The sequence below is a fragment of the Cynocephalus volans genome, chromosome 1 (assembly GCF_027409185.1).
Source record: "Cynocephalus volans isolate mCynVol1 chromosome 1, mCynVol1.pri, whole genome shotgun sequence".
In the NCBI taxonomy this organism is placed as follows: domain Eukaryota; kingdom Metazoa; phylum Chordata; class Mammalia; order Dermoptera; family Cynocephalidae; genus Cynocephalus; species Cynocephalus volans.
The window spans coordinates 268,063,005-268,135,093 of NC_084460.1; the positions used below are offsets into that span (position 1 = coordinate 268,063,005).

At 35.8% G+C, this 72,089-nt stretch overlaps 1 protein-coding gene and 1 pseudogene across 2 annotated transcripts; one reads left to right on the forward strand and one right to left on the reverse strand.

Moving 5' to 3' along the window:
- Positions 1 to 2,557: 2,557 nt before the first annotated feature.
- LOC134369669 (transcription factor BTF3 homolog 4-like) lies at positions 2,558 to 2,968 on the reverse strand (annotated as a pseudogene).
- A 2,844-nt stretch (positions 2,969 to 5,812) lies between these two features.
- Positions 5,813 to 57,551, forward strand: CARF (calcium responsive transcription factor). 2 transcript variants are annotated; one of them, XM_063105535.1, is made up of 14 exons: positions 5,813 to 5,890; positions 6,512 to 6,739; positions 12,721 to 12,841; positions 13,899 to 14,028; positions 15,231 to 15,315; positions 28,407 to 28,596; positions 32,425 to 32,545; positions 41,470 to 41,613; positions 42,881 to 43,114; positions 44,713 to 44,875; positions 46,201 to 46,264; positions 54,293 to 54,423; positions 54,788 to 55,157; positions 57,332 to 57,551. In XM_063105535.1, the coding sequence occupies exons 1-14, from the start codon at positions 5,813 to 5,815 to the stop codon at positions 57,448 to 57,450; spliced, it is 2,178 nt and encodes a 725-aa protein (XP_062961605.1). In that variant the 3' UTR covers positions 57,451 to 57,551. The 2 variants fall into 2 exon arrangements, with proteins under 2 accessions (XP_062961605.1, XP_062961597.1); XM_063105527.1 differs by lacking the exons at positions 5,813 to 5,890; positions 6,512 to 6,739; positions 12,721 to 12,841; positions 15,231 to 15,315 and having other exon boundaries at positions 14,009 to 14,028.
- Positions 57,552 to 72,089: the final 14,538 nt, after the last annotated feature.

Sequence of the window (72,089 nt, forward strand, 5' to 3'; positions counted from 1 at the left end):
CTACTGGGCATACGCCTAGATTGGATTTGTTGTGTCATATGATAATTCTATGTTTAACTTCTTAAAGAATTGCCAAACTGTTTTTCATAGCAGTTGCATCATTTTACATGCCCATTAGCAATGCACAAGGATTCTAATTCCTTGACATTCTCATCAATATTTGTTTTTTTCTTTTCATTTTTTTAAATATAGCCGTTCTAGTGAGAATGAAGTGATATCTCGTGTTTTTTTTTGTTTTGTTTGCTTTTTAATCTATTGATATGATTTTTTAAATTTAATGTCTAGATCAAAAATTATTTTCTCAAGATGCAAACTAAGGAAAACATCACAAATTGAATTTAAAGTCAATTGATAAGGAACAATTTTAACACAGAAAGATTAATATCCTTAGTGCATTAAGAATTCTTAAAAATGAATTAGAAAAATCTTAACAGAAATTTGGTTAAAGGCATGAACAGACAAGTCACATACCCCAAAGAAACATACATGGCTAATAAATGCATTCTAAGATGTTCTTGTGCCTGGTTTTGGACAGGAGCAGGGCAGCCCATGGCCCTGCCTCAGTACCCAAGCTGTACTCCCTTGCTTGCCTGGTTGCAGGTGGGTGGGGGCAGGTCCCATTGCCGTTTTGATTAGCATTTTCCTAATGGCTATGGACCTTGATCATGTTTTTATATGGTTTTTGGCCATTAGTATGTCTTCTTTGGAGAAATGTCTATTCAAGTCCTTTGCCCGTTTTTAACTGGGTTGTGTTGGATTGTTTCTTTTTGTTGTTGTTGTGTGCGGTTTTTTAAAAAAATTCTAGATCCTTATCAGATATATGATTTGCAAGTATTATCTCCCATCTGTGGGCTATCTTTTCACTCATCATAGTGTCCTTTGCACAAAAGTTTTAATTTCTTTTTTCTTTTGTTGCTTGTCCTTTTGGTGCCATATCTAAGAAACCATTACTAAATTCAAGATCATGAAGATTTACGCCTATGTTTTCTTCTAAGAGTTGTGTGGTTTTAGCTCTTATGTTTAGATCTTTGATCCATTTTTTATTATTTTTTATATATAGTCTGAGGTAATGTTCCAACTTCATTCTTCTTTCATTCAGTTGTCCCAGCACCATTTGTTGAAGAGAGTATTCTTTCCCCATTGAATACTTTTGGCACCTTTGGCCAAAATAATTTAACCACACACGTATGAGTTTATTTCTAGACTCTCAGTTCTATTCCATTAAGTTTATATGTCTATCCTTATGTCAGTACCACATGCTTGCTTACTGCAGCTTTATAGTAAGTTTTGAAATCTGGAAATATAATTCTCTAAAACTATTGTTCTTTTTCAAGATTGTTTTGGCTATTCAGAGTCCCTTGCAATTCCATATTAATTTTAGGATCGACTTTTCCATTACTGTGAAGAAGTCCATGGGATTTTGATGGGGATTGCATTGAATCTGTAGATTGCTTTGAGGAGTATTGCTTTCTTAGCAATATTAAGTCTTCCAATCCATGAGCACATTACATCTTTTTATTTATTGAAATCTTTTTTCAGCATTGTTATGTATTTTCAGTATATAAGAATTTCACCTCCTTGGTTAAATGTATTCCTAAGTATTTTATTTTTGTTAATGCAGTTGTAAATGGATTGTTTTCTTAATTTCATTTTTGGATCGTTTGGATTTTTGTGTGTTGATCTTGTATCCTACAATTTTATCACATTTGTTTATTAGCTGTAATAGTTTTGTGTGCATGTGGATTCTTTAGGATTTTCCATATATAAGACCATGTCATCTGTGAGTAGAGGAGGTTGTTGGTACACAATTATTCATAGTATCCTCTCATAATCCTTTTAACTTGTATAAGTTTTAGTGGTAACATCCCCACATTTATTTCTGATTTTTGTTATTTGTCATCTCTTCTTTGTTAGTCTAGCTAAAAGTTTTTCAGTTTTGCTGATCTTTTCAGGGAACCAACTTTAGTTTCATTTATTCTCTTCATTTTTCTATTCCTGATTTTTAAAATCTCCTCTCTAATCTTTATTATTTCCTTTCTTCTTCTAGATTTTGATTTAGTTTATTCTTTTTCTATTCCTGAAGGTATATTAGGTTGTTTATTTAGGTTTTTTCATTTTTCCTTTTTTTAATGTAGAGATTTGTTTTGTTTCTACTGGGAAAAGGATGAGATAAATAGAGCTGTTTTCCAATTTATGCTCCACTGTGTACATACATACCCACACACACATATACACATATGTACACCAAAAATACCCTAACAACGACAAGAAAAAAAACCGAGAATTAAAAACCAAAACACCCTTAAACTGCACCAATAATTTCAAATGTTGACCAAAGGATAGATCCTGGAGAGAAGTACAAAATGCAAAAATCAAATGACTGAAAAATTCTGAACAAACAGTATTAATATAGAAAATATTTATATTATTGAACTAGTAATAGATGATGTTATTAGTGTCTATAAAACTTTGGAACCACATAGCTGATTTGTTGAATCTAGCCCATACCAGGAAAGATTTTAGGTAGCTTCATTCTATGATGCCTCATCAAAATTTTCTACAAGATCTGGAATAACATCATCATCAATATCTTATGATTTGGGTACTTTGCTAACCAAGAACTGTTTGGTTAATTTCCTAAGGCTTGTTAAGCTGCTGCAGCAAGCTGATTTAATGTTCCAGGAAGCATTTTTGTGTTTGGTTTGGCTTCTGTGTGACTGGTAATTGCAAAGGTGTTAGCAGAGAGGAATGCTTAGACTTTGGGTTATTGAAATGAATAACTGTCTTACTTTTAATCATATTCACCTCTTCAGTGCCAGCTATATTATTCACAACCAGTTTTTTTTTTAGAGAACTCGAGCTTTTTGTCATCAGCTGTAGCTGTCCTGTGTACCACCTTCTTCTTTCTGCAAGCTATGCCCTTGCTCCCTATCTGGACCCTAGCCTGAAGTTTGGCCAATTTTTCTTGATTTCATGCTGTTGTTAAATATAAAGTGGGGAGGGCCCTCCAACACCAACAGGTGACAAGAGCAAGATCCTTTTTTAATATAGGCATTTATTTCTCTAAATTTACTTCTGCACACTGCTTTTGCTGAATCCCATAAGTTTTGATATGTTTATCTATCATCAACCCCTCTAGAGTTACATGTATTTTATTTAGTTCTCTAGTATTTTATTGCTGTCCTTAAAATACACATACACAAAATCATAATATCATTATCATTATTTTATACAATGTTTATTTAAATTCTTTATAGCGTTATTAATTTATTGCTCACTATTTTTTTCTAGCATCTCAGGACTTCTTTCTGATTTTTTTTTTTCTGAAGCATATTCTTTAGAAATTTCTTTCATGTAGGATATGTTGATTATAAACTCTCAGGTCTTTTTAAATCTTAAAATGTCTTTCTTTCACTCTCTTTTGTGAAAAAATAGTTTTGATCATATACAATTGTTTTGTTTGGGAGGTTTTTTTGTTGATTTGGTTGGTTGGTTTTTGTTGTTGTTGTTGTTTTGGTAGCTGGCTGGCATGGGGATCCAAACCTTTGACCTTGGTGTTATAACATACAATTGTTTACTGATAGTTACTTTTATTTTTAACCTTAAAGATATCATTCCTGTGACTTCTACTGCCATTGTTGCTATTAAGACATCTGCTGAAAACTAATTTCAGTACTCTGTGGGTGGTCTGTCTTATCTCTCTAGCTTCATTTTATTTTCCTTGTTTCTCTTTAGAATTCTGTACTTTCACTACATTGGGTATGAGGGGTTTTTAAAATTTTTCTTGGTATATTTAAAGGTAAGCCTTCCTTTATCTGTGGATTCATGCCTTTAGTTTTGAAAAATTGTCAGCTCTTATCTCTTCAAATATTGTCTGTCCTCCATTTTCTTTTTTCTATCCTTCTGAGACTTCAATTACATGTATACTGTATTTTCTAATTCTTTTTTTTTCTATTTTCAAGTCAAGTCTCTTGACTATTTTTAATCTTCTGTTTTTCCTGTGATGTATTCTGTGTAATTTTAAAATCTGTATTCCAATTTAGTAATTCTTTCTTCTGTGTCTAATCTTCTACTTATGTTTTCCAATAACTTTTAAATTTCATCAATTTTTCATTTCTGAAACTTCTGTTTGGCTCTTTTTCAAATTAAACTTTTGATAGTTTTCTTTTCTTTTTTTTTTTTTTGCTTGCTTTTTCCTGTGATTGTTGTTTTATTTTTTTAGACATTAAATAATTACTTTATATTCAGTACTGATTATCCTAATATTGGAAGTCTTATGAGGTGTCTAAATCTGCTGATTCTCTCTCATGGTGGCTTATTTTCTTATGTGTTTGGTACTCTTTGATTGTGAGCTTCTATTTGATTGATCTTACTGTGGAAGGAAACTGGAGCCTTGACTGGGCTTGTCTTCCTCCAAATAGTCATCACAGTTTTTCTTACCAGAAGCCAGGCTACACTTTTCAGCCAGGACCTTTCAGGTTTCTAGTCTTAACTTGAGAATGTTGCATTCTCCTCCTCTATCAGCTGCTTGTCCAAGCCTCAGTTTCTTAGTCACAAAACCTGAGTATTAGCACTGCCCTTAGAGAAACTCTACTCTTTGCTTGTGCTCATCTCTTAGGTTTTAGTTCACAGCATTTGCTTTTCTTTTTAGGGGAGAACAGGGGGTAGGAAGTGGCCTTTGATTTTTGTTATTTCTTATAGCAGAGCACAACCACAAAATAAAGATTTTTTAGGTCAACTTTCTATTTTTTGTTTTGTAGCAAGTGAATCTTCTACAGTACCTAATCTGCTACACTGTCATGGTGGAAGTCTCTATTTTATTTATTTATTTAATTACTTATTTGCTTATTTGTTTGTTTGTTTATGGCTAGTATGGGGATCCAAACCCTTGACCTTGGTGTTATCAGCATTGCAGTCTAACAAAGTGAGCTAAACAGCCAGCCCTCTTTTTATTTTTTAAATCCCTTCTAAAAAATTTTATTTTCAAATAGCATAGGTATAATATACAAAATTCAAAAAAGAACAGAAAGTTATAAAAAAAAAATTGTTCTTAATTCTGTAGCCCCAGGAGTAACTACAAGGTTTTTGGAATTTTTGTAATAAATTAGATTAGGATAAAAGTGAAAATTTAAAATCTTAAAGGAGAAGCATTTTCAAGATATTTTGTAGTCATATATTAAAATAGAACTGATTTTATAGCCTTATAAAATCATTCCAATTGAGAACACTGTACTAGGCCTAAGTGGGTCTAAGTTTTTAGTATACATAGTTCTTCATGTTCAAAGCTCGTCAAGCTAATATTAAGTGGTGGGATTGTATACTAATGGTAATCATTATGTACATGTAATCCCCATGTACACCAAGACACCTTTTCTAAAATTACATAATGCTACAGTGGGGCACACTCTACTCATAAAGTTAAAAGCTTCTATTTGCATTAAATCTAAAATGAGTATTTTAGAAGTATTTGAAAGTGTATAACAGTGCCTTGTCACATAAAAGCAATCGTAATAAGCCAGTACAGAAATGTGATTAGTGATAGGATGAGGAGACTACATCGTCCTAGTCTTTGCTCTGCGTTGAATGTATTCTGGTGCTTTGGCAAGTCATTTAACAAAAAATATTAATTTTCTTATCTGTAGAATGGAAATGGTTTCACCTAAATTGTATAGAGTATCACAGTAGGGAAAGAGAGAGGTTTGTTTTAGATAAAATATTCCATAAAAAATCTTAAGCACTTTAGATGATCATATATTTAACCTCTTTCAGCTATTAAATAACAGAAGAAAATGGAATTGAATATGGTGTCAGCATGGAACAGCCCAATGATTCATTAAGAGTCGACCATAATGATGGTGAAGAGTCAAAAACAGATGCCCAGGCATTTGAGGTAGGGATTCTGCTGGGAACTTTTTTCCATTCTAGGAAAAACAGCGTGCCATTTAGCAACTTTTTCTGCTTAAGTAGTAGTTGTTATGTTTAATGTATTCTAGAATTTTAACATTTAATTATCTACATATTCTATCGTATATTTAATTTTTTTTTTTTAGTGGCTGTCCCCTGTAGGGATCTGAACCTTTGATCTTGGTGTTATCAGCACCATGCTCTCCCACATGTGCTAACTGTGCAGCCCTGTATATTTAAATTTATAATATAGAGCTTTAGTTAAAGTAATGCTTAGACGTATTCATGAAAATTTACATATAAATATATATTTCTTTGTATATAAATTTTTGTGTCGAATTATATACATCATTCCAGGTTGCATTCTCATGGCTAATTTTACTTTATTAAAATTGAGATAATAAAATATAATAAAAATCAACAATATTACTTAAGAAATACTTTCTATTATAATCTGTATGATATGACAATTCTTGCAGAAAGTAAAATGAACTATTAACTGACAAATGAATGCATTCCCATTTATATTATACACATTGTATTTTTTAAAAAATAGTGACAGTGTATTTTACAAAGGCCAAAGTGATTTTTTTTTCCTTTGGAAAAGCATCTAACCTGTGTGGACTCCAGAGATCCTTCCTTTGGACAAAATGACTCTCCTACAGTTTTGTGCATCACTACTCCTGAAGCAAATAATTCACCGACATCACAGAAAATACCAGAGCCTGTGACTCAGACACCGACTCTTTCTGCAGAGCAATTCCATCTATTGGACCAAAATGGGCAAGCTGTTCAATATGAACTTCAGTCATTGGGGGATTCTAATGCACCAATGGTGAGTATATTTTATAAATAACCAGTTTTATGCTATTTAGCAAAATGTATTAGTCTTACTAGGTGACCTTAATTTCTTGACACTATTGATTTACATTGTGTTGAAAGTACTGTTTCCATGGCTTTCATTTTTATGTAAGGGTTTTAAAGGATTTCCTTTCAAGACTACAAATTGTGCTTTAAACCAGTACTTCTTAACTGCTATGTCTAGGCACACTGGTGCTTTGTGATCAGATGGAAACGTGACATAATCTGTAACCAGTGCTAAAGTTCTGGAGTTTACATGTGACTTACATATTAAAATATATGTCTATATACAGTTGATTGAACTCAAGGTGTTGATTTATCAACATCTTACTCTAACTTGCATGCCACATGCTTGTACGCTTTCTTAAAGAAAAAGAAATCAATGGAGGTACCACTGGTATACTGGGAATTAGACATACTGTTGATCTTCATAGGTATGTATGTGTCATGTGAATAACAATGCATAAAGATAAAAAAAGATGAGAATGCTACTTTAAACTGTTAGCTAAAAGAATTTTTGTACAAGTTTATAGTTTGAAGAGGAAAGATGAAAGATGGTTTTGATTGAAATAAGGAAAATTACCAAAATAAACTTCTAAGCTGCTCTCTACTTATAAGAATATACTTGCATAAGTAATACTATGAATAATATGTCTCCTTTGTTCACCTGAATTTTCCAAAATTTCCACAATGAATATTTATTACTTTCATAATAAAAATTAATTTTTTCAAAAGCATAGTAACTTCAGTTATAAGTTATACCACATGTAAACAGCTTGTTTACCTAGAATTAACTCTTGTTTCTATTCCTAGTCTTGAGCATTATAGAGTTAATTAATGTCATTTCACTCTTTTATGATCCAGCTAAATTGAGTCATCTAGATTCTGGGGTATAGAGTAGTTGGGTAAGAGGTTGCTAAGTGTAGGTGGGTCCTTTTTGTTTATGTTTAGGCTCAACATATTTGTGCGCCTATGCCAGATCTGAAAAGCAAAGAAAGAGTAAGCTTCTGTAACCATACTGCATTACCAGCAGAGGTTAATATGCAACAAATAATCTAGGTGTGAACCAACCACATTATAATTTTCATGTCCAGAATGAAACACTAATGTAGTTTTCCCTATTATTTGATATTTATTCTAGTTTCTATCTCAGAACATTTAGAAAGTCTGTACGTTCCAACAGATCAAGGAGTCTAAATGTATAAAGGATTATTATTTAACACATGGTACCTTTTTTAAAAAGCAAAGTTGTTTATTTGTGTGAGTGTAAAAAAAAGTTGGGGTTACCACTCTCTTTGTAATTGGATTAAACTTTCTATAAAAGTGATTATACAGGTGATTTTATTGTTTAGGTAGGAGATGGCACAGAGGGTTATTTGAAACTATGAAGTAGAAAACGTGATATGAAGCATGGAAGTAAACGTAAGAAACGGTGTAAGAAATAATTTTCTTCAAAGAAGTAAAGATCAGAAAGTGATGACATTCTGGGACATTTAGTGGAGCTTTTTGTTTGTTTGTTTATCTTAACAGACTTTATTTTTTGGAGAAGTCTTTGGTTCATGGCCAAAGTGAGCAGAAGGTACAGAGATTTCTATATATGTATATTCTCTGTCCCCACACATGAATTGCCTTTACCATTATCAGCATCTCCCAACAAATGGACCTTTTTGAAAGAAATATAACTTTTTTTTTTCCAATATGACTTTTTATGTAGAAACTGTCAAGGAACTAATAAAGATTATGTAGTGGATGAAGAGGTTTTGGAGAGAAACAGGGTTGGTGTTTAGGTTTATTAGAAATATTGTACACAAAGAGCCCAGTAAGCATAAGACTACTAAGCTATGGTTTTCTGATAGTTTTTATGGTCTGCCTCAAAGAAAATGTAATATAGCAGATGAGTCTTCAAAACTGTTTTTGTTTTCATAGCAAAGACTAAAGATACTTAGCTGTTGTGTGTTTTTTTTTTTAATAGGTAAAGTAATATCACCATTGTCAAATTGCATGAATTGAAAATAGCTTTTTAGGTACCAGATGAAATCAGCTAAGGAGGGAGAAAATGGAAGAAACTTTTCTCCTTTGTTGGGAAACAGTTTCAAAATTAAGGTGATATTCCACAGATCAGTCTTAATTGTGAAATTTTCAAATGATTGAGTAAATTCTAAAAAAATTATGTGTGTTTAATGACTTTAAAAATAAAAACAGCACTCTTATTTTTTAAGAATGAATGAAATCATATTTTTCACAGGTATTTAATCTCATTATAAGGGGTAAAGAATTTATTTTTTAACTATGCCAACAGCAGTTAGTTATTATTATTTTTTTAGTTTTAAAACAGTAGTTGTTTGCACAATTTTACAACTAGTCTACAAACATCAAACCCCTACTAGATTCATTTCCTTAAACTTGCTTCTAATTGTTATTAGTTACCATAGCTCTAATCAAGGTATAACATCAGCTTGTGGGTTCTATTCATTTTCCAATTGGTCTGTATATTCCCCAAGTATCCAGTTGCTAATCACTATATTTCGAAGTTCATCTGCTGTTTTTAAAAATAACTTTTTATTACAAAATGCATATTTACTGTAGAAAATTTTAAGTCTATATATCTGCAAAAGGAAGAAAAAAAAATCAGCCATAAGCATATCACCAAGAGAGAACCACTGGAGATGTTTTGATGCAGAAATTTTGAAATTATATGTGTGAGTGTACATGTGCATGTGTGTATACACAATATAATCAAATGGAGTTTCTCAAATGAAAATTGGCTCACTTTGTGCACTTTATTACAACCTGTGTTTTTGTTCAATAATATGATGTGACTGTCTTCAAGTAATTAAACATCCTCTTCTAAAAATGATGGTTTCCTCTGGTGAACATCAGAATTATTAAAGCTGTCTTTAATAATAAGCAGATCCCTAGGCTCCTTCCTGGTTGGTAAATCTGATATGAGAATCAAGAGCATCTTATCAATTTCTGAGTTTTTTATTCAATCAGTGCTGTGTTGTTGAAAATGGAGGCTATTCCAAATGTTTTCTTGTTATAAATAAATAATTGTGGCTGTTTTTGCACACATCAAGTATTATGGATAACTTCTGGAAATTGGATCACTGAGTCAAAGAACCTTTATCATGTTCTGATGTGAACTGTCACTCACACTCCTAAAAGAAAAGACCAGTGATCACTGCACAGTTGGAAATAGCACTGTCCATCTGCCCCCAGCTTAGCCAGCACTGGGCATTAAAATGTTTTTACTGTCTTCCAATATTATAGGCTCATTTATTTATTTACTTATTCAGTAGTTGGGGGGGGCTTTTTTTTTTTTTTTTAAAGCCCCTGGCCAGTAAGGGGACCCAAACCCTTGACCTCGGTGTTATCAACACTGCACTCTAACCAGCTGAGCTACCCAGCCAGCCCTAACTCATTCGGTAGTTCTACTTTGCTTAATCACTTTGGGCCAGGACCCTCAAGGTGCTGAAGCCCCCATGGTGACTAAAGAAAGACATGGTTGCTGACCTTGTGCTGTTCCCAGTTTAGTAAGAGAGTACTAAGAAGAGGGCCTACATAGAGTAGGCAGCCAGTGAATGTGAGTGGTCATTATTAGGTAACCTGTGATGGAGCAAGTGATTTATAAGTGTCTCCATGAATCAGGCTGTCAGTTTGTTCACTGACACCTCCTCAGGTTACTTCCCTTTCTGGTGTGTCTCTAGAACCTGTTCCTTATATGGAGGGTATGTCGCCTGTAGTGAGTTTCGGGAGTCCCCCTGCATCTGGGCATCCCTCACCAGCATCTAGTGAGCAGCTGGGCATGGAAAAGAACCAAACAGACCATTGCTGAGCATCTGCTGTGTATATCCACAATGCCAGGTCCTCATGGAGTACCCTGGAGGGTATTAACAATCACTTCTCCCAGTCACTTCCTCTGTGGCCAGTTTTAGATAGATGAGGACTGGTCTAGCTCCAACCACAACTTCCCTGCCACCCAAAATAATCTTGAGCAAATCAACACAGCTAAATGAAAAAGGGGCTTCCAGGTCAGACATTGATTTCTCCCCCAGTTACTCTGAAGAAACCCTAGGGAGGATTTGAAAAATCAGTAGAGTTAAGTGGATGGTAGAACCAACAGTTTTCTTACTAGATGGATTAAAATGAAATGGATTAAAATAGAGTGGCATCCATGGGTGGTGTTTGGGAAGTGGAGACACCATTGGTGCATGCAGAGAATGATTCAGGCTGCAGATAAGAGTCACCTGGGAAGATTTAACAGTCCTGATTTCTAAACTGTGCCCCAGTCCAATTATACCAGGATCTCTGAAGGTGAGGCCAGGATCCTGCCATTCCAAAGCCTCTCAGCTGATTCCAATGGGCAGCCTCTTTGAGAACCATTAGTTTAGAGACCCCTCCCTCCCCATTGGACTCTGGGGGTTTCTGCCCCACCCAAGCCTGGTCTCAAGGTGGATGGAGATGGGTGGATCTCTGAGGGGGTCTCCAGCTCTCTTGCTCCTGGAACTACTGCTTCCTCTGAGCCATCCTTCCTTTCTCCTTCCTACCAGAGCCATGGTTAAGGGGTGAAGAATTTAAAACAACGTAGTTAGTGTTGCCTTCTAAAGTCCAGCAGGGTTTTTATATTGTTTTTGTCTTTTTTTACGTTAGGTAACATCATCAAATATTCAGAGACGGTACAAAATAGTGGTTAAAGAGAGTCAGATTACTTGGGTTTGAATTTTAGCTCACCGCTAAATAGCTCTGTGTAATTTTGCATGAGTTTTATAACCTCTGTGTGACAGTTTCCACATTTACAAAATCTATATACTTCATATACATGTGACAAGGATTAAATGAGGTAGTACATCTGAAGTCCTGTCACTTAGTATGCACTCAACAAATGTAAACAGTTATAATGAGAGTTTGCAGTTGCTTTTTCATGCCAAAGTGATAAGAAGTATAGTAAGATATTTTTATCTCAAGAAACTTGATAAACATTGGGGGAAGGAAACAATTCCTACTCCTAATTTCTAGAGAATGTTTATCATTATTTCTAAAGCATTCTACCTTGTTCAAGTTTTTTCCCCCCAGATTTAATTTTTTTCAAATTTAAATTCACATTTCTTCAAATGACCTTCTTAAACCTGAAATGCAGTCTCTAGCAAGCATCACCTACTGGGAAAGTGGGTTGAAATGGTTAAGAAGAATTACCTGCCCGAGAGAGGACAGCAGACTTTGAGTAAAATGGTAAAACTATGTCAATAGGAGAGTAGTATGTTAGGTAATAAAGTGTATAGGGTGCCCAAAAAGTCCGGAAACATCAGATAAACTTAGTTTCAAATAGTGTGTTAGTTATGTTTTCAAATGATAGATTCAAAATGTTTTTCTTCAACTGCAGATATCTTAGTTGGTATTTCTCTGAATTTGAGACAGTGGGTTCAGTTGTTAAACTAAAAAAAAGTACAATAAATACACTATTTTCCCTGTGTTTTAGGACTTTTGGGGCACTCTATACTATTCTTTATGGACCAAGACAAGGTATTTATAAATACAGAGATACAAAAATAAATCCTGTTTAATTAGACATCTAACAAGTTACCGTCTTTAAACTAATGAAAAAGACTTAAAATATGGGACAAATAATTGCCACACAAATAGATCAAACGTGTACAGGTAATACAATAAATAGTGAAAAGTAAAGTATTGAATCTAGTCAGAGCCTTGTGCATGTATAATGGTTAAGACCATAGGATGTAGAGTGAGACTGCCTGTTTGAATCCTGGCTTCACCACTTATCAGTTGTAAGGTCTTGGAAAAATTTTTATGTCTCAATGTTTTCATCTATATAATGGGGGAAGTGATAGTATTGGCTATACAGGTGGGTGTGTGTTTAATAATTTATGTAACTAATAATTCTGTTTAATCAGTGTAGGCATATGCATTTGATTTTTTTTTTTTTTAAATGCTTCCAAGATGATCGTTGCCAGCCCATCAGAAAATGGACAGGTGCTTCGTGTAATTCCATCTATGCAGACAGGAATGGCGCAAGTGATTATACCTCAGGGGCATCTTGTGGATGTGAATAGTCCTCGGGGTGAGTAGTAATGGGATATGGGGGATTTAAGAACATTTAAAAGAACAAATATATATTTTAGAAAATTGCCTCATGAAAGTCAGTGCTAACATTGATCTCTTTAGATAAGATTGTGAACTGAATAACTAGAAAAAATTTTCTTGGCCCAAATAAATTTCAAGTTCGTTTTTCAACTCCTGTCTAGGTTAGCTGTCTGTTTCATTTTGGAATTCTATGAAGCTGGTTGACTCCTGCTTCCTCCCAAATGACCAGTGAGCATAAAATGAATTGTTCTTAATTACAATAACAATAATAATAACAGCAACAATAACAAGAATAGAGTGCTAATAGCTGCAGGATAAGTTTTTATATTTGTAGTTTTACCGATATTTTTGTTAGCCATGTGACTCATTAGTTTTTAACTATCCTTTTTATCCTCTTGCTCTTTTCCTCTTTTTTTTGTCCCTTCAAATTTAGAAAGTAGAATCATGCTCCCTATTCTTTTTATGTAGATAACCCTAACCCTAACCCATAGAACTTCACTTGTTTGGTGATATCCCTGTCAGTTCTCTTTCTTTTGCTCCCCTTCTTTTTCCATCTATTTGAATCTCTTTTCTAACATCATAGCTACATTGTTTTGTTGTTCTCTCATAGATAATGGCTTAGGATAGATATTTTTACCTTAGTGCTATGATTGTCTTTGTTAATAGTTGTTAAAACTTAAGAAAAAAGCATAGTTTGCATAAAATACTATACACATAGTATATAAACAAAGAAAGAGTTTTACATTTTCCTATTATACTGTGAAATTCTTAACATAAGAATTATTTCTACCATTTTTATATTCTAGCTATTCAATATAAGTTCCAAAATTTAATTACAAAATTACAGTAGTCAGTATTTAAAAGTAAACACGTTTATCAGAAAAATTCTCAATAAAGCATTGTAAATTTTGTTATCTTTAGCTTCAGAGTAGTTCTTCCTTTTCCTATTACAAATATATAAATTCTAGTTAGGTACATTCTCAGGGTGTTATTCAAGATTCTCTTGTTGCTTTGTTCTTGTTCCTGTTGTTAAGATGTCTCTGAAGAAAAACCCAGTGACAGAAACTTACCAACTGTAAGAGTGGATGCTCTAGCAGACAATACCAGTAGTTACATTCTTCATCCGCAAGCATCCCTCTCATTGCCCAAAAAGTCAGTGACCAGGTGAGTCAGTGGGAAAGAGGAGCTTATCTTTTGAAATCACCATGGAAATCTTTCTATAAATCAGCATATTTAAAACTGGCTGACTACAGCAAAGATCAGAAATTCAGAAAATAGACGAAACTATCGTCAAATATATCTTTAATTAATGGCATCTTGGCAATAAGGAGGTTACTCTAGAAGCTATAAATGTCAGAAATGTTACTTTTTCTTAGTGACACGTGCCTGTTATCTTTTGAAACAATATGAAAATATCTGACCCTAATAGAGTTTTTAGAATAAAGAAATATTCATTTTAGTTCCTAAAATTTTTAATGGTTTCATCACGTTTTTATATATATAATTTCTCTGTGGTAAAATGTTTCAAATGTTTTTTGCTAACTTCTGTTTCAGTTTTTATTTTTGCCTTTAAATAACAGTTTGTGATAATTTAGGTAAATATGTACATAATTTATGTATTATTCATGTTCTTTTAATTGTTCTATAAATATTTTTGAATTAAGATATTTAAGACGTTTAATTATAGAACTTACATATTGTTATTCTTAACAAGTCATCTGAATATGTTTTATTAGCTCATTTTTTGATAAATAGATTATAATTATAATCATTATAATTATATAATGAGAAGAGTACAATATAAGCTTTGGGAGAGATACTTGTATGTTAGGTGTTTGAATTTGTGGAGACTACAGGTACCTGGAAAAACAAACTTAGGCCTTTTATCTATTTATTTTTGTAGTTGTTGTTTTTATTTATTTTATTCTAGTTTTTGTGGCTGGCTGGTATGAGGATTTGAACTCATGACCTAAGTGTTATAAGGCTGCACTCTAACCAACTGAGCTAACTGGCCAGCCATATGCCTTTAATTTAGCAGTTAAGAAAATGGTAATGATTAAAGAAAATGATCATCAGTTAACACACCCATCAGATCAATCCGTAGTTATTGTTGAAGTTTCTTATTGATGAGCTCAATATGTGGTCTTTGACACTAAGAGGATAAGTAGTTGAATGCCGTGTGTGTGTGTGTGTGTGTGTGTGTGTGTGTGTGTGTGTGTGTGTGTGTGTGTGTGTGTGTGTGTGTGTGTGTGTGTGTGTGTGTGTGTGTGTGTGTGTGTGTGTGTGTGTGTGTGTGTGTGTGTGTGTGTGTGTGTATGTGTGTGTGTGAACTATATGTTTATATTTATATTCCTTCCTTATCCCAGAATGCTTGAAGAACCTTTTCTGGCTCCTCTTCAGCCACTTTCTTCTAACACACCTGTATGGGCCTGCCGTCTTAGGAGCTGTGAGGTGAGTTAAAAATAATTCTCACCTAGAATCACTTAACTGGTTGTAACCACAATTCATCCCAAAATGCCCACTTTTGAGTATAACTTACATAGGCCATAATATTTTGTTTGTGCTAAATCTGATCTTTTATCTATTCTTTTATTCTTTAGAGACTGTAAGTTCTGTTAAAGCAGATCTATTCTTTTAGAGATTTATCTGTTCTTTAGAGATTGTAAGATCCGTTAAAGCAGAGGTCATATAAGTCTCTTTATGCTTCACTAACCTTTCTTCTCTTACAGCTCTCTTTCCTTGTCTTCCATGAAATTTCACTACATCATGTTTCTCTACTTTTTTGTTTTTTGACCATTCCTTCTCTTTCTTTGCTTGCACTTATTTCTTTTCATATTCTCAGTAGAAATTCTCCAAAGCTCACTTTTTGACCTTGTCTTCTTTCTCTACATTTTTTTGTCTTAGGGACAAATGTTGACTTTCAGCTGTCTTGTTTATAAAAATGATTTCCAAGTCTGTATCACCATTTTTTTTTTTTTTTTTTTTTGTCTATTTCATGACCGGCACTCAGCCAGTGAGCGCACCGGCCATTCCTATATAGGATCCGAACCCGGCGGGAGCGTTACCGCGCTCCCAGCGCCTCACTCTCCCGAGTGTGCCACGGGCTCGGCCCTGTATCACCATTTTTTAAATTTTGCTCTTGCTCTTGTCCCACATCTCCAGCTACTTACTTGAAGTTTCGTTTGGATTTCATCTCAAGTTTACCATATCCTAAACTGAAATCATCTATTATACCACAACTAGTTCTGCTTCCTAAATTCCTTGTCTGTGTAATGACAAATACCATTTCCTTACACATCTAGGCAAAAAGTTTTAGGCTAATTTATTTCCTTACCACATTCAGGTAGTCACCATATTCTTTTAGTTTTTCCTTTAAAGTATCTTTTGGCCATAGACTTTATATTCTTTGCTTGATTACAGTAATAGCCTTCCCTCTACTCTCTTTGACTCTTTCTTTCTGGTTCCTAATGTGTATTTTTCTAAAACTGCTTGACTTTAAATATTGCTTTCATTGTCTTTTCTTACTGCGCAACAAGTTCAGTGTTATTTTTTCCACACTGTTTACCCACTGTAGCTAGTTTTCAAGGTCTTCTATAATCAGGTATCATCCTATCTTGTCCCATTTTCTTTTCTACTTTTCTTCAATCATCTTTCATTCTTGTTAGCCTAGTTCTCCTACTTTCTACAAACACTCCAGAATCTTTCTTTACTTCTGCCTTTACTCAATTTTATTTCCATTTCCTATATATTATTTTTTTCTTCTACTTACCATTTCTAAATATTTTTAAATTCCCAATGCAAGTTCTATGTATCTTTACTATAAATTATCTGCTTATCTAATGATTATTATAGCCTTTACATATTTCTCTCTTTAAATTCTTTGGTATTTATTGTAATTACCATTCTTAATTTTTTACTGTGGGTTTTTCATTATTATGTAACAATTAGACTTTTTGAGGGAAGGGACCATGCCTCCCCTATATATAAACCATAAATGGTAATGCATATTTAACTATTAAAATGCTTTATTATTTTAAACAAATCTTAAAATGTGGGAAGAAAAACATTCCTATTTTGGAAAAATTTCTAATAATAAAAAGTCTTAGGATGGGATATATCAGTAATGAAAAACATTTTTGATTAATGGAAAAGAAATATTTTCTGCATTTGGCTTCAAAATATTATTTAGTAATCCTTTTCACTTTTTGAATTTCTCACTTAATGATGTTTTTCTACAGGCAGTTTTTCAGATTTGGCGAAAATGTATTAGTTGGACAAATTTCAATACTGCCCTTAACTTTCAGCTATAGGCCTATCTATTGACCTATATATCTGCCTGATTATATTATACTAAATTCTGAATTTTTCCTTTTATTGGCAGCATAATATATACTATTTATTTTGCTCATGTAAAAATATTACAGTTAGGCTTTATATTCCTGCTATTATTTGTAGTGGATATTTTGATGAACAAATATCTGGGCTAGAAGAAAATTTATAAACATAAGCATTTTTATTTATGAGCAATTCTAGATAATGTATTGTTTGGCATTAGATTATCTCTTTTTATTACAGCCAAAAGTACAGCCACAACAGTATTTTGATACCTTCCTTTTTATTAAGTGTATTCTTTCAAGGTTAAATATTGAATCTAATGAGGAAAAACAAGATCTCTGCTCTTATTTCCTCTAAGGGAGAAAAAATACATGGAGTCAATTCTAAGTCTGTATGAATTTAAGTATAAGAGATCACAGTTGAATATTCTCTGCTGGTATAAAAAACCTTTCCTCTAGTTACAGGGATACTCAAATATTTGTGTGCAGATAATATCAATTTATTTACATGATTTATTTATACCTCTCCTTGTTATAGGAAAAATGTTGACAGCTTACAAAAATACATACAATATATTGGCAAGGTGGAAATTAAAAGTGGGAGCTAAAGAATAAAGAAAAACAAGAATGCAGCCATAAAAAGGAGCTAAGAAAATATATATCTTAATGAGCTATGTGTATGTGTGTGTATATAAAAGCATATACACACTCATCTATAATCTAAGCATTTCAAAAAGGGAAACCTAGTAAGTTACTTAATTCTGTGCCTATTAGATAAAAGAAATTACTCTAATTTCCGTAAGATAAAAGCAAAGATAAAAAACTATTTTTGGTACTAAGACCAGATAGGAATTTCTCTCAGAGAAGGATCTTTTTTTTTTTTTTCCTTAATTTTATTTTGTCGATATACGATGTGGTTGATTATTATGGCCCATTACCAAAACCCCCCTCCCTTCTCCCTCTCCCCCCTCCCACGCAACAATGTCCTTTCTGTTTACTTGTCGTATCAACTTCAAGGAATTGTAGTTGTTGTGTCTTCTTCCCCTGCCCCCCATTTTTTTTGTGTGTGTCTGTGCGAATTGATTTATTTATTTTTAGCTCCCACCAATAACTGAGAACATGTGGTATTTCTCCTTCTTTGCCTGACTTGTATCACTTAATATAATTCTCTCAAGGTCCATCCATGTTGTTGCAAATGGTAGTATTTCATTCGTTATTATAGCTATACCACATTGTCCGTATCCACTCATCCAATGATGGACATTTGGGCTGGTTCCAACTCTTGGCTATTGTAAAGAGCGCTGCAATGAACATTGGGGAACAGGTATACCTTCGACTTGATGATTTCCATTCCTCTGGGTATATTCCCAACAGTGGGATAGCTGGGTCGTATGGTAGATCTATCTGCAATTGTTTGAGGAACCTCCATACCATTTTCCATAGAGGCTGCACCATTTTGCAGTCCCACCAACAATGTATGAGAGTTCCTTTTTCTCCGCAACCTCACCAGCATTTATCGTTCATAGTCTTTTGGATTTTAGCCATCCTAACTGGGGTGAGATGGTATCTCAGTGTAGTTTTGATTTGCATTTCCCGGATGCTGAGTGATGTTGAGCATTTTTTCATATGTCTGTTGGCCATTTGTATATCTTCCTTAGAGAAATGCCTACTTAGCTCTTTTGCCCATTTTTTAATTGGGTTGCTTGTTTTCTTCTTGTAAAGTTGTTTGAGTTCCTTGTATATTCTGGATATTAGTCCTTTGTCAGATGTATATTTTGCAAATATTTTCTCCCACTCTGTTGGTTGTCTTTTAACTCTGTTAATTGTTTCTTTTGCTGTGCAGAAGCTCTTTAGTTTGATATAATCCCATTTGTATATTTTTCCTTGGGTTTCCCGTGCTTTTGGGGTCGTATTCATGAAGTCTGTGTCCAGTCCTATTTCCTGAAGTGTCTCTCCTATGTTTTCTTTAAGAAGTTTTATTGTTTCAGGGTATATGTTTAATTCTTTAATCCATTTTGAGTTGACTTTAGTGTATGGTGAAAGGTATGGGTCTAGTTTCATTCTCCTGCATATGGATATCCAGTTGTCCCAGCACCATTTGCTAAACAGGCAATCTCTTCCCCAGTGTATAGGCTTGGTGCCTTTGTCAAAGATCAGATGGCTGTAGGTGTGTGGGTTGATTTCTGGATTCTCTATTCTATTCCATTGATCAGTGTGTCTGTTTTTGTGCCAGTACCATACTGTTTTGGTTATTATAGCTTTGTAGTATAGTTTAAAGTCAGGTAGTGTTATGCCTCCAGCTTTATTTTGTTTTGCTCAGCATTGCTTTGGCTATGCGTGGTCTTTTGTTATTCCATATAAATGTCTGGATAGTTCTTTCCATTTCTGAGAAAAATGTCACTGGAATTTTGATGGGGATTGCATTAAATTTGTATATCACTTTGGGTAGTATGGACATTTTCACTATGTTGATTCTTCCAATCCAAGAGCATTGGATATCTTTCCATCTTCTTGTATCCTCTCTAATTTCTCTCAGCAGTTGTTTGTAGTTCTCATTATACAGATTTTTCACCTCCTTGGTTAACTCAATTCCTAAGTATTTAATTTTTTTTGGTGGCTATTGTAAATGGGCAGGCTTTCTTGATTTCTCTTTGTGCATGTTCATTATTGGAGAATAGAAATGCTACTGATTTTTGTGTGTTGATTTTGTATCCTGCTACTGTGCTGAAATCATTTATCACCTCCAAGAGTTTTTTTGTAGAGGCTTTAGGCTGTTCGATATATAGGATCATGTCATCTGCAAACAGGGACAGTTTGACTTCATCTTTTCCAATCTGGATGCCCTTTATATCCTTCTCTTCTCTGATTGCTCTGGCTAGTACTTCCAACACTATGTTGAATAGGAGTGGTGAGAGTGGGCATCCTTGCCTAGTTCCTGTTCTTAAAGGAAAAGCTTTCAGCTTTTCCCCATTCAGGATGATATTGGCAGTGGGTTTATCATATATGGCTTTAATTGGGTTGAGATACTTTCCATCTATACCTAACTTATAGAGGGTCTTTGTCATGAATGAGTGCTGAATTTTATCAAATGCTTTTTCAGCATCTATAGAAATGATCATATGGTCCTTGTGTTTGATTTTATTAATATGGTGTATCACATTTATTGATTTGCGTGTATTGAACCAACCTTGCATCCCTGGGATGAATCCCACTTGATCATGGTGAATAATTTTTCGTATGTGTTGCTGTATTCTGTTTGCTAGTATTTTAGTGAGGATTTTCCATCTATATTCATCAAGGATATCGGCCTATAGTTTTCTTTTCTGTTTATATCTTTACCTGGTTTTGGTATCAGGATGATGTTTGCATCATAGAATGAGTTTGGGAGATTTGCGTCTGTTTCAATCTTTTGGAATAGTTTGTTAAGAATCGGTGTCAATTCCTCTTTGAATGTTTGGTAAAATTCTGCTGTGAATCCATCTGGTCCTGGGCTTTTCTTTGTTGGGAGCTTTCTGATAACAGCTTCAATCTCCTTTATTGTTATTGGTCTGTTCAGATTTTCTACATCTTCATGGCTCAGTTTTGGGAGCTTGTGTGTGTCCAGAAATTTATCCATTTCTTCCAGATTTTCAAACTTGTTGGCATGTAGTTGTTTATAATAGTCTCGAGTGATTCCTTGTATTTCAGATGAATCAGTTGTAATATCACCTTTTTCATTTCTAATTTTTGTTATTTGAATCTTCTCTCTTCTTTTTTTTTGTTAGCCATGCTAATGGTTTGTCAATTTTATTTATCTTTTCAAAAAACCAACTTTTTGATTCATTGATCTTTTGTATTGTTTTTTGGGTTTCCATTTCATTCAGTTCTGCTCTGATCTTAATGATTTCTTTACATCTGCTAACTTAAGGTTTGGATTGTTCTTGTTTTTCTAGTTCTTTAAGGTGAAGTGTTAGGTTGCTCACTTGCCATCTTTCCATTCTTCTGAGGTGAGCATTTAATGCAATAAATTTCCCCCTTAATACTGCTTTTGCAGTATCCCACAGGTTTTGGTATGATGTATCATTATTTTCATTAGTTTCAATAAATTTTTTGATTTCCTGCTTGATTTCTTCTTGGACCCATATGTCATTAAGTAGAATGCTGTTTAATTGCCATGTGTTTGTATAGTTTCCAGAATTTCGTTTGTTATTGATTTCTAGTTTTAATCCATTGTGGTCTGAGAAGATGCATGGGATAATTCCAATTTTTTTGAATTTATTGAGACTTGATTTGTGACCTAATATGTGATCTATCCTGGAGAATGATCCATATGCTGATGAGAAGAATGAATATTCTGAGGTTGTTGGGTGGAATGTTCTGTAGATATCTGCCAAGTCCAGTTGGTCTAGAGTATTGTTTAGATCTTGTGTTTCTCTACTGATTCTTTGCCTAGATGATCTGTCCAATATTGACAGTGGAGTGTTCAGGTCCCCTGCTATTATGGTATTAGTGTCTATTTCCTTCTTTAGGTCTAATAGAGGTTGTCTTCTAAATCTGGCTGCTCTAACATTGGGTGCGTACATATTTATGATTGTTATGTCTTCTTGTTGGATCAGTCCTTTTATCATTACGTGGTGTCCCTCATTGTCTTTTTATGGTTTTTAGTTTAAAGTCTATTTTGTCAGATATAAGAATAGCTACTCCAGCTCGTTTTTCTTTTCTGTTTGCATTGTAAATCTTTTTCCATCCTTTCCCTGTTAGTCTCTGTGAGTCTTTATGGGTGAGGTGGGTCTCTTGAAGGCAGCATATAGTTGGGTCCTCCTTTTTAATCCAGTCAGCCAGTCTGTGTCTTTTGATTGGGGAATTTAAGCCTTTTACATTAAGAGTTGTTATTGAAAAGTGTTGATTTATTCCTAGCATTTTATTGATTGTTGTTTGGTTGTCTTAGGTATCTTTTGTTCCTTGCTTTCTGATTTATTGTTTGTTTTCTGTGTTTGTTGGTTCCCTAGGTTGTAGATAGCCTTTTTGTTTGTTTGTTTTCTTTTCATGAATGCCATTTTTATTATACTACTGGGTTTTGATTTTTCTTGGGTTTTTATGGCAGTGGTAGTTATTTTTCAGGAACCAAACTCAGTACTCCCTTGAGAATTTCTTGTAAGGGTGGTCGTGTGGTAGTGAACTCCCGCAGTTTTTGTTTGTCTGAGAAATATACTATTTGCCCTTCGTTTCAGAAGGATAGCCTTGCAGGGTAGAGTATTCTTGGCTGACAATCTCTGTCTTTTAGTATTTTGAATATATCATCCCATTCCTTTCTGGCTTTTAGGGTTTGTGATGAAAAGTCAGATGTTAGCCTGATTGTGGCCCCCTTATAGGTGATTTGATGCTTCTCTCTTGCAGCTTTTAAGATTCTCTCTTTGTCTTTGAGTTTTGCCAATTTGACTATAACATGTCTTGGAGAAGACCTTTTTGGGTTGAATACATTTGGAGGTCGTTGAGCTTCCTGGATGTGAAGATCTGTGATTTTTCCTATACCTGGGAAGTTTTCTGCCACTATTTTGTTGAATATGTTTTCAATGCAATCTCCTTTTTCCTCCCCTTCTGGAATACCCATGAGTCGGATATTTGAGCGCTTAAGGTTGTCTGATATCTCTCTCAGATTTTCTTCAATGCCTTTGATTCTTTTTTCTTTTTTTTTTGTCTGCTTGTGTTATTTCAAACAGCCCATCTTCAAGTTCAGAGGTTCTCTCTTCAACTTCCACAAGCCTGCTGGTTAAACTCTCTGTTGTGTTTTTTATTTCGCTGAATAACTTCTTCAGTTCGGCAAGTTCTGCTACATTTTTTTTTCAGGACATTGATCTCCTTGTACATTTCCTCTTTCAGGTCCTGTATACTTTTCCTCATTTCATCATGATGTCTAGCTGAGTTTTCTTGAATGTCATTCAGTTTCCTTAGTATTATCACTCGAAATTCCTTGTCAGTCATTTCAAGGGCTTCTTTTTCTATAGGATCTAGAGCTTGAGATTTATTATCTTTTGGTGGTGTACTTTCTTGATTTTTTTGTATTTCTGGTATCTTTTCTTTGATGTTTAGTCATTGTGGCAGGGGGTTTCATAGTCGACAGATCAGATGAAATGAGCAGAGTATCTTCTGTTCCACTGGGCAGTCTGATGAACACAGCAGGCAGACCGGCTCTCTTAGGGTGAGTTGGTGGAGCAGTTGGCTGGTAAATGTCCTTCAGTCAGGTTAGGTCCCGAGGAGGAGTTGGGTAGGAGGGTTTGCAAATGCAGTCCTTGGGGTCCTGGGGCTTTGGCTTGAGGAGATATTGTTGGGGCGCCTGGGTCTGGAGGGCCCTGATGTTCGGGTGAGGAGGGGCCGCCGCTGCCACTGTCGCTGCTGCCCCCGCCAGGTGAGGAGGCAGTACTGCTGCTGCTGCTGCTGTTGCCGCCACCGCTGCCGCTCCGGTGCCGGGTCCAGTTCCTGCCGCAGCTGCTGAGCCTTTCACGGCAACATCCTCATGGGCCAGTGTCGGGGGGTCTTTGTCCCCCTCCCCAGGGGAAGCGGCTCCCTTCTAGGGACTGGGCTCAGGCCATGCCGGCGGATTTTCTTCACTCAATGAGCAGAGCATCCAACATGGCGCTCTGTTCTCTCACAGAGAGCATTTTCAAGAGAAAAATGAAATAGTGCTTCCCTCTCTTTCTCGTCCACCATCTTGTTGCCCAGGAGCGGCCTAGCGTCGCCCGCCTGGTCCAGCGCCTTCTCCACCTCCTCCTCCACCTCCTCCTCCTCCCTCCTCTCGGCCGTGGCTCCTGCTTCAGCTTTGCGCCAGAAGGATCTTTATAAAAAGAATATTAATGTAATGAGCAAATTATTCTACAACATTTTATAGAATATAAAATCAGAATTTTTATAGGGTTTCAAATAGACTCATGGCATCATATCAAAATCTATCTCAGTGAAAGAAGTGCAACAGTGACCAAAACTTTAGGGCTAGTATTTTTTGTTTTGTATTTTTTTGCTTTAACATTTATTTGTACATATTTATGGGGAACAGTGTGTTCTTTCAGTACACACACATGCTTCACAGTGATTCACTTAGGGTAGATAGCATAGTTTTGTACTCATTAGTCCACCAACTCTCTTCCCTACCTCCGCAGCATCCCCCTATTATTCTACTCTCTACAAGAACCACTTTGTTTTTGTGTTTTTTAAAGATTAAAGATATGAGCAATACCATGCAGTATTTGTCTTTCTGTGCCTGACTTACTTCACTTAACATGATGGGTCATAAGGTAGATCTATTTTAGTTCTCTGAGGAACCTCCATACTGTTTTCCACAATGGCTATACCAATTTACAATCCCACCAACAATGTAGGAGAGTTCCCTTTTCTCCACATCCTCACCAGCATTTGTTATTTTCTGTCTTAATAATAGCCATTCTAACTGGAGTGAGGTGATACCTCATTGTAGTTTTAATTTGCGTTTCCCTGATGATTAGTGCTTTTGAGCATTTTTTTTGTGCTTTTTGGCCATTTGTATGTCTTCTTTTGAGAAATGTCTGTTCAAGTCCTTTGCCCAGTTTTCAATTATTTGGTTTTTTGCTGTTGAGTTGAGTTTTTATATATTATCTGACATGTAGTTGCAAACACTTTCTCCCATTTTGTAGGTTGTTGTTTCACTTTGTTGATAGTGTCCCTTGCTATGCAGAAGCTTTTTAGTTTAATGTAGTCTAATTTGTGTATTTTTGCTTTAGTTGCCTATGCCTTTGTAGTCTCACTCAAAAAAGTGCTGCCCACTCCCATTTTGTGTCACGTTTCCTCTACATTTTCTTTTAATAATTTCATAGCTTTGTGTCTTAAATTTAGGTCTTTAATCCATTTTGAGTTGATTTTTGAGTATGGTGAGAGGAGATAGGGGTCTGGTTTCAATCTTCTGCATGTGAATATCCAGTTTTCCCAGAATCATTTATAGAAGAGGCTGTCCTTTCCCCACTGTACATTCTTGGCACCTTTGTCGAAAATCAGTTGGCTGTAAGTATATGGATTTATTTCTGGGCTGTCTATTCTGTTCCACTGGTCTATTTGTCTGTTTTTATGCCAGTACCATGTTTTGGTTGCTATAGCTTTATAGTATATTTTGAAGTCAGGAAGTGTGATGCCTCCAACTTTGTTCTTTTTATTCAAGATTGCTCTAGCTTTATGGGGTCTTTTGTGGTTCCATGCAAATTTTATGATAGTTTTTCTATTTCTGTGAAGAATGTCATTGGCATTTTGATAGGGATTGTGTTGAATCTGTAGATTGCTTTGTGTAATATGGACATGTTGATTATGTTAATTCTTCCAACCCATGAACATGGGATATCTTTCCATTTACATCCTCTTCAATTTTTTTCACCATTGTTTCATACTTTTCATCGTAGAAGTCTTTCACCTCCTTGGGTAAATTTATTCCTGAGTATTTAATTTTTTTGGTAACTATTGTGAATGGGATTACTTTCTTGATTTCTTCTTTAGCTATTTTGTTATTGGCATATAGGAAAGCTATTGATTTTTGTGTGTTGATTTTGTATCCTGCCAATATACTGAATTCATTTATTAGTTCTAGTAATTTTTTTGGTGGAGTCTTTGGGGTTTGTATATATATGATTATGTCATCTGCAAATAAGGATAGTTTGAATTTCTCCTTTCTGATTTGGATGCCCTTTATTTTTATTTTTATTTTTTGATGGCTGGCCAGTACAGAGATCCAAATGACCCTGATGTTATCAGCACCACATTGTAACCAAGTGAGCTAACTGGCCAGCCCATGTATGCCCTTTATTGCTTGGCTTATTGCACTGGCTAGAACTTCCAGTACTATGATGAATAAGAATAGGGAAAGTGGTCATCCTCATCTTGTTTCAGATTTTAGAGGAAAAACCTCCCATTTCTGTCCATTCAGTATGATATTAGCTGTGGGTTTATTGTATATGGCCTTTTTTGTGTTGAGGTACATTCCTTCTATACCCAGCTTGTTGAGTGTTTTTATCATGAAGTTGTGTTGGATTTTGTCAAATGCCTTTTCTGCATCTATTGAAATATTTATATTGTTTTTTTTTCTTCATTCTGTTTATGTGATGTGTTATGTTTATTGATTTTCATATGTTGAGCCATCCTTGAATCTCTAGGATGAATCCCACTTGATCATGGTGAATGATCTTTTTAATGTGTTGTCAGAGTCTGCTAATATTTTGATGAGGATCTTCACATCTATGTTCATTAATGATATTGGTCTGTAGTTTTTGGTTGTTGTTGTATCTTTTTTCCAGTTTTGGTATAAGGGTAATGCTGGCCTCATAGATTGGGTTTGAAAGTATTCTCCCCTCTTCAGTTTTTTGGAAGAATTTGAAAAGAATTGGTATTAGTTCTTTAAATGTTTGGCAGAATTCGGCAGTAAAGCCATCTGGCCGTCGGGTTTTCTTTGTTTGGAGGCTTTTTTTTTACTACTTCAATCTCATTACTCATTATTGGTCTGTTTAGGTTTTCTAGTTCTTCATGATTCAACCTTGGTAAGTTGTATATGTCCAAGAATTTATCCATTTCTTACCAGTTTTCCAGTTTGTTCACATGTAGTTGTTTGTAATATTCTCTAATGGTCCTTTGTATTTCTGTGGTATCAGTTATAATGTCTTCTTTTTCATTTCTTTTTATTTTTTATTTTATTTTAATTTCTTGGTGGGGCAGGGGCAGCTGGCCAGTACAAGTGTTTCAAGGTGACACTCTAACCAACTGAGCTAATTGGCCAGCCCCTCATTTTTCATTTCTAATTTTATGTATGTGAGTGTTATTTTTTTCTTCATTAGTCCAGCTAAAGGTTTAATCGGTTTTGTTTATCTTTTAAGAAAACCAACTCTTTGTTTCATTAATCTTTTGCTTTGTTTTTTTAATCTATAATTCATTTATTTCTGCTCTAATCTTTGTTATTTCTCTCCTACTGATTTTGGGTTTGGTTTATTCTTGTTATTCTCGTTCCTCAAAGTGTAACATTAAGTTGTTTATTTAGTCTCTCTTCTTTTTGGATGTAGGCATTTATGGCCATAAATATTCTTCTTAGAACTCCTTTTGCTGTATCTCATAGGTTCTGGTATGTTGTGTTTTCATTTTCATTTGTTTCCAGAAATTTTTTAATTTCCTTTTTGATTTCTTCTTTGACCCTTTTGTTGCTTAGGAGCATGTTGTTTAATTTCCATGTATTTGTAAAGTTCCTAGTGTCCCTTCTGTTGTTGATTTCTAGTTTTATTCCATTGTGGTCAGACAAGGTAGTGATATTTCGGTTTTAAAAATTTGTCAACAGGTGTTTCATAAGCAAACATTTGATCTATTCTAAAGAGTGTTCCATACACTGCTGAGAAGAATGTATATTCTGCAGCTGTTGGATAAAATGTTCTATAAATATCCATTAGGTCCAATCAGCCTAAAGTGGAGATTAATTTTGGTGTTTCCTGATTAATTTTCTCTCTGGGTGATCTGTCCTTTGCTGAAAGTGGGATGTTACAGTTCCCAACTATTGTTGTGTTAGAATCTGTATCTCCCATTAGATCTATTAGTAATTACTTTATGTAACTGGGTGCTCCAGAGTTGAGTGTACATATGTTTAGAATTGTTATATCCTCTTGTTGAATTGATCCCTTTATCATTATATACTGACCTTATCTTTTTTACTTTCCTTGGCTTGAAGTCTATTTTATCTGGTATATATATAACTATTCCTGCTCTTTTTTAGTTTTCATTTGCTTGAAATATCTTTTTCCATTTCTTCACTTTCAGTTGATGTGTGTCTTGTAGTTTCTTGTAGTCAGCATATTGTTGGTTCTTGTTTTATAATCCATTCAGCTTTGTGGCTAGTTTTATGCTGATCAGGGTAGAATTTTAAATATCTGCAAGAATGGATATACTGTGTATTCCTCAAGCTATCCTCTCTAAATGTTATTTCTCTCAAACAAAATTTTGATAAAGATAGTGTGGCAGTGAGTTATCTTCACTAACAAATTGCTGGAGAATCTTTATTTGATGATACTGGTTAAATTCAGATCATATCCACTGGTTGTAATAGACCATTGATCTGAGAGAATGAATGTCATTCTCTTGTGAAAGCTGATGAGTCTTTCACCTTGGACAACCATCTCATTAAGTTTATTGTGCATTGAAATGTATTTGCTAATAATTTTGTTATTTAACTTCTACCACATGCAGAAAATTGGAGATTCATACCGGGGCTACTGTGTAAGTGAGACTGAATTAGAGAGTGTCCTAACATTTCACAAGCAGCAAACACAGAGTGTTTGGGGAACTCGCCAGTCTCCAAGCCCAGCCAAGCCTGCTACACGTTTGATGTGGAAATCCCAGTATGTCCCATACGATGGAATCCCATTTGTCAATGCAGGTACTTTTTAAAAGAATTTTTAAAACAGGTTCAGCAGTATCCATCGTCCATTGTGAAAATGTGATTTTCCTAAGGTGATACATTTTCATTTTGGTAGTGACAACTGAATGTGAATTGATGAAAATGCATATTAAACTAAAAAGAGAACTTATAGTAAATTTAACCAATTAATTTATGTTGTAAAATTGCATTTTAACATATCAGAATGAATAAATAATGAGTCCTTTATATATTATTCTGATAAGTAGAAAATAAAAATGCTGAAATTCCAGGTAGACCTCTGTAATAAAATATTAAAAGGGCAATTTTATTATTATAACATATATATATCTGCTGCTTTTTCCCCCCTTCCAATTTAGATATTTTCTCCTTCCCTCTTAATTTGTCTTGTGGGACAAATTTGTGTCTATTTTATGTAGCTTATAACTCTAGAGTTATTGTATGGAATTTGGAGTTATTATATCAAATTCTAGTATTAAAGTTCTTAAGCATTGAGTTTGTACATACAGTATTTTCAGACACTGGGTTAGTGTTTAGTAAGGCAGTAGAGTTTCAAGCCATCCCCAGAGATCTACACTCGGACTAGTCAGACCCCAAAGAACCTAAAGATAAGTGATCTATTTCAGGACTATGGAGTCACTATTCTAGCTGTAAGAGCTGCAATCCCATCATGGATCTCTGAGGTTAATGAGAAATAATTAGGGGAATATGAGATAAATGTAACCCGTTCTGCCTGGGTTTCATCAGCATTTTGTTAAAGAAATGCAACATTAATAATAAGCTTGAAGTCCTGAAGTCCTACTTTTCCCCTCCCTAATTCTAATTCCCTTCTTTAGTTTCCAGAGGTAACTACTAAATGAATTTGGTGTGTATTTTTCCAGTCTATATTTTTATACTTTAACATAAATATTGTATTTACAATAATACATTATATTGTTTTGAATACTTAAAAATATACATAAATAGTAAACTATAGACATTGTTTTGCAATTTTTTTCACTCATCCTTATTTTTTGAGATCTAGCCATATTGATACTTATAGATCCTAGTTAATCCAGTTTAACTATTGTATAATATTCTAGAATATGACCAAACCACAATTATTTTTCTACTGACTATCATTTAGGTTATTTCCAAGTTTTCTTTATTGTAGAGAATGCTGTCAGACCTCCACACTATATGTCACCTGATGAAAAGGTGTAATTAGTTTTTCTAGAGTGTATGCCTTAAAGTGGAATTGCTGGTTGTGAAGAATGCCCATTTTATCTTTACAATATTATTTCAAATTGCTCTTTAAAGTGGTTGTACAGGTTCAGAGTCTATTCTCTGAAATTTTGGGTCCAGACATATTTCAGAATTCTGAATTTTTGGAATGTAATATAGTAATATATAGAACACTTTTAGCCAAGTATTCTCTAGACTTTATAACATAATCAAACAGTAGTTCTTTTTTTTTTTTAAAGATGACTGGTAAGGGGATCTCAGCCCTTGGCTTGGTGTTGTCAGCGCCACGCTCAGCCAGTGAGCCAACCAGCCATCCCTATATAGGATCCAAACCTGTGGCCTTGGTGTTATGAGCACCACACTCTCCCGAGTGAGCCATGGGCTGGCCCAAACAGTAATTCTTTATGGATAGTCACACTAACAGGAATAAATAAAGACTGCAAATATCCTGACACAGTGCAGGTCAGGTTTTGCAGCCAAGAGAGTTTCAAAAAAACTTTGTTTTCTGAGATTGTTAGATTTCAGATTTATACATAAGGGATTGATGACCTGTACCAGTGTTCACTCCTGTCAGTAATGTGTGAAAATTTCCCTTCCCTACTCTATGACTTAGCATTGTAAGACTTTTAAAAATCTTTGTATTATGGAAATTTTCATGTGTGTGTCAAATAGAAGTTAGAAACCCCATGACTACAGGTATCTATCATCCAGCTTCAACAATATCAGCTTATGGTCGGTCTTGTCTCATCTATACTGCTACCTACTTCCTAATTCCCTCAGATGATTTTGCAGCAAATTTCAGGTATCATATCATTTTATCTATAATTACTGAAGTATATAGTATGTACTAAAGCATATATTTCTAAAAGATAAGGGCTCTATATACATATGTATGTACATATGTATATATATGTACACACATATACAATAATCTCATCACACTTTAAAAGAATTTACAGTAATTTCTTAATATTATAAAATGTCCAATGTTTACATTTTCCACTTATCTCACAGTTTTTTTTCCCCCTAAAAGTTTGTTCAAATTCAGATCCAAACAAAGTCCATGGACTGCATTCGGTTAATATATCTCTTAAATTTCTTTTTATCTAAAAATTTCATTCCTCTTTTCTTCTAGGTAGTTTGTACTGTTAAGTTTATCATGTTCTGGATTTTGCTGATTCCATCTCTGTGGTGTAATTTAACATGTTCTTTTGTCTCCTACATTTTCTGTAAACTGCTATATTTAGAGCCTTGATTAAATGAAGATTTGATTTTTATAAGTATACTTCATAGATTTGTTATGTACTTATTACTTTCTATGTGTCTCTCTACTTCTGGTGTTCAGATTGATCAGTGAATTCAGTTGTTTTCAAGTATTGCCAAACGTTTTTATTTTTGCCAGTATGAGGAGTGTGAAATAGTATTTTACTATCTTTTTAATTCGTGTGTCCCTGTTTACTAGTGAAGTTAAACATCTTTTTATTTGTTCATTTACAACCTTTTTCTTTCTTTCTGAGTTGCCTATTCTTAGCCTTTGCCCATTTTTGTTTGGTCATTTCTTTTTTTATTTATTTTTTTTAGTGATTTGTGGTTCTTTATATTCTGCATAGTAATTCTTTATTATGTGTATTATAAAATGCTGTTTCTCAAACTGTTAATTTTCTTTTACCTTTATTTATTGTATCTTTTAAACAGAACTTTAAAATTTTAATGTCAGCTTTGTCAACATTTTTATTTATGATTAATGTTTTTTGTTTTATATTTTAAAAGTTTGCTGTATCCTACAGTAGAATAGAATATTCAGCTTAAAATCTTAAACTGTACAGTTTTCACATCTACTTTTTTGTATTATTTATTGCTGTGTAACAAATTTCCCCAAATATGGTGGCTGAAAACAACAAACATTTATTTTCTCAGTCTCTGTGGGTTAGGAATCCAAGAGTGACTTGGCAAGGTGGTTCTGCCTCAGGTTCTCTCACAAAACTGCAGTTAAGGTGTTGGCTGGAGCTGCAGTCATCTCACAGATTGACTGGAGGGGGATCTGCTTCCAAGCTCACTCATGTGGCTGTTTGCAGGCCTTATTCCTTGCCACATGGGCCTTTCCACAGATCTCCCTTACCACATGGCAGCACTTTCGCCCAGAGGGAGTAATCCAAGCAAGAGCAAGAGAGATAACCCAAGATGGAAGTTACAGTCTTTGTATAACCTAATATCAAAAATAACATCCTATCACTTCTGCCATATTCATTAGAAGTAAGTTAATAAGTCCAGCCCATGCTCAAGGGGAGGGGATTACACAAGGACATGAATATTAGGAGACAGGGATCATTGGGTGCCATGTTAGAGGCTGGTTACCACATTACTCTAATAGCCCAAATAGAAATAAGAAAATAAATAATTATAAAAGGAAATAAGTTTTTAAGTGATATTAATATTTATTAACCAAATGTAGCATTTGCTAATTTATATTTATAAAGTAGTAGATTTTATTATTATTAAGAATCATATGTATGTAAATATCAGTAGACATTCAGTAAATGTGATATTTGCAAATTTCCTTACCATAATTATGGGACATTTGGTAAATATCTATCTACTCCACAGGGAGTAGAGCCGTGGTAATGGAGTGTCAGTATGGGCCAAGGAGAAAAGGTTTCCAGTTAAAAAAAATCAGTGAGCAAGAAAGCAGGACTTGTCAGCTCTACAAAGCCACTTGTCCAGCCCGGTAAGCTTTATTTTCTTTTATTTGTTTTTTATTATGTACTTGTTTTTGAATAGCTAATATGCAAATTTTTATTAAGTTTAAACAGTGCCAAAAAATATACCATGAATTCTAAGTTTTCTCTTCCCTCGTTCCCTATGTCCCTCTTTAAGGCAACAACTCTTATCAGTCTCTTAAGTTATCTTCCAGAGATAATTCTGTGTGTATACATGCATGTAAATATACATATACACTTCTCTACTCCCATAAACATGTTGAAGATCTCCATAAAACTTACTTATATTTTCTTTCCTTAAAGCTAGATAGTAGCGTACCTTCTTTCCTGTTATGAATTCACATTGATCTAGTCCCAATCTGAAAGCCAGTAGTGGTTATCTACTATACAGATATATACATACTAGTGTGAATATATTGACATGTAGTCTGTACACTTTGCTTTTTTTATTCCCAATATGCCCCAAAGCTAACTTCATATTTGTAATATAAAAGCACAGTTTCTTTTTAATAGCCTTATACTATTCCATTTATGGATGAATTATCATTTAATTAGTCCTCTAATGATAGACAGGTAACCTTTGAAATGTACTCTTTATTATTACATACAAAGCTGCAGTTAATAATGTACATATTTGTGTATTTGTGCAAAAGCTAGGGCAGAGTTTATATCCTTTTTAAATCTTGACAGGTATTGCAATGTTGCATTTTAGAGAGATTTTACCAATTTGCATTCATACCAGTGAAGTATGAGACCAACACAGTAAGTTCTAGGTAGAATAGAACTATAGGGTAGTCATTCCTCTGGGTGAGAATGAAAAATGTGAACTGGTGAAAGATTTTTATAATGTTTTTTACTAATATTCTTTTTTTCAGACATTGAAAGTGTTTTAAATTATTAAGTAAAATAGAAATTTTTGAGATTTGTAATGGTTGGACTTAGTTGATCTTCGAAACATTTTAGTATCACATCTTATATTACAAAATTCAGCATTCTCAAGAAGTTTTTAAAGCTTGGTTAGAAAGCTTTTCATATTTAATTTGGTAATGTTGACTGTAGGCATTATTTAAACCTGAACATGAAACAAAACTTTCAACTGCTTTTTATTTTTATTTTTATTTTTTTTTTCAACCCCTTTTTATTTTTTATTTATTTATTTTTTTAATTTTATTTTGTCGATATACATTGTAGCTGATTAATGCTCCCCATCACCAAAACCTCCCTCCCTTCTCCCTCCCCCCCTCCCCCCCAACCATGTCCTTTCTGTTTGTTTGTTGTATCAACTTCAAATAATTGTGGTTGTTATATCTTCTTCCCCCCCCCCCCCCCCCGGTTTGTGTGTGTATGTGTGTATGTGTGTGTGTGAATTTATATATTAATTTTTAGCTCCCACCAATAAGTGAGAACATGTGGTATTTCTCTTTCTGTGCCTGACTTGTTTCACTTAATATAATTCTCTCGAGGTCCATCCATGTTGTTGCAAATGGCAGTATTTCATTCGTTTTTATAGCTGTGTAGTATTCCATTGTGTAGATGTACCACATTTTCCGTATCCACTCATCTGATGATGGGCATTTGGGCTGGTTCCAACTCTTGGCTATTGTAAAGAGTGCTGCGATGAACATTGGGGAACAGGTATACCTTCGACTTGATGATTTCCATTCCTCTGGGTATATTCCCAACAGTGGGATGGCTGGGTCGTATGGTAGATCTATTTGCAATTGTTTAAGGAACCTCCATACCATTTTCCATAGAGGCTGCACCATTTTGCAGTCCCACCAACAATGTATGAGAGTTCCTTTTTCTCCGCAGCCTCGCCAGCATTTATCGTTCATAGTCTTTTGGATTTTAGCCATCCTAACTGGGGTTAGATGGTATCTCAATGTGGTTTTGATTTGCATTTCCCGGATGCTGAGTGATGTTGAGCATTTTTTCATATGTCTGTTGGCCATTTGGATATCTTCCTTAGAGAAATGCCTACTTAGCTCTTTTGCCCATTTTTTAATTGGGTTGCTTGTTTTCTTCTTGTAAAGTTGTTTGAGTTCCTTATATATTCTGGATATTAATCCTTTGTCAGATGTATATTTTGCAAATATTTTCTCCCACTCTGTTGGTTGTCTTTTAACTCTTTTAATTGTTTCTTTTGCTGTGCAGAAGCTTTTTAGTTTGATATAATCCCATTTGTTTATTTTTCCTTTGGTTGCCCGTGCTTTTGGGGTCGTATTCATGAAGTCTGTGCCCAGTCCTATTTCCTGAAGTGTTTCCCCTATGTTTTCTTTAAGAAGTTTTATTGTCTCAGGGTGTATATTTAAATCCTTAATCCATTTTGAGTTGATTTTAGTATATGGTGAGAGGTATGGATCTAGTTTCATTCTCCTGCATATCGATATCCAGTTATCCCAGCACCACTTGCTGAAGAGGCAGTCCCTTCCCCAGTGAGTAGGCTTGGTGCCTTTGTCAAAGATCAGATGGCAGTAAGTGTGAGGGTTGATTTCTGGATTCTCTATTCTATTCCATTGGTCAGTGTGTCTGTTTTTATGCCAGTACCATACTGTTTTGGTTATTATAGCTTTGTAGTATAGCTTAAAGTCAGGTAGTGTTATGCCTCCAGCTTTATTTTTTTTGCTGAGCATTGCTTTGGCTATTCGTGGTCTTTTATTGTTCCATATAAATGTCTGAATAGTTTTTTCCATTTCTGAGAAAAATGTCTTTGGAATTTTGATGGGGATTGCATTGAATTTGTATATCACTTTGGGTAGTATGGACATTTTCACTATGTTGATTCTTCCAATCCAAGAGCATGGGATATCTTTCCATCTTCTTATATCCTCTCTAATTTCTCTCAGCAGTGGTTTGTAGTTCTCATTATAGAGATTTTTCACCTCCTTGGTTAACTCAATTCCTAAGTATTTTATTTTTTTGGTGGCTATTGTAAATGGGCAGGCTTTCTTGATTTCTCGTTCTGCATGTTCACTATTGGAGAAAAGAAATGCTACTGATTTTTGTGTGTTGATTTTGTATCCTGCTACTGTGCTGAAATCATTTATCAATTCCAACAGTTTTTTTGTAGAGGTTTTAGGCTGTTCGATATATAGGATCATGTCATCTGCAAACAGGGACAGTTTGACTTCATCTTTTCCAATCTGGATGCCCTTTATTTCCTTCTCTTCTCTGATTGCTCTGGCTAGTACTTCCAACACTATGTTGAATAGGAGTGGTGAGAGTGGGCATCCTTGTCTAGTGCCTGTTCTTAAAGGAAAAGCTTTCAGCTTTTCCCCATTCAGGATGATATTGGCAGTGGGTTTGGCATATATGGCTTTAATTATGTTGAGATACTTTCCCTCTATACCTAACTTATAGAGGGTCTTTGTCATGAATGAGTGCTGAACTTTATCAAATGCTTTTTCAGCATCTATAGAGATGATCATATGGTCCTTGTGTTTGAGTTTATTAATATGGTGTATCACATTTATTGATTTGCGTATGTTGAACCAACCTTGCATCCCTGGGATGAATCCCACTTGATCGTGATGAATAATTTTTCGTATGTGTTGCTGTATTCTGTTTGCTAGTATTTTAGTGAGGATTTTTGCATCTATATTCATCAAGGATATCGGCATGTAGTTTTCTTTTTTGGTTATATCTTTACCTGGTTTTGGTATCAGGATGATGTTTGCTTCATAGAATGAGTTTGGGAGATTTGCGTCCGTTTCAATCTTTTGGAATAGTTTGTAAAGAATCGGTGTCAATTCCTCTTTGAATGTTTGATAAAATTCTGCTGTGAATCCATCTGGTCCTGGGCTTTTCTTTGTTGGGAGCCTTCTGATAACAGCTTCAATCTCCTTTATTGTTATTGGTCTGTTCAAATTTTCTACGTCTTCACGGTTCAGTTTTGGGAGCTTGTGTGTGTCCAGAAATTTATCCATTTCCTCCAGATTTTCAAATTTGTTGGCGTATAGTTGTTTATAGTAGTCTCGAATGATTCCTTGTATTTCAGATGAATCAGTTGTAATATCGCCTTTTTCATTTCTAATTTTTGTTATTTGAGTCTTCTCTCTTCTTTTTTTTGTTAGCCATGCTAATGGTTTGTCAATTTTATTTATCTTTTCAAAAAACCAACTTTTTGATTCGTTGATCTTTTGAATTGTTTTTTGGTTTTCAATTTCATTCAGTTCTGCTCTGATCTTAATGATTTCTTTCCGTCTGCTAACTTTAGGATTGGATTGTTCTTGTTTTTCTAGTTCTTTAAGGTGAAGTGTTAGGTTGTTCACTTGCCATCTTTCCATTCTTCTGAAGTGAGCATTTAATGCAATAAATTTTCCCCTCAATACTGCTTTTGCAGTATCCCACAGGTTTTGGTATGATGTATCATTGTTTTCATTAGTTTCAATAAACTTTTTGATTTCCTGCTTGATTTCTTCTTGGACCCATATGTCATTAAGTAGAATGCTGTTTAATTTCCATGTGTTTGTATAGTTTCCAGAGTTTTGTTTGTTATTAATTTCTAGTTTTAATCCATTGTGGTCTGAGAAGATACATGGGATAATTCCAATTTTTTTGAATTTATTGAGACTTGATTTGTGACCTAATATGTGATCTATCTTGGAGAATGATCCATGTGCTGATGAGAAGAATGAATATTCTGAGGTTGTTGGGTGGAATGTTCTGTAGATATCTGCCAATTCCAATTGGTCTAGAGTCTTGTTTAGATCTTGTGTTTCTCTACTGATTCTTTGCCTAGATGATCTGTCTAATATTGACAGTGGAGTGTTCAGGTCCCCTGCTATTATGGTATTAGTGTCTATTTCCTTCTTTAGGTCTAATAGAGTTTGTTTTATAAATCTGGCTGCTCCAACATTGGGTGCGTACATATTTATGATTGTTATGTCTTCTTGATGGATCAGTCCTTTTATCATTAAGTAGTGTCCCTCATTGTCTCTTTTTATGGTTTTTAGTTTAAAGTCTATTTTGTCAGATATAAGAATAGCCACTCCAGCTCGTTTTTCTTTTCTGTTTGCATGGTAAATCTTTTTCCATCCTTTTACTCTTAGTCTGTGTGAATCTTTATGGGTGAGGTGGGTCTCTTGTAGGCAGCATATAGTTGGGTCCTGCTTTTTGATCCAGTCCGCCAGTCTGTGTCTTTTAATTGGGGAATTTAAGCCTTTAACATTAAGAGTTGTTATTGAAAGGTGTTGATTTATTCTTAGCATTTTATTGGTTGTTTGGTTGTCTTAGGTGTCTTTTGTTCCTTGCTTTCTGATTTACTGTTTGGTTTCTTTGTTTGTTGGTTCCTTAGGTTGTAGATAGTGTTTTTGTTAGCTTGTTTTCTCTTCATGAATGCCATTTTTATTGTACTAGCGGGTTTAGATTTTTCTTAGGTTTTTATGGCAGTGGTAGTTATTTTTCAGGAACCAAACCCAGTACTCCCTTGAGGATTTCTTGTAAGGGTGGTCTTGTGGTAGTGAACTCCCGCAGTTTTTGTTTGTCTGAGAAATATACTATTTGCCCCTCATTTCGGAAGGATAGCCTTGCAGGGTAGAGTATTCTTGGCTGGCAATCTTTGTCTTTTAGTATTTTGAAAATATCATCCCATTCCTTTCTAGCTTTTAGGGTTTGTGATGAAAAGTCTGATGTTAACCTGATTGGGGCTCCCTTATAGGTGATTTGACGCTTCTCTCTTGCAGCTTTTAAGATTCTCTCTTTGTCTCTGAGTTTTGCCAATTTGACTATGACATGTCTTGGAGAAGGCCTTTTTGGGTTGAATACGTTTGGAGATCGTTGAGCTTCCTGGATCTGAAGATCTGTGATTTTTCCTATACCTGGGAAGTTTTCTGCCACTATTTTGTTGAATATGTTTTCAATGGAATCTCCATTTTCCTCCCCTTCTGGAATACCCATGACTTGGATATTTGAGCGCTTGAGGTTGTCTGATATCTCTCTCAGATTTTCTTCCATGTCCTTGATTCTTTTTTCTTTCTTTTTGTCTGCTTGTGTTATTTCAAACAGCCCATCTTCAAGTTCAGAGGTTCTCTCTTCAACTTCGACAAGCCTGCTGGTTAAACTCTCCGTTGTGTTTTTTATTTCGCTGAATAACTTCTTCAGTTCAGCAAGTTCTGCTACATTTTTTTTCAGGACATTGATTTCCTTGTATATTTCCTCTTTCAGATCCTGTATACTTTTCCTCATTTCATCATGATGTCTAGCTGAGTTTTCTTGTATCTCATTCAGTTTCCTTATAATTATCACTCGAAATTCCTTATCAGTTATTTCAAGGGCTTCTTGTTCTATAGGATCTAGAGTATGAGATTTATTAACTTTTGGTGGTGTACTTTCTTGATTTTTTGTATTTCTGGTGTCTTTTTTTTGGTGTTTATTCATTGTGGCAGGGGGTTTCACAGTCCACCGGTTTAAGACTAATGACTAACTAGGATGTTGCTGTGGTTGCCAATTTGGTATGGCTCCCGCCGTGACTGCTCAGTTGGCCTCTAGTGTCTTGTGTGTGTGGTTGCCTCGGGTCTTGGGCTTCTCCGGGGATCCACCTTTCTGGTCAGCTTGTACTCTGCTGGGCTGGTGGATCACGTATCACAGGGTGTGTGATCTCTGTTGAGCTTTCACTTTCTGTACAGGACTTCTCCCCGTTCAGTGTGCTCTGGCCCAGGCTGTTAGATCGTGCAGTGGCGACCCCACCGGGTGTGTGGTTTCTGTCGAGTCTCCGCCTCCCTGGCCGCACGTCTCCCCCCTCTGTGCACACTGTGCTGGGTTGGGGCGTGTCTTCTGCACCCCTCGTCTATCAGCTGGGCCTTCAAGACCCTGCTCAGCACCGCCTCGCCCAGGAAGTCTACCAGGTTTCTGCTAGGCACAGACGACCGGTCTCTCTGGGTGCCTTTGTAGCACTGTGTCGGGTCTTGTTCACCTTTGTATCCCCCCGGTATAAACCGAGTCTAGTGCCCGCCTGCAGCCTGCTCTCCGGCAGGTTCAAGCAGACCTGGGAACTCTCCTACCACACTATTCCCAACCAGAAATTCGTTAGGCTTTTTTCCAAACTGGTGGTCGCAGAGATGGTATCTGCCTCCCAGTAACAGGAAGTTTACCGGGGCCGGAGTCCAGGGTGTGGTGGAGTGACAGTCGGCCCGCCCGTACTTCCTAGCCCTCCCAAAACTGGTCGGGACGCCCCACACCCCCAGCCCTGCCAGAGAACCGTGGAGGGAGTGGGAGAGGAGGTCGGCCCGCAGGGTCCGGAAAGCCCCGCGCCAGGCCAAGCAAATGGGCTCAGTGATGGCCGAGCAGGGCGGAGCTGCCCGCACCTGGGAAAATGGAGGCAGCACTGGAGCAGTGAGTGGCCTGGTGGTGCAGGCGGGGAGCCGCGTGGGCATCCACCCCCCGAACAGAGCTTTGCCAGGGATCACTCACAGTGCTGTGCCAGGTCGGGCGCTCGCTCTGTCTCTGGTTTGTTGCCTTCCGTGTTCTCGGCGCTGCCGCCTCGGGCTGTTCAGTCGCGGCGCCGCTCGGGCGCTCCCAGGAGTCTTCTTTAATGCCGGCCTGAAACCTCGAATCCTGGATAGGGCTGCTGGCCGCCTTCAGTGCGGCCCCAGCCTCCGGGATCCTGGCTCCATCCACAGCAGCCCTGGCGCCGTGTTCCCTGTTTCAAGACTCACTTTTGCAGCTAAGAATCAGTTCTTTTCCTGCTCCACACTTCAAAGCTGTTGCCTGTAAATGAGGCAGCCTCTCCTGCCGGGGGCAAAGTGGCGTTGAGCCCCCACGACCGGCCAGCAGCAGCAGTCCTCCCTTAAGAGATGGCCAGAGGAAGGTCCACAAGTTTCCCGGCTGCCTGAGGCCCAGTGGCCACCTTTTCCACCTCAGCTACTCCGCGCCAGCCGCCGCAGCCGCCGCCATCTTGAAACCGCCTCAACTGCTTTTTAAATATAAGCAATATAAAAGCTTTAGGTATAACTTGGCAGAAAACCTGCATATGTGGAGAAACTATTTTATTTTCCATCATTCCTACAAGTACTTTTAAAATATCTAATCTATGCCCAGAAACTACATTGGGTGTCATAGGAAGGAGGGAGACCAAAGGAGGCATAAGATTTTATTTAATTTTGGAAACTTAAAATGTCATTAGGGTGGATCAGGAAAAAAGAAACTAGTAGAGAACTTAGTAGTATAGTATATATTGTGACATGTGTGATTAGCTACCTATCACAGGTATCCAGAGAAGGGATATATCTGTGCCAACTCATAGCAGGAAAGAAAGTGCAATTTAACCTGGATGTTGAAGTTTAGATTGAATTTGGGTAGGTAGAGAGAGGGAAGATTTTATAGGCTAGGAGAAGCACGTAAATAAAGATATGGAACAACTGCATATTTAGTAACAGAGGAAGAAAGGACATTGAGAAGATGAACTTCACAGGAAAAGAAACTTTATGTTTGAAGTAATAGAAAGTAAGTTAGGTAAATAAGTTAGAATCATATGGAGTACCCTGAATGATGCCAAGAAATTTGTACTTCATTAAAGAGCAGACAGATTCTTCAACAGAGGAATACAAATGTGGAGAATTATTGTGGCATTGATGTATCAAATGGATTTAAGTAACAAAAGACTGGAAGCACAGAGGCCTGAAAGGAGGTTCTTAAAGTAATCCAGGCATGAGGTGATTATGACTTCCAGGAGAATGGAGAATAGGCAAATCCAGAAAAAAAAATGTTAAAGTCTTTAAATACTTAGGTATTTTTAATCAAGACATGATTATTGTTAATTTGCTAAGTATTGTGCACTGAGAATATGGCATGTTTTTCACATAAGCTTCTGAATACTTTCTAGATAAACAGAATTTTCTCTAAATTTAAATCTTAGAGTAAACTCTGGTTGATAAATTAGATTTTCTTGAGATTATAATATAATGAAATAAACTCTTCTTTATCTTGTATAAAGGATTTACATTAAAAAGGTACAGAAGTTTCCTGAATATAGAGTTCCTACAGACCCCAAAATTGACAAGAAAATCATCAGAATGGAGCAGGAGAAAGCCTTTAACATGCTAAAGAAGAACTTGGTAGATGCTGGTGGTGTTCTTAGGTATGACATTTATATAGTTCTCTTATTTTACAAATTAATTAGTCCCATTTGCAAGAATTCTTTTGTAAGAGAAATTATAGTAAAGTTTTCAAATTATTTCATTAAGAAATGATTTTATAAGGTAGATATCTCACTCATAGTTCCCTAGATATTAAATTGATTTGCCATTGTATAAGCCTTTGAGTTTATTAGCCAAAGGTTGTAGATAATTCTGACCAAAGAATTATACCATACCATGCTATATACCATATACTGTATGTTATATACCATGTGAAGGTTTTCCCAAAATGACAAATAAATCTTTAGCAACACATTTTATTATATGTTTAGTACTTTGTTTCAGATACTTACTAGGAGCAGAACTTACAGCCACCTGTATATTTTTTTAATCCCTCTTTGATTACTTATGGCAGCCAGAAATGAATTCTAAGTCCTAAATAAAATTTCATCTTACACCTTTTATGATTTAAGTTTTAAATAAGAAGAAATATTACCTTGTTTTCTTACTTTCCAAATTCTTTTACTGTACTAAATTCCTGTGTCAGTCCATGTGAAGAATTTGCCATTGCATAATGGGGTTGAGCATATGGAATATAGTTTTTGTTTGATCTTTAAAAAAAACCTTTAGGCATATGAAAAATAAATGGAATCAATAATTAGATCCTTCAGTTTGGTTGATATTGTGTGTAATTTTTAACTAGGCTCCATTTCATGCAGTATTAGTCATTGTAAGAATTTTGTACAAAAATATTGATTACAGGAACTGGAAGTGCTGTAGAGGCAGTATGTTGAACTTGCTGTAAAGGAAGATTCTCTCATATAGCTCAATTTTGACAGACTCTGAATGGTTAGAAGGATGGTAGGTGCAACAAAGAAGTGTTATTTGGGACAAATATTTGATGAATGGGAAAATACACAATTCAAAAGATGATGACTTACAATGTTGTCTTTATTTACTTAATATGAAATTTAAAATACTATTATCATACATACTTAATCCCTGCATTCCCCTCAACTTTAGAGCCACAGTGAAAGTCTATAAAGATATAAAGACTTTTATTTAATTGGGTATAAAGCTGATTTAGAAGAGTTAAGCAGAGGGCATTTTAAATTTTATTTAATAAGTATAATCATATATAATTTTTTCTTAAAATTATTCTTTCTCTTTAGTATTAACCTAAGTAATTATGATTCCTGCCTTTGTCTAACAATATGAAATAATTTTAATATGTAAACTTTAATAATTACAAATATTTTCTTTTATCAGATGGTATGTACAGTTACCTACACAGCAAGCTCATCAGTATCACGAGTTAGAGACTTCCTGCCTCCCTTTGTCACCTTCTGCTTTTCCTATGTCTTCTCTTGAAGAAGAGGAAACTGAAGTTAGAGATGAGAATTGTGTACTACCCTCACGTCTACATCCTCAAGTAGCACATAAGATTCAAGAATTAGTATCACAGGGAGTAGAACAAGTGTATGCAGTAAGGAAACAGCTAAGGTACAGTAGAAGCAAATTGTTATTTTAAATTTCTCATTTTTGTTTGTTAGTTTATATTTTCCAGGATATATGCTATCAGAGTAGATAAGGGATATAGTTTATTATTAATTTATTAAGATGTTATTATTTATAAACTGACCATTTTCCAGCAAATGTTTGGCAAGCCATAGTATAATAAGGCTTCTTATTCTAATTATTCATTTGAGATATTCCATATTCAGGTTTGGCAAATTGGACTATTTCTAAGTGATGTATAAATTGAATGATGTAATAAATACCATTAGAGAAAAAAAAAAAACCCTTATAGAATCAAAGATTTAAAAACCTAGGCCAAGATACTTATTTCAAGCTATTTGAAATGTAAGTAACTTTTATTACAGCAAAAGAATTTGGATAGTTCTTTGTCCAATGAAACTTTATTTGTAGTACTCTGGTCTAATTTTACTGCTACTCAGGAATAATAATAATTATTATTACTATTATCATTATGTTGCTCTTACTATATATGTGCCAGGTATTCTGCTAAACTCTCTGCATGCATAATCTCACTTAGTTTTAGCTCTGTAAAGTTGGTATATTTATCACCATTACACATATGAGAAAATGGAGACTCAGAATGGTTATATAATTGGTTTAAGAAGCAGAGGCAGACCTGAAATTTTGGCCTAACTCTACAGCCTGTGCTCAGTACCATGATTTCTGGTACTTACCCTTGCTTCTATTGGTTATTTTGTAGTCCAATCTGAACAAAATGGGTACTTCCTAGAATATTTCTTAATTAATACATGATTTTTCTATTTAACAACTTTCTTAGACATTTTATATGTATTTCCATTGGGTCATCATTAGAACAAAGCCAAAATTTGGTAAAGCCATTCACTATTTACTAAACCTAGATCTTAAGAACAGAGGTATATACAGCTCTGTGATTTAGTCCACCAAATGTAGTGTTAAACTTTCTCATTTATTTTATGTACTGGATTTGTTTTTTATACAGTTATGTAGCAATGCTGCCTTCTATTTTCATCTTCTCTTTTGTCTACTTGTAGAATTTGAGCACATCATATTTCATATAATATTAATTGATGCCTTTTGAAAGCAGTATAACATGATGTTTATGTATCTAACCTGGATATAGGACCAAGCTGTCTTACTTACTAGTTGGTGTATAACTGGGCAAATTATTTAACTTCTGCAGTCCTCCATTCCCTCATCTGTAAAGTGGGAATGATAATTGTACATACACCATAGGATCATAGGAAGAGTTAAAGGAGATACTTGATGTGAGGTGTTTGATACAGTGCCTGGCATAGTAAGCATTTAAAACATTATACTTAAACTGAAAATAATGGTTCCTTTAAATTAAATTTATAAAAATATCAAAGCTCACTCTAATGTATATAAATTTTAACCAATTAAAATATTATATCTCTTTAATCTGCATGAATTCTATGATTTAATATATGGAAAAAAGTGGGGAAATATAAATTACTTATAGAGCTGTGAAGTTGATGGTAAAAGATAACATTTCTCTCTTTTGATCTAAATGTATATTGCTAGATGGTTTAAGTTTTTATTTTATTTTGTGTTCTCCACAGAAAATTTGTTGAAAGGGAACTGTTCAAACCTGATGAGGTACCTGAAAGGCATAATTTATCTTTTTTTCCAACTGTAAATGATATAAAAAATCACATCCATGAGGTACAGAAATCCTTGAGAAATGGAGACATGGTATATAATTCAGAGATTATTCCAGCAACGGTATGATAACAACCATAATCCCATGTTTTTTTACAGAATTTTTCTTAGTTTCTATTAGTATTTGGCAAAGGGATGGCCACTATTAGGCCATCTGAAAAACTGTGATATAGGAAAAAATAGTCACTTTTTTTAATTTAATGTAAACAACATGAACTTTCCAATAATAACTTTTCTATTGCTCTCACAAGAAGAAAAGTCAGTGCATTTCCAACTCTGACTATAATAAAAATACTAATTTTCACTTTTAATCAGATTTCTTCTCTATAAAAGTTATTTCTTATTTAACAGACATTTACAACATAAATGAAAAGAAAGAAACAAAAAATAATAATTTCTCTCTCTTTCAGAGGGAGGGAACAGAACTCTGGTTACTAGAGGCAGGGGTAAAAAGACAGTGAGAAATTGGTTAATGGACACAAAACAGCTAGTTAGTAAAAATACGTTCTATTGGTGTGCAGTCAAGCTAGGCATGTATAATTAACATTAATTTACTGCATGTTTTCAAATGGTTAGAAGAGAGGAGATCGAATGTCCTTATCACAAAGAAATGATTAAGTTTTGTAAGGATGAATATGCTAATTATCCTGATTTGATCATCACACTTTGTATACAGGTATTGATTGATGTTTGACTTTGTACCCACAAATATGTATAATCAATTACATTTCAAAAAAAAAAAGACCAGACATTTATTAAGTACACACTGTGTATATCTCCCCCCTTTTTAAAATAGATTGGCAAGTTTAAATAGAATGCTTCAGATTTTAGTAATACAAAGTGATGATTTTGGTTCCGTATGCCATCTATGGATAACAGTTTTACTTCATACTTTGATACTGTAGTTTCCTCCTGAATATCAGCTATTTCTATGAAAATTTTGCCTACTCTAAAGAGATTACTGTAATTACCCAGAAACTACTAATTACAATACAGGCAGTGATTACGGCATTAAAATCTGAGTAGCAATATCCTTTGCTCTCCTAACTTTTACTATCCAAATTTGGTAACTGAATAGATTTGGATTTCTTTAAAGCTATAACTGTTATTCCTTGCTTTCCAAAATTCAGGAACTAAAACAGATTTGGTTAGCAGTGGTCCTTGCTATGTACATTCACTATCCAAATTATTGCTATCTGAACTCAGGAACCTAATATATGTGGATAGTGAAGTATATCTATGCTTTGAGAATGTGAACAAGTGAAGAATAATTGCAGAATAAAGCACAATTATACTTTGACAATAAAATATGACAGCTGTATTAATGTTTTAAGATTTTTTTCAATTTAAATGCTTTATTTTTACTGAAATAAATGTTCCCGTTTCAGCTTCAGTGGACTACAGATAGTGGGAATATTCTCAGAGAGACTGTGACAGTTACATTTGCAGAAGGTAGGTTATCTTGAATACTTTTAAAATGTAAAATCAAACAGTGTTAAAACTGGAAGGAACTTAACATATTATCTCATCCAATCAAATTTTATAGATAAGGAAACTGTGACCCAAGAGCAACTATGTTAGGATTTATCAAAATATTTCAGCTGTTTAAATTTTCTCTATACTCAGGTTCTGTGTTTATGACTTAAATTTTGAGACTGATTGCTAGCACAGTGAACTAGAAGGCTGGTTAATTCCAGTAGTAATAACACTAAGATACCTTGATCTGGGAACTGTTGTCCATTTTGTATGGTTTGCTTTTTCTCATATTTTCTTACTCCTATGTTCTTTCAGTATTCCAAGCTTATTTCAACCCTTTTGCATGTGTTCTGTCTTCTGGAAATGTCTTTTCTCTGCTTCCTGGAAAACTCCTCTTATTACTCAAATAGCAATCTCTTTGGTTTTAAGTGCTCTATTAACTACACCCTTTGCATATAGTTAGGTATATTCTATTTGTTCTCTTGTATTTACCTCTGCATTTAACATGGTAATCTTTTGTTTACATGTCTGTATCTTTCGTTATGATTTGATCTCCTCAGGGACAAATTAATATACTTAGTGTCTAGCATAATGCTTGCTAAAACATTAACACCTAAATAAATGCTTTAGAATCAATTAATAAATAACTGTATATACAGTATAGTTTTTTTATTCTTCCACTTTTTAACCTTTAAGTCACTTTGCCTATTCTTTATATTCTTTAGCTTTATTATATTCTTTAGCTTTCATATTCTTTAGCATTATTAATTTATTCTCCACATATTTCATTTACTGTGTGAATGCTGGGCATAGAAAAGAACAAGTTCCTGCTTCGTGGAACTTAAAAGTTTAGCAAAAGAAAAAGGACACTAAACAAATATATTCTAATTAATTACTATTATGAAAAGTTCCATGAGAGAGTTGTGCAGAATTATGTGGGAATAGTGATAGTCCAGGGAGTAGCAAAGTGACACTTAAAAATGTGACTTTTAAGCTAAGAACTGAAGAATGAATAGGAATTTGCCAATCAAAGGAATACTGTGTGCGAAGGCCAGGCAAGAAAGAGCTTGTTATATTTAAGGAACTTAAGAAGGCTAATGTGAGTTTAGTATAGACAGTGCTTGGAGTTAAAACTAGATAAGCAAAACAGATTTAGGAGGCCATTTCACATATACAGATGAAAGGTGATAGTGTTTAGACTACAGTGGTGGCATATATACTAGAATTATGGAGATTAAGAGTTATTTTAAAAGTAGAATTCAAATACCTTGGTTATTGATTGTGTAGGATGGGGGGCTGAAAGAGTGTAATCTAAAATTACCTCTGAATTTCTACCATGAGCAACTGACTAAAGTGGCATTTATTGAGCTCAGCAACGCTGCTAAAATAATAGAGTATTGGAGACAGCGGAGAGAAAAAAGGTCATATGATCAGTTTTGCAAAACTCGAGTATCACAGCAATTTCAATGGAGTAGATTGGGAGGAGGCCATATTGGGGTGGTTGAAGAGTGCCTGAGTGATGAATGATGTAAAGACAATTTATTGGATTGTTGTTGTTTTTCAGGTTCTTTGAGGCATAGTGTTAGGTCATTTATTTAAAGTCTTTCCATTCTTTTGATGTAAGTGTTTATTGCAGTAAGTTTGCCTCTTAGTACTGCTTTTGCAGTATCCCACAGGTTTTGATATGATGTATCTCTATTTTCATTAGTTTCAAGAAATTTTTTGATTTCCCATTTAATTTCTTCTTGGGCCCATAGGTGATTCAGGAGCCTATTGTTTAGTTTCCATGTATTTGTATAGTTTCCAGGGTTTTGCTTGTTACTAATTTCCAATTTTAGTCCATTGTGGTCTGAAAAGATACTTGGAAAGATTTCAATTTTTTTTTCATTTGCTGAGATTAGATTTGTGACCTGGTATGTGATCTATCCTGGAGAATGTTCCATGTGCTGATGAGAAGAAAGTATATTCTTTAGTTGTTCAGTGAAATGTTCTGTATATACCTGCCAGGTCCAGTTAGTCTAATGTGTAGTTTAAATCCTGTGTCTCTTTTGTCAATTTGTTGCCTGGAAGATCTGTCTCATACTGAGAGAGGGGTGTTCAGCTCACCCACTATTAACATATTAGGGCCTATTTCTTTCTTTAGGTCTAAGAGTGTTTGCTTTATATATCTGGGTGCTCCAGTATTGGGTGCATATATATATTTAAGATTGGAGCAGAACTAAATGAAATAGAGACCCAAAAAATGATAGAAAAGATCAATGAAACAAAAAGTTGGTTTTTCAGGAAGATAAATAAAATAGACAAACCATTAGCTAGGTTAACAAAAAAAAGAAGAGAGAAGACCCAAATAACAAAAACCAGAAATGAAAAAGGAGACATTACAGCTGATACCACAGAAATACTAAGAATCACTAGAGACTATTATAAACAAATGTATGACAACATGACAACAAATATGCAAACCTAGAAGATACGGGTAAGTTTCTGAACACAACCAAACTACCCAGACTGAACCAAGAAGAGGTAGAAAACCTGAATAGACCAATAACAAGCAACGGGATTGAAGTAGTAATTAGCAATCTTCCAACAAAGAAAAGCCCAGGTCCAGATGGCTTTACAGCTGAATTCTTCCAAACCTTTAAAGAGGAATTAATACAAATTCTTCTCAGACTATTCAAAAACTTGAAACAGAAGCCATTCTCCCAAACTCATTCTGAGGCCAACATAACTCTGATACCAAAACCAGGTAATGACCCAACAAAAAAAGAAAATTACAGGCCAATATCCTTGATGGACAGAGATGGAAAAATCCTCAACAGAATATTAGCAATCAGAATATAGCAACATATCAAAAAATTATACACCATGTGGAGGAAAATGAAGGAGAACACCTGTTAAAGATGGAGGCACTTTTGCTCTCCAGGATGTAGACTGTCAGCAGAAATGCGAAAAGACTGGGTCAGCAAAAATTCACAAGGCTTAACCACAAAACACAGACTTCCTATTGAGTTACCTAGGAGACTGGGAGGTATGGGAGGGGTTTACAGCTGGCTAAAACATATATAAGACATGCTTTTACCCAATGAAGTTGCTTAGTGCATGCGCTAAGCCCCAGAACTTTGTGTCTGGTCTCTGGTTGGTCTCCTCCCCACGCGGCAGCCCCTAGCTCAAGGCATGCCTTGAGCAACTCACCTTGCTGCACTCTCTCGGCAGGGCTGCATGCGGCTCTACTCCCTGAAGGACTCTTGGCAGAGGCTACGTGTAGTCCTGCCTCCTAAGAACCCCAGGACCAGGAGAAAGGTGCAACCATGGTCAAGTGGGATTCATCCCAGGGATGCAAAGATGGTTCAACATATGAAAGTCAATTAACTTGATACATCACATCAATAAACTCAAGGACAAAAACCATATGATTATCTCAATAGATGCTGAAAAAGCACTTGACAAAATTCAACATCCCTTCATGATAAAGACTCTCAACAAATTAGGTATAAAAGGAAAGTATCTCAACACAATAAAAGCCATCTGTGATAAGCCCACCACCAGTGTCATTCTGAATGGGGAAAAACTGAAGGCTTTTCCCTTAAGAACAGGAACCAGACAGGGATGCTCGCTCTCACCATTTCTATTTAACATAGTACTGGAGGTACTAGCCTGAGCAATCAAGCAAGAGAAAGAAATAAAGGGCACCCAGATTGGAAAAGATGAAGTCAAGCTGTCCCTATTTGCAGATGACATGATACTATATATAGAAAACCTAAAGACTCTATCAAAAAACTCCTAGAGCTGATTAATAATTTCAATAATGTTGCAGGATACAAAATAAATGCCCCCAAATCAGTTGCATTGATATTCTCCAATAATGAGCGAACAGAGAAATCAAGAGAGTAAGCCCATTTACTACAACAGTCATTAAAAAAAAGGAAAATACCTAGGAATCAATTTAACCAAGGAGGTGAAAGATCTTTACAGTGAGAACTACAAACCACTATTGAAAGACATTAAAGAAGACAAAAAATGATAGAAAGACATTTCATGCTCTTGGATTGGAGGAATTAACATTGTGAAAATGTCTACTACCCAAAGTAATCTACAGATTCAATGCAATCCCCATCAAAATACCAATGATATTCTTCACAGAAATGGAAAAAACAATCTCAACATTCATATGGAACAACAAAAGACCGCTGATGAAGTTTGGATGTGTTGTCCCCTCCAGAACTCATGTGGAAGTTTGATCTCCAATGTGGCAGTGTTGGAAACTGATTGAGTCATGGGGGCAGACCCCTCATGAATGGATTAATGCTCTCCTTGGGGGAGGAGGGGTAGTGAGTGAGTTCTCACTCTATTAGTTCCCACGAGAGCTGATTGTTTAAAGGACCCTGGCATCTCCTTTCTCTCTCTCTCTTGCTTCCTCTTGCCATGTGATCTGCTTGTACCCACCAGCTGCCTGCCTCTTTTCTGCCATGAGTAGAAGCAGCCTGAGGCCTGTGCCAGACGCAGATGTCCCAGAATTGTAAGCCAAATAAACCTCTCTTCTTTATAAATTACCCAGTTTCAGGTATTCTGTTATAGCAACACAAAATGGACTAAAACAACCCCAAATAGCCAAAGCAATCCTGAGCAAAAAAAATAAAGCTGAAGGCATAACACTACCTGACTTCAAATTATACTACAAAGCTATAGTAACCAAAACAGCATGGTACTGGCATAAAAATAGACACTCAGACCAGTGGAGCAGAATAGAGAACCTAGATATCACCCCTCAGGTTTACAGCCATCTGATATTGAACAAAGGGAATAAAAACGTACATTGGGGAAAAGACTGCTTCTTCAATAAATGGTGCTGGGAAACTTGGATATCCATATGCAGAATGAAACTAGACATGCACCTCTCACCATATGCTAAACTCAACTCAAAATGGATTAAAGACTTAAGAATGAGACTTGAAACTGTAAAATTACTAAGGGAAAATATAGGTGAAACTCTTCAGGAACTAGGTCTGGGCACAGATTTTATGAACATGAGCCCAAAACCACAAGCAACAAAAGAAAAAATAAACAAATGGGACTATATCAAACTAAAAAGCTTCTGCACAGCAAAGGATACAATCGACGGTTTGAAATGACAACGTACAGAGTGGGAGAAAATTTTTGCTAACTATGCATCTGACAAGGGATTAATATCTGTAATATACAAGGAACTCAAGCAATTACACAGTAAAAAAACAAATAACCCAATTAAAAAATGGGCAAAGGAACTGAATAGATATTTTTCAAAGGAAGACATATAAATGGCTAATAGGTACATGAAAAAATGTTCAACATCATTAGTCATCAGAGAAATGCAGATTAAAACCACACTGAAATATCATCTTACCTCAGTTAGACTGGCTATAATCAGAAAGAATGAGAATAACAAATGCTGGTGAGGATGTGGAGAGGAGGGAGCACTTCTACACTATTGGTGGGATTGTAAATTAGTACGACCATTATGGAAAACGGTATGGAGGTTTCTCAAACAACTACAGATAGATCCTCCATATGATCCAGCAATCCCACTTCTACGTATATACCCACAGGAATGGAAATCATCATGTCGAACAGATCCCTGCAGCCCTATGTTCATCACAGCTCTGTTCACAATAGCCAGGATATGGAACCAACCTAAATGTCCATTGATGGATGATTGGATAAGGCAACTGTGGTATATATACACCATGGAATGCTACTCTGCCATAAAAAAAGAATGAAATTCTCCCATTTGCAACAACATGGATGAGCTTGGAGAAACTTATGTTCAGTGAAATAAGCAAAGTACAGATGGATAAATACCATATGTACTCTCTCATAAGTGGGAGCTAAGAGATAAAGAAGAAAGACAGACCATAGTGGTGTGTTGGACTTGCAGAGGGAAAGAACATACCTAGGGATACAAAGTGGAGTGGGGAAAGGGGGATGGGGAGGAAGGTCAGGGATAATTGGGTGGGGGACAGGGGGTATAACCACAGTTTGTGGTAATGGACATGCTGCCGGTATGGATCTGGCCATCACATCTTAGGCACATGTGGTGACAATTTGCTTTGTACCCCATGAATATTCATAACCATGAAAAACAGAACATTCAAAAAAATATGTAGACCACTTTTGCAAGAAATTTGCTATGAAGGGAGCATGGGGTTGAAGGAAGGTATTTTAAGACAGTGGAGACCTGAAGAGATAGATGTAGATGAATATGGTGATGGGAAGTTGAGATTTCTATCTGTTGGCTTCTCTTTTCTCTTCAGGTAAGAGTGCTAAGAATGAAGAAAGGTCTCAGGAAAGGTAGTGTGTGTTTGAGGGAAGTGGAGATTAGAAATAATCCCAAATAGAGAGTTAGAGAAACATGGCCAGATACAGGTGAAGGTCCATTTGAGGCGATGATCATGAATTGGTATTAGGTGTAGTAGTAAGTTTCTTTTTTGGCAGAACTGAGTTTCCCATGTATAGGCACAGGAAGCTATTTTCATCCAGAGTTAGGGTTTTACCAGGAGAATATGACCAAAGGACAGAAAGACAAGGGATTTTAGGGTTCTTGTAAGAGAGTGATCAAAATTATAGACCCCAGGACTCTTAAGTTGTGGGGAGAGAATTTTATTAAGGAAAAGGTTGATGTTTCTGAAGAAAACTGAGGGATCATTGATTGGAAGTTCACATGAGGTTGAAGAATAATTATAGCAAAGTACCTGAACAAAAGTCCTGGAAGAATAAGATTGTGATCAAAGAATGGGATGTTTGAATTTGGCATTTTAGAGGTAGAATAGTCCAGTTTATGACCATAGCAGTGAGAGACTGCAGCAGAATGAAGTAAAAGGACATTAGAATGAAGAAGCCAAGAAATGTGAGAGTGCTGTTTAATCCTCTCAGCAGTACTTTGAGGAAAGACTCATTATACTCATCTTACAGATGAGGACACTGAAGTTTAGAAACTGAGTTTTATAGCACGTTGAAAGTCTCACAGAAAACCCAGTGCTTAAAACCATCCTTTTCTTTTTATTTTATTTGAATTTATCAATATACAATGTAGTTGATTTTCATGTCCTTTTACCAATTCCTCCTTTTCCTCCATCCTTTTCTGATACCAGGACCATTTTTAAAATTAGTTATATTAAGAAAGTAATATTGATTGACTTAAAGTTTAATATATTTGGGTTAAAATATAAGAATTATGTGAGAATGATTCAAGTTCTCTAAGGACAATTACTTTAAAAACTGAGATATTAAGAACACAGAGAAGTTTTTACTTTTACTTATTGATTCCAAATGAGTTATTGAAAGAAATTTAATACTGTTATTATTGAGGATCTATTTTTGCCAGGCATTGTCTTAGGCAGTAGGGCTATAAAAGATGAATAAAATTTGGCCTTTGTGTTTGAGGAGCTCAATAGGTTTCACACATCTAGAGAAGTATAGGTGTAGTCCAGCATTATAGCATGTAGAGTGGACTAGATTAGAGTGACAAATACAGAGTCTTTCAAAGAAAAAAGTGTATTTCTAGATCCCATCCTAGATCATCCTAATTCATTCCTAGGTTGAACCTCCATTAATTTTAATTCAGCAGACCTAGGATGAGATCTAGAAATATACTTTTTTCTTTGAAAGACTTATATCTTTCTCTCTCTCTCTCTCTCTCTCTCTCTCTCTGTATATATATATATATATAATTTTTTGTTGTTTTGGTGTCTGGTTGGTATGGGAGTCTGAACCCTTGACCTAGGTGTTTTAACACTCTGCTTTAACCAACTGAACTAACCAGCCAGCCAGGAATCTATATTTTTAAAGTTCCCTTAGAGATTTTGATTATCTACCAGGTTCTGAAGACAGTGAACTAGATGACTTCTTGAAGTCCCTTGCAAACATTTGTCCTTATTTCCTATTCCAGATCTCATAGGAAGGATTGTAATAAAGTATAATATCCTAGAACAAATTATTTTGTTATAATAGTTTATTTTTTATACAATTTAGGAAATTCACCAGGAGAATCTATTACCACCAAAATGGAAGCGAATCAGACAGGGGGTTCTTTCTCTCCAGAGCCAACCCACTTGCTCTCCTCACTTTCCTCATTTCAGCCCAAAATATTCACACAACTACAGGTAAGTATTCAATAAAATAGCCAAATTTGAGGCACTTCTCTTTCTTCCTCAACCTCTCCTCTTTCCTCTCCTAGGGATTTTAGAGAATTGTTACAGAATTATAATAATGATCAGATATGTTTTCATTATCAATTCCCTTATCTCTTCAAGTCTTGATTTAAGATGATAATTCAAACACTATGTTTTGAAAAAGTTTGAAGTTGACTGTACTTGGTTTTTTTTTTTTCTGTCCTCACTTAATATTTGTTAGTAACTACACTCTTATATTTTATTTGTTTGTCAAAAGAATAATATATGTGTATGTACGAGAATTTCAGACATAGTAAATTCAAAAATTTTGATACAACTCTTTTTGATTTAAAAGGGTTTGCAGTTACAACCAAGATTTACCTCTCCTGATGGATTACCGGCTCTGATATCAGTAAATAACCACTCCTCCTCCAGTCCTTCAAGACTTCTGGATTCAGTAGGAAGTGCTGTAAATAATAATAATTCTCTACTGCTTGGTCAAAGTCATAGCCTTCAAACAGATACATGCCTAACCCAAAACAATAGTACTGCATCTACCATGGGTAATCTTCAAGGACCAGATCAAAATCTAGTTGCCATGGATCAGCTGGTGGAAGTTGGAGATGTTGAAGATACAGGGAATCTGGACAGAAGTGTTCATCAGATTCTTTTGGGAGATGTGCAGACCATTCCAATACGTATTATAGACAACCACCCAACTCTTAGTAAGTTAAAATCAGCTTATGATATTATTTTTTAAGCTTTATGGACATATTACACTACAGAAAAAACTATCATTTCTGCCCAGTGGATTTATAATATATTATACATCAAGCAAAATTATGGGAGTGGGGAGGTATTTCATTAGTGTGAGTTTAAGAACTTTTAAACCTTTAAATTTTTTTCTTCTCATTATTTCTAATTATTTAGTCCCATTGAAGTTATTCATTACCTAATTACTTGGTTTTCCTTAAAAAATCCGGTGATATGAAACCAGGAAGGTCATTTTAGAATGCATGGGGAAAAACAAAAAACTGATAGGAGCAAATAAAGCAGGGAAACTATTTTAGTACAAAGGTTATTATGAAAAAATTGACACATACACAAAGAAAGATGGAATGAAGTGAGCAGATATAAAGGGTAAAGGAAAATTTTGAGTTATACACTTAAATGTTGAGTTCTTTGGAAGTTGAAAGGGATTAGTAAGACTTGGGCACTTGGATTTAGTTCAAGACCTTGTTACTCTCACTTTATTACTAACCCTTTAAACATAGTAGTAAACTCTCTTAACTCCTACTTGATTTAACTATGTCACTTCTTTTTACACAAATTGTTTTGGATTAGGCATTTTTGTGGGGAAAAAAATTGCAGTTTGCTTTGAAGAACAAAAATCTTCACAGAAATTATTCTTAGAATATATAAAGTATTTTTTCTCCATCTTAGTTATCATTCTTCTGGGTAAGCAAAACTATGAGATAGTTTATTTCAGAAAAGAGTCATTGTCTTCTAAATTTATTGGAAGCATTATTACTTTTAAGAAAATATATACAAGGGGCTGTGGCAGTTGTAACAACTGAAGAACTTTAGTAGATGAGAGGAAAAAGGAATATATGTAATTATTTCTCACAACTCCATGAAATAGTTAATGGTGTCCCCATTTTACAGATAAGGAAACCATGGCTAAGAGAGGTTAAGTATATGAATCTGGCAAGTTCGCTTAGTTAGAGTGTGGTGCTGATAATGCTAAGGTTCACAGTTCGATTCCTATACCAGCCAGCTGCAAAAAAAAAAAGTACTTACCTGAAGCTCACATCTGGTAAGTGACAGAGCAAGGATTTAAACCCAGATATGTCTGCCTTCCAAAGTTTTTTTCCATTCTAACATGTTTCCTTCCTGTGTGTTGTGCCAAGGTATTTGGGAGCTCTGATCCAGATTGCTTTAAAGGAGATCCTCTTTGGATCCAAATTTGCATGATTTATTAAGTTCGATAATAATCTGAAGGACTATTTCATTTGGATATGAGCTCTCAGGGTCACTCAAATCCATCCTCTACTGGTTCTCTGTCTCAGGCACACCACCCATTTGTATCAATCGTTAGGTGTATTTCACACACTTCTCTGAGTAAATACAATTCCTTTAATCTCAGTTTCGTATAGCAACTGAAAAACTCATATTTCTGAGAGAGAGAGATGAAGATTGATCTTAGGCATCCCATTTGCCAGTTCACAATAGTGCTGTTGGTATGCTACATTTAGATTAATTTGGTCATAAATACTTTGAAAACAGAAGGGTAAGTACATTCTCATATGTTTCAGATAAGCAAAAACATAGTTCACACAGCTAAGTCAGAGCTTTCATTTAAGATGTGGCATGTTTTTTCTAACGTAGTTAAGGTCCTTAAGGGAAGGAACATTTTCTTGATATATGACCACATATGGAAACCATATGATATAACACATCTATGAATTTGTAATACATGTGCCTGCTGTTTGTAAAACAAATCATTTTCAAATGATGGGAGGCTTCCTGACTTTTATTCACACTATTTTTAAAAATGGTTAAATTAAAATACAAGATGTTCCCCGTAACTGTATCAAATTATGAACTGCTTTTTTTTGGGGGGGGGGGCAGGGTGTCTGTAGAAAATATTAACTTTACAATGTTCTTGGTCTCTTCTTTTTTTCATTACTAGAAACATACTGAAGAAATTTAATGATGAATGACTGTTATGTCAGGAACACTGAATTTTTCAAATACACTAACTGCTTTTCTCAATTACTTGGTTCTTTTTCCAAACTACTGTTTTTTGCTTTGCTTCTAAATTCATATAATTCTAAACTTTTGAGTGTAATAAACTATATTAACCTTTAGGATTTTTCTTTTATGTTTGGTTTTAAAGTTGAAGAAAATCCAGAAGGTACCATTTCAGTGAGCCAAGTTAAGCAAGAACCTAAAGAACCAGCATTGTCTATGGAAGCAAAAAGAAATTTGGACTGTACGAAATTATTTGCTACATAAATTATTGAAGCCTTTCAGAATATACAGCTCTGGTGACTTCTGATGTCTTAGAAAAGAAGGTGAATATTGCCAAAGCACGACGTTGTGATAACTGGACTGAAGACTGGTTTGATGAGCAGCTTTGATTTAAAACTCTGTTGTCAATTCTATATTTTTACCTTCCTTAAGAGATATTTTGCTCTTCTTATTTTGTATAATTCTTATGCTTTTTAGTTATCTAATAAGCCAGTATTTCAAAAGCTTGTTTGAACTTATCCACAGTAATATAGTTATCTAACTCATCCTTGGAAATATCCAATTTTGGCTCTTACAAGACAAAAAAGAACACCAATAACAAAAACTGTGAGTGTATGTTTTTCTGTGTGTATGTATGGCATGATTTTTTTTTAAGTTCTAAAAGAACTTATTCTCTCTTTAAAGTTGTGATGAAATTCTTAATTGGCAGACAGGTGAGAGGATGTTTATAGTCTGTCTTATTTGGAAGGATAAAACAATAGTTTTACATTGTAACACAAAGCCTAGCAGTCACGTCTGTGGAAACTGCAGCTGCATTTTAGCCTCTTCCTTTCTAGTTTTTGTACTGTTAACTACCAACCAATAGCATATTAATGGTCATCTGATAGAAATTTAAACTGTCTTGGAAGTTGCTAAGCATTTTAACTTGAATTAATCAGATAAGCAACAGAAATTAATATGTGCAGTGTGGATTTATACTGTATTGGAGGTAAAACACTACTCACAGGTAGACAGATGTAGAAATTGAGAGAATTCAGAAAGAATAATAGAAATCCCTGGTGTTTACAGATAATTTGGGAACTTTTTGATGACAGCAGAGGACTTTTTTTCCTTTTTTTGTATTGAAGATTCAGCTCTGATTAGAATTTGAGTTTTATTTACATTTTTTATGCCAGAATTTTTACTGAATTGATGGTATTAGGATTTATAGTATTTCAAGGTAAGTATTTATAGTTTAAAATTTAGTTCATATTTAAAACTTTAAAACATCTGATCTGGTATATTTGCTTGTTAAGTAAGTATATTTACTTCAAATACCAGATAAGTACTAATCAGTATATTCATTATAAGCTTCTGTTTTCTGGAAGATTGATAAACTAGAAATGTCAGCTATAACTGTCAAGAAGTCAACCTAATGGCTTTTGTTTTTCCAGAGACCATTCAGGGGTAGATTTAAATTTTTATTTTTAAAAAATAATGATTTTAAATTATTAATGTTTAATATTTAAAGCATGAGCAATATATATGAAATTTAACCTTAATGCTCTACATGAGTATGAGTCTCTTTTGGCTTTTCTAAATCCAGGCTACCATTCTTAATTCACTTTATTTGTTTCAGGTATATGACATGTATCTAAATATAAAGTACTGTTATATTAGAAGTAGGTGCTTTTTAGATTTATATCCTATTTAATATGGAGTTTATTATTTATACCTTATTTAATGCAAAGTTAATATTTAGTTATGTATATGATTTTTAATAAGAATTGCTTTTATTTTAGATGAATTGAAAATATTTGATGTTGGCATTTATGGAGGCAGGCTGCCAAATTTGATTCTATTATGCCAAGTTAAACACACCCTTAGTTACCTCAAACCCATATTTCTCTTAGTCTGTGTGTATTTAAAAGGAATAAGTCCGAATTTAGAGTTCAGTGTTACACTCCAGGTAATATTCTTTTCACTTATTATTTCTAGTTTTTATGGAAACATTTTTCAAGATTTTAAATAAAAGATCTTCACCTTTCGATAATGATAATGGTATATTATTAAATATTTCGCCAGTTGAACTATATTCTTTTGGAGACATTCCTTTCTTATTTGATGTTGAGTTGCTAAGGAGAAATGCTTAACATAGAAACTCTACATACTGGCCAGCCACAAAAAAAAAAAAAAAAAAAAAGATAGAAACTCTAGTCAGGGCTGGCCAGTTAGCTCAGCTGGTTAGAGCATGATGTTATAACACCAAAGTCAAGGGTTTGGATCCCCGTACCAGCCAGTCACCAAAAAACAAAACAAGACAAACTCTAGTCAGTTACTGTGAGGATGAGAGATGTCAGAGGATTCAGACTTGGTATAGTTAAAAAATATATCTCTCACTTTATTCTGTGTGAATGTCTCTTCTGATAATGTTTTTTATCACAAAGTCAGAAAATTACAGTGCATCCTCCCCTCAAACAAACAAGAAACAAAACCCCTCACAAAAACCAAGAGCATGAAGGAAGATTTAAATCCCTAATTGTATACTCTTTTGGTTTTTAGGTAGAAACTGGAACTATCAATATTTTCATGTAAGTATTTCAATGAGTAACTCTTTAAAAATGGTTTCTAAATGAGTTCTTAAAAATTCATTTGCCCTCTAAATGCATGATTAGTCACTAAATATCAGTATTGTGTTTAAAGGTGCTTAGCATTACTTTTTGAAAACAATGTTTACATATTTAAAATGTTTAATTATTTTTTAAATGCACAATGTATTAAATACAAGTGCATAAAATTTTCAGTACCTATATTTGGCATTCTCCTAGCAGCTCTACAGCAAAGATTGACATACTTTCTTTTGTGTCATGTATTACAAGATATAATATCTGTAGTAGTGAGTTGGACATTCAAAATAAACAGTTAAAAATTCACAATTACAGTTTAGCTTGTTTTTTCATTGTAGTTTTCATGTTTCAAACCTCCAAGTGAACTTTATATATACTACAGTGAATTATAGATAAACAGAACCATGGCAGACCTTTCCCTCGATAGCAATTTTCTCTATAAGCAGTTAGTATACTTAAAAGAAAAAGCTTTTATATGTTATGCAAGGTAAATGTTTCCTAAAAGTCACAGAAATGATAAAAAATGTAGGTTTGGGGATCTGGTTCTGCATTAGAGTTTCTAGTTTTGAAGCCCACCAGCTTGTGTTTCATCTTTATATCCTGTTAAAATACATACATAATCATGTGGATATGAGAAAGATGTTGTTTAATTTATACCAGGTTTAAAAAGATTTAAAATGTGTATATATATATTGTAACTTAATGTATAGTGTCCTTGTTATAATGTAATTTTTTCATTAAAAAATCCTGTGTTATTTTTTTCCTTATACTTGTTAGTTTTCATTTTATACTCTTCCTGGAGATAGTGGTAGTTTTGTTCATCTTGAAGATGCTGAATAAATACTTTAATAATTGATAATTTTGGCTAGAGATTTATGTTCAGTTTGGACCCTGAAAGTTTTTAAGCATAACTACCAGTAACTTCGTTAGCATTACATTTGGGGATATATAGGCATTTAGTACTCTGCAACTCAGCCAAGCATCAACATTTTAAAATAATGTGTGTAATAATGTATAAGTAATTCTTTGTTTCCCCACATTTTGGCACCACGACATCTTCAAGTACAGTTTTATGTTAAGAGTGATGATAGAAGTATGTGATTAAGAGAAGAGATCATTTATTTTTTTTCCCTCTTTACTTTTATTGTTTTTTCCCACTCTGTGCCTATTTTTCAGGACAATAGAAAATCTTAATCTCAGACAAGGGGGACTTCTTGGTTCTTCCCCATCAGCTGGTTTAGGCTTCAGACCTCTTAAATGTTATACTGTTTTGATATCTAAACATCTGTAATTCTACTTAATTAACATAGTCATGAGGACAAAGCCTTAGTATACTTTGGGCACATACATGTTAGCTATGAATTCTTTTGTTAAATAATACAAGTGTTCATTGCTTACTGAATTCTAAAAGCTGTAGGAATAGAATCAGAATTTAAGAAAAAACTCCATAGTGGGTTGAATTATGTTCCCCCAAAACTCCCTGAAGCTTGAATTGTGTCCCCCAAGTATTATATATTAGAAACTTGGCCCCCACTGTGACTGTTAAGAGGGTGGGAAATCCTATTATGGTAATTGAAAGGTGGAGCCTTAAACAAGTGATTGGATTGTAGGACCGTGCAGTAGTGAATGGATTAAAAATGGTGGTTGGGGTGTGGTTCTGAGGGCTTTAAAAGAAGAGGAGAGTCTGTCTTTCTCTGCTCTCTCTTGCTTCCTCTCACCATGTAATCTGCTTGTACCAGTTGGCTGCCTGCCACTTTCCGCCATGAATAGAAGCAGCCTGAGGCCTGCACCACATACAGCTGTCCCAGAATCATAAGCCAAGTAAACCTCTGTTCTTTATAAATTACCATTCTCAGGTATTTCTGTTATAATAACACGAATAGACTAATACAAACTCACTTGTTAATGGATGCTAAAGTGGTTCCTGAGAAGAATTAATTGTACGGTTGATATGGAAAACCTTTGGGAATGTGATAGGGGTATAAGAATACTAAAGCCAGAGGACAGAGTGAGAATCATATACCAGAAAGATTTTTATTTTTAAGTATCTTTATTGAAGTAAAATCTACATACAATAAACTGCACATATTTAAAGTGTGCAATTTGGTAAGTTTTGACATATGTATACAAGTATGAAACCATCACTATAATCAAGATAATGAAGATATCCATCACCCCCAAAAGTTTCTTACTACCACTTTGTAATCCATCCATACTCCTCCCTGAGCCCCATCCCACCATCCCCAGACAACCACTTATCTGCTTTCTGTCATTAAAGATCAGTTTGCTATAAAAGAAATCGTATAGTATGACCCTTTTTTGGTCTAGCTTTTGTCACTCAGCATAGTTATTTTGTGATTCATCTATGTTGTAGCATGTGTGAATAGTTTATTCGTTTTACTGCTGAGTAGTATTGCATTGTATGAATATTTTGTAATTTGTTGATTCATTTATGTGATGGTGGACATTTGGGTTGTTTGTAGTTCTAGTCTGTTACAGATAAAGCTGCTATGAACATTTGTGTACAAGTCTTTGTAAAGACTTATGCTTTCACTTCTCTTGGGTATATGTCAAGGAGTGAAATAGCTGGGTCATATGGAAGGTATATATTTAACTTTTTAGGAAACTACCAAGTGGTTTTCCAAAGTGGTTGTACTATTTTACATTCCTACCAGCAGTGTATGAAAGTTCCAGGTTTTCCATATCTTAGCATTTTCTGTATTAGTCCATTTTGTGTTGCTGTAACAGAAATACCTGAGACTGGGTAATTTATGAGGAAAAGAGGTTTATTTGGCTTACAATTCTGGGACAGCTGCATCTGTCACAGGCTTCAGGCTGCTTCTACTCATGGCGGAAAGCGGCAGGCAGCTAGCAGCAGGTATAAGCAGATCACATGGCGAGAGGAAGCAAGAGAGAGGACGCAAGAGAGAGAGAGAGAAGGTGCCAGGGTCTATTAAACAACCAGCTCTCACGGGAACTAATAGAGTGAGAACTCACTCATTACTCCCCACCTAGGGAGAGCACTAATCCATTCATGACGGAACCGCCCCCATGATTCAATCAGTTTCCAACACTGCCACATTGGGGATCAGATTTCCCCATGAGTTTTGGAGGGAACAACACATCCAAACTCCATCATTCCGCCCCCTGGCCCCCTAAAACTCATGTCACTCTCACATACAAAATACAGTCATCGGGCCGGCCCGTGGCTCACTCGGTAGAGTGCGGTGCTGATGGCACCAAGGCCCCGGGTTCGGATCCCATATACGGATGGCCGGTTCGCTCACTGGCTGAGCGTGGTGCTGACAACACCAAGTCAAGGGTTAAGATCCCCTTACCGGTCATCTTTTTAAAAAAAAAAAAAAAAAAAAAATACAGTCATTCCATCCCAACAGTCCCAAAAGTCTTAGCTTGTTCCATCACCAACTTCGAAGTCCAAAGTCCAAAGTCTCATCTGAGACCAAAAGCAAAAGCGCTTCCAGCTGTGAACCTGAAAAACAAAACCAAATTTATCTACTGCCAAGAAACAGTGGTGGAACAGACATTGGATGTACATTCCCCTTCAAAAAGGGAGGAATGGGCCAAAAGAAAGGAGAAACAGGCCCCAAACAAGTCTGAAACCCAGCAGGGCAGACATTAAGTCTTAAAGCTCCAAAATAATCTTCTTTGACTACAAGTCCTGTATCCTGGGCACAACTGGGCATCTGGGCCCCCAAAGCTTCAGGCAGCCTCTCTTCTATAGCTCTGCCAGGTGTAGCCTTGCCTGCAGCTTTTCCAGGCCTGTGTTGCATGTTACCAGTGGCCCTGAAGTTCTGGGGTCCTGGCAGCAGCCCCGCTGCCTTGGCTCTACTAGGCATTTCCCTGGTGGGAGCTCTCTGCGGTGGCTCCAACCCCACTTTCCTGCTCAGCATTGCTCTAGTAGATGGCCTCTGTAGTGGCTCTGCCCCTGCAGCAGGTCTCTGCCTGGGTCCCCAGGCCTTTCCATACATCCTCTGGAATCTGGGAGGAGGATGCCACGCCTCCACTGCTCTCACGGCCTGCTGGCCAGCAGACTTAACACAACATGGACGTCACCGAGTTTTCAGGCTTCTACTCTCCAGAGCTGCTGCACAAACCACACTTGGGGCTGCTCCAGCCAGAGCAGCTGCAATGCAGGGAGCAGGTTCCTGAGGGCAGCTGCACCCCAGGTCTGTCCTCCAGGACCACTTAGTCCTTCTAGGCCTCAGGGCCTTTGATGGGTGGGGCACCCTTCCAGACTTTTCAAATGCCTTTAGGGCTTTTCTTTCATTGTCTTGCCTATTAGCATCTGGCTGCCACACCACCAAGATAATGTGTTTACCAACCAGTTTATCTGCTTCACCCTTGCATTTTTCTCCTGCTCTCTGCTTCTCTACCATATGGCCAGGCTGCAAGTTTTCCAAATCTTTATGCTCTGCTTCCCTTTTAAATTCTGGCTTTACACCATGCCTTTGCCACCATAACTCAGAGTAGGCTGTTGCAAGTAACCATGCAGCTTCCTTAATGCTTTGCTGCTTAGAAATTTCTTCTGCCAAGCATTCTGTTTCACAACTCTTAAGTCTCACCTTCCACAAAGTCCAAGGGCATGGACACAATGCTACCAAGTTCCTTGCTGTGGTGTAGCAAGGGTTATCTTTTGTCCAATTCCCAGTAAGCTCCTCCTTTCTGTCTGAGGCCTCATCGTCTTCATGGTCTTTACTGTACACATTTCTATCAGCATTCTGGTCACAACCATTTAACCAATCTCCAAAACATTCCAAACATTCTCTCATCTTTTTGTCTTCTTCTAAGTCATCCAAACTCCTCCAACCTTTGCCTAACACCCAGTTCCAAAGCTGCATCCACAATTTCAGGTTTATATATGTATATATATGTGTATATATGTGTACCCCACTCCTCGATACCAATTTTCTGTATTAGTCCATTTGTGTTGCTTATAACAGAATACACAGAACTGGGTGATTTATAAAGAAAAACGAAATTTATTGCTTACAGTTTCTGAGGCTGGGAAGCCCAGTCCATCTGGTGGTAGCAACTGAAAGGACGAGTCGACACCAGTTGACGATCCACCAGAGAGAGCTTGTTTATTAGGCGGCACACACACACATATATAGGGCTTTTAGGGAAGGCTGATTGGCTTAAAATACAATCCCTACTTAGCATACCGCATGGGGCTTGGGGTGAGCTGATTGGTGTGCGATTCGCGCCGGCGGGAAGGAGAGTACGGAAGAGAAGGGCAACCAGCGCCATGATGGGGTGTAGCCGAGAAGGACTTATGTGATCAGGGTGTGATCCCTTGGGGCATTTGGGTTCTTACATTCCTCAGTGTGATCCCTTGGGGCATTTGGGTTCTTACAGCAGCAGTAACCCAGGGGTCTCACATTGCAAGATGGTGGAAGCAGAGAGCAGAGAGAAAGTGCCAGGGTCTATTAACCAGCTCTCACGGGAACTAATAGAGCAAGAACTCACTCATTAATCCCCCCACCTAGGGAGAGCATTAATCCATTCAAGAGGGATCCACCCCCATGACTCAATCAGTTTCCAACACTGCCACACTGGGGATCAAATTTCCACATGAGTTTTGGAGGGGACAATACATCCAAACTCCATCATTAGCCAACACTTGCTATGGACAGGCTTTTAGATTTTAGAGATTCTAATAGGTGTGTAGAAGTACCTCACTGTGGTTTTAATTTCCATTTCTCTAATGACTAATGCTGGTGAGCATCTTTTCATGTCTTATTTGCCATCTGTATATTTACATCTTTAATGAAGTGTCTGAATTTTTCACCTATTTTTAAATTGGATTGTATTATAATTGAATGTTGAGAGTTTAGAAAAATACATTCTAGATACAAGTCCATTATTAGACATGTGTTTTACTAATGTTTTTACCTGGTCTATAGTTTATCGTTTTGCTCTCTTAATAGCCATCTTTCAAAAGGGCAGAAGTTCTTAATTGTGATGAAGTCCAATTTATCATTTTTTTCCAAAGAGATCTTTGTTTAACCTAAAATCATAAAGATTTTCTCCTGTTTTCTTCTAAACATTTTATAACTTTATGTTTTATGTATAGATCTAGGATCCATGCTGAGTTAACTATTGTACACACAGTACAAGGTGTATATTAAAGGTTTTTTTTTGCGTATGAATACCCAATTGTTCCAACATGATTTTTTGAAAAGACTACTTTCTCCACCAAATTGCGTTTATACCTTTGAGGAAAATACACGTGCATCAATCCTTTATAGGTGAGTCAGTTTTGAACTCTGTTCTCTTCCATTGATTTGTGTATCTAAATGGTTGGCAACCTGGCCAGTTTTGCCTACTGGTAACATTTGGCAAAATCCGAAGACAGTTTTAGTTGTTAGAGCTGGGAAGATGCTACTGTTTTTGGTAGATGGAGCCAGAGATGCTGCTGAACATCTTACAATGCATAGGACAGCCCCCCAAACAAAGAATTATCTGGCTCAAAATGTCAATAGTATCAAGATTGAGAAACTCTGGTCTAGCTTGATGCCTATACTAGACTGTCTTGTTGTCTGTAGCTTTATAATGAGTCTTGAAGTCAGGTAATATAGGTCCTTGAATCTTATTCTCTTTCAGCTTTATTTTGGCTCTTCTAAGGTCTTTGTATTTCCACATGAATTTTAGAATCACATTGTTAATTTCTTTTTTAAAAAAACCCTGACGAGATTTTGACTGAGATTGTGTAGAATACATAGAGAGAAATAGATCAATTTGGCAGTACTTGAAATCTCAACAATATTGATTCTTTAATTTTTCTCTGCAGTGTCTTGTAGTTTACAGTGTAAAGACTTCATATATCTTTTGTCAGACTGATCCCTAGGAATTTATAAATATCAGAGAGCTTCAAAAATTTCATGAAAAATGCATATTATGAAAAATCTATGCACAGATTTCAATTCTTTTTTTTTCACTAAAATAGACTCCTACTAACTTGTAATAACATGTCCAAACAGGATCTAGTTTGAATCACTAAGAAGGATACGACATCAATTTGAGTAGAGCCCATAACAGAGCAATGTGAATTCTGCTAAAATTGAAGGAAGAACAAATAACAAATTTAGGGTGAAGCTTGGGTGTAAGAATGGTGAAATCATTGATGTTTTACAAAAAGTTTATGGGGACAATGTCCCAAAGAAATCAGCAGTTTACAAATGGATAACTCATTTTAAGAAGATACAGGACAATATTGAAGCTTACAGCAGCAGACATCCACATCAATTTGCGAGGAAAAAATTAATCTTGTTTGTGCTGTAACTGAAGAGGACCAACTGTTAACAACAGAAACAATAGTCAACACTAAAGACATCTCAATTGGTTCAGCTTACACAATTCTGACTGAAAAATTAAAGTTGAGCAAACTTTCTGCCCAATGGGTGCCAAAACTATTGTGCCCAGATCAGTTGCAGACAAGAGCAAAACTTTCAATGGAAACTTTAAGCAAGTGGGGTCAAGATCCTGAAACATTTCTTTGAAGAATTGTAGCAGGAGAGGAAACATGACTTTACCAGTATGATCCTGAAGACAAAGGACAATCAAAGCAATGGCCCAGTCAAGAGCAAAAGTCATGGGAACAGTTTTTTGGACTGCTGAAGGTGTTTTGCTTGTTGACTTTCTGGCAGGCCAAAGAACAAGAAAATCTGCTTATTAGGAAATTGTTTTGAGAAAGTTAGCAAAGCTTTAGCAGAAAAACACCTGGGAAAGCTTCAGAGAGTCCTTCTTCACCATGACCATGCTCCTGCTCATTCCTTTCATCAAACTGGAAATTTTGTGAGAGTTTCAATGGGAAATCATTAGGCATCCACCTTACAGTCTTGATTTGGTTCCTTATGATTTTTTTTAAATTTCCTAATCTTAAAAAATCTTTAAAGGGCATCCACTTTTCTTCAGCTCATAATGTAAAAAAGGCTGCATTGACATGGTTAAATTCCCAGGACCCCTCAGTTCTTTAGAGATGAAAATGTCCAGTATCATCACTTACTAAAACATCCTCAACTTGATGGAGCTTATGTTGAGAAATAAAGTTTATATTTTTTATTTTTATCTTTTAATTTCATTTTTCTGTGAAGGCTTTTTGAAGATCCCTCATAATATTATTTTTTATTTTCAATCTCTGATTGTTTGTTTCTTCAGTGTATAGAAATATAATTGTTTTTTATATTGATCTTATATCTTGCAATGTTGTTAAATTCACTTATTGGTTCTAAGACCTTTTTGGTAATTCTATCATATTTTCTACATAGACAATCATGTTGTTTTACATCTTCCTTTCCAATATGGATGCCTTTTCTCTCTTTTTCTCAACTATTGCACTGGCAATAGTTTAGACTTGAAAGACCTAAAGTCTAAAGTACAATTTTGATTAGAAGTGGTGGGAGTGGACATCCTTGCCTTGTTTCTGCTTTTGGGAGAAAAGTATTCAGTCCTTTGTCATTAAGTATGACGTTAACTATAGGGTTTGCATATGTCCTTTATCAAATTGAGGAAAATTTCTTCTATTCCTAGTTTGCTAGAAGTTTTTGTTTTTGTTTTTGTTTTACATTTAAAGATGTTGTTGCAGAGCAGTGGGAGGGGCAGGTGTGAGGAGTTTAGGGAAACAGAGGTTGGGGGGCAGGTCTGGCCCACAGCCAGTGCCTTTGCTGGCCTGCTTGTGGGGGATGGAGGGCAGGGAGGTGTGACTGAGGCCCACGGACTCCCCGTGCTCCGACTTTCTGACAGTGGCTCGGTTGTCACTGGGCTAAATGCAAATGTCAGGGGGTATGGCTGAGGCCCTCAGTATGCCACACCCCACACCCTGGCTCATGGGCCCATAGGGCTTCCAACAGCGGGTCGTCATCACTGGGCTGGATGCAGATGTCTTAGAGGCATGGGTGAGGCCCTCTGCCGCCTGCCACCTGAGCTCAGGGCCAGAGGTCTTCCAGTCATCTCCAGGCTGAATGTGGATTTGTGGAGGCATGGCTGAGGCCCTTGCTACCACCTCCCATGGCTTGGGAGCCCAGGGGACTTCTATGGAGGCTTGGTTGTCACTGGACTGGATATGGTTGGAGAGGCATGGCTACGGCCCTTGGCTCCCCACCCCCATTTGGGATCCTGAGGGGCTTCTGGTGACAGTTAAGTCATTGCTGGCTGGATGTGGATGTCAGGAGGCATGGCTGAGGCCCTTGGTGCCCCCCACCCTGGCTTGGGAACTGGGAGGCTTCTACGTAGGCTCTGTCATCACTGGGCTGGATGTGGACTTGGAGGGGGAGACGTGACTGAGGCCATCAGTCTCCCCTCATCCCAGGTCAGGATCCTAGGGGGCTTCCGGCTCTTTCAGGTTTTATAGGTGTTCTTTGGTGGTGTTAGACCTTTACTGTTTAATGTCAGAACTTTGTCTGTGACCTGTGGGGTTTTTGTGTTTTCTTGCAGTTCTGTGTTGGATTATTAGCTACTCCCACCACTTAAACTCTGCACTGCAACTAATTTGTTGTCCTTTTCTTACTTCTAAAATGGGGAAACTTCCTGTGGAGACCAGCACTTGAGCCCTGTGGTTGACCTAAATTGCTGCTTTGCTGCAGTTTCCCTGCGGAAGGCTTTTTGTGCAGCTTAGGTTTTAATTGTTGACCTTTTAAGTACTCCTAGATCTTGTGACATCCAATACCCCTGCGTTGTGTGGAAACTCTAGTCTGGGCCTGAGTCTTTTCAGCAAACTGCACCCCTGCGGTTCTACATTCTTGACCAGTCTCCACTGAGTGGGCCTGTGCTGATTGGAGAGCAGGTCAGCTGTCCAAACCCAATGTTCCCCGTTGGGCTTGTCTCCCCACACCCCACATTCTAAACACTTCCCATGGGGCAAGCCATGTGCCAGTCCCTTGCAATGACTCACCAGCCTTTGAGTGGCTTCTTTTTTCAGTTGTCTGTGGCCCCTCATTCCTATGTGCTTCCATGGGAACCCTGTTAGTGGTCTTGCTGGCCTGGGGTCCACCAAGGCCCTCTTCTCTCTTGCAGTCTCCACGCAACCTCACACAAAGGGCATATCTGCGGTTCTTGCCACCTCTTGCTCTGTGTGCTCACCAGGGCCAGCCTTGAAATGGCCAGGGCTCGAAGCAGTTGGAGCAGTCCATTCATGCTCTCACCACAGCTTCTCCCACCTTGGCGAACTTCATAGATCTCTCCTCCTCTTCCCTTGAGCTCTAAAGGCCCCAGCTTGGCAGTCGTTGCTTTTTTTAATAGTTGTAAATTGGTCAGTTGTGGGAGAGAGTGATGCTGGGGACTGTCTGTTCTGCCATCTTGATCCAGAAGCCCTGATGGCTTTCTGCTGAGAGTTTTTATTAAGAAGGGATGTTTAATTCTGTCAAGTCCCTTTTCTGCAAATATTGCCATGGTCATTTGGTTTTTCTTTTTTAGTCTCTAAATATGGTGAGACACTTTGACTGAATTTCAAAGAATAAAACAACCTTGCTTCCTTGCATTCCTGGAATAAACTATAATTCAACAGGATGCATTATATTTTTAAAATATTGTTGGGTTTCAGTTACATTTAATGTTATGATTGATATAGTTGGGTTTAAATCTACCATCCTGCTATTTGTTTTCTGTTCGTCTCATCTGTTCTTTGCCCCCCTTTTTCTATCTTCTTTTAGTGTAATTGATATTTTATAATTCCATTTTAACTCCTTTATTGACTTATAAGCTATAACTCATTGTTTTGTTGTTTTAGTAATTGCTTTAGAGTTATAGTACACATCTTTAACTTATCACAGTATACCTTCACTATTACACCATTGCACATTTTGAGTATAAGAATCTTTCAATAGTGTACTTCCATTTTTCCCCTTTTTGTCTTTGTGCTATTTTTGTCTTGCATTTTATTTCTACATCTCTTATAAACCCCACAATATGTTGTTATTATTTATGCTTTAAACAGTCAATTATCTTATAAAAAGATTTAAGTAATAAGAGAATATACCTTTGCCCCAAAGTTATTATTCCTGGTGTTCTTTCCTTTGTGTAGATCCGTATTTCTACCTGGTGTCATTTTTCATTTTGCTTAAAGAACCTCCTTTAACATTTTTGGTAGTACAGTTCTGTAGCTTATGAATTCTTTCAGGTTTATCATGTCTGAGAAAGTCTTTATTTCACTTTCATTTTTTGAATGATATTTTCCCTGAATAAAGAATTCCACATTGACAGATTTTTTCTTTTAGTATTTTTAAAATGTTGCTCCACTGTATTCTACCTTGAATTGTTTCTAGTGAGAAATCTGCTATCATTCTTATCTTTGTTCCTTAGCATATATGTCTTTTTTTCCTCTGGCTGCATTTAATATTTTCTTCTTATCACTGGTTTTCAGCAACATGATTATGATATGCCTTGGCATAGTTCTCTTCATGTTTCTTGTGTTTAGGGTATGTTGAGATTCTTGGATCTATAGGTTTACAGTTTTCATTAAATTTGGAATTTTTTGCCTCAAATTTTTTTATACTCCCTGCCGCCCCCGTCCAGGGATTCCACTTACATGTATATAAGGCTGTTTGACGTTATCTCACATGTCACTGATGTTCTATTCATTTTTTCCATCTTTCTTGTATCTCTGTTCTTTCTTCTTCTTCTTTTTTTTTTTTGGTGGCTGGCTGGTGGGTATGGGGATTGAACCCTGGACCTCCGTTTTAACGGGACTATGCTCTCACCAGCTGAGCTAACTGGCCAGCCCTCTGCTCATTTGGTATAGTTTATATTGTTCTATCTTCAAATTCACTGATGTGATCTTCTGCAGTGTCTAATCTGTTGTTAACCCCAGATTATCTTGGTATTGTTAATATACCCAGTGTATTTCTCATCACAGACATTGTAGTTTTCATCTTTACAAATTTAATTTGGGAAATTTTTGTATCTTCTATGTCTCTATTTAACATCTTTATTCTTTCTTCTAGCTTCTTGAACATATGGAATGCAGCTATAGTAACTGTCTTTAATACCCTTGTGTACTAAATCTATCACCTCAGTTTTTTGTTTTTCAGGCAGTTTAATTGATTGATTTTTCTGCTCACTTAAAAAAATTTCCTTCTTCAGGCCACCCCCGTGGTTCACTCAGGAGAGTGTGGCACTGGTAGCGCTGAGGCCGCGGGTTCGGATCCTATATAGGGATGGCCGGTGCGCTCGCTGGCTGGGCATGGTGCAGACCGCACCGTGCTGAGGGTTGCGATCCCCTTACCGGTCAAAAATATATATATATATTTCCTTCTTCTTTGCATTTCTGGTAACTTTTTTTTT

Excerpts from the sequence above, each read along its gene's own strand:
- CARF (XM_063105535.1), top strand. The coding sequence starts at position 5,813 with ATGGAACAGCCCAATGATTCATTAAGAGTCGACCATAATGATGGTGAA. Across the intron at positions 28,597-32,424 it reads AATCCCATTTGTCAATGCAG|GGAGTAGAGCCGTGGTAATG; the intron begins GTACTTTTTAAA and ends TCTACTCCACAG. Across the intron at positions 43,115-44,712 it reads GCAGTAAGGAAACAGCTAAG|AAAATTTGTTGAAAGGGAAC; the intron begins GTACAGTAGAAG and ends TGTTCTCCACAG.